The following is a 71,894-nucleotide window of genomic DNA, read 5'->3' on the forward strand; positions in this document are numbered from 1 at the left end:
TCATGGAGCTTTGGAGACTTTAGTCAAGCAGACATTTATTTGAAAACAGGGGCTGGCATTTTGGATGACTTGGCATTTCCTGTAGGTGGAAGGGATATAGGTCTTAGGGTCATGCTGATGTAGCTTTGGCTTCACCAGTGATCCACTATGGGGACCAAAACCTACTTATCCATCTGTAAATTGGGGTTCACACTTACCCCAATCATCTCCTAGCACCTGTCCTCTCTTGAGACATCCACGGGCTTTGTAGGCAGTGTCATGTCATGCCATTTGCTCACTGAGGGTACATAGAGCATCGACCTGGGGGCAGTTCCTGTTGAGTGCCAGGAATTGGCCCCGTCTCATGAGAAGAGACTATTGATGAACTATAAATAATGCAATGTAAAATATTTGGATACTGCCTTACATATAGCGAAGGAGTCATGTGGGGTAGGAAAGAGGGTGATTCTTGGACCAGAGAAGACTCATCTTTGATGCTGAACCATGAGCTCAAGAAGGCAGGGTGCAGAGCTCATTTGAGGTGGAGGGACACACAGTCCTGTTTCCATCTCCATGTGGCATAGAAATCCTCCCCAGCAGGGCCATGGGAGATAGTTTGAGCCTATCCAGCATAGACGTGGCTTCATTTTCAAGAAATCCAATTGTTGGGTAGCAGTTTTCTCTGAGATAAACCTTCCATTTGGAGGACACAGGAGGCTAGAAAGGAGGAGGTAAGACGATAGGGAGGTGGGGCATTCTATCTTCAGGGAAGATAATTAAACTGGAGATGCAAACATTTGGTGAACTTCAGGAAGTTCCCGAGGCTGACTAGATTCACCAGACTCAAAATGAACTGAGCAGTCCAGCGGTTCTCAGATCAGTCACAGCTCCCGGAAGAAGCTAGCTGAGCTGCCTAAAAGAGAGAGGCTCAGCCCAACTGAACTACCTGGGAAGGACGCTCTCCAACCTGACCAGCTGCCTGCAGGCTGTGCAGTGAGCTCCAGGTCTCCAGCCGTCATGAGCTGTCACTCATGCTAGGGTGGGCTTTGGTGATGCAGCTGTCATAGAGCCATTCCTGCTCCTGTAACTACCCCTCACCCACACTCCATTAAGTAACTCCTGTAAAACCCATTGGTTCGCCAAGTTGGACTTTGGTGGTATCCATGCTTTGGTCTGTTGTTGGTTTCCTTTCTGGGGTGGGTAGACATTTGTTCACATTCTCCTGGGAGCAGGGCCACACAACACCAACTAAAGGCAGGAGAAGAACAAAGCACGTAGGCTGCCATAATCTGTGTGAAAAGGGAGCTGTTTGTCTATTCATGTATGCAGATCTCTCTGGAAGGATACACTAGAAACTAACTAATGGGTGTATTGTGAAGTGTGTTGGGGGCTGAGGTAAAACAAATTCACTTTTAAATGTGTGCCTATTTTTACTTTTTGATTTTTTTTAACCATGTGCTTATGACACTTTACAATGAAAAGCTCAGTTTTAAAAGTCAGCTAGAAAGGCAAACTTATTTAAAGTAGATGTCTGTAGGCCAGAGAGGGTATGGAGAATCTGTCAGGTGCCAGGAAAACAAGCCTAGTCTGATCAAGGCGGCCCGAGGCCAGCTCTGGCAGGGAGAACCAGGCAGGGGAGTGAGTGACCCCATATCCAGCCACACGTGCACAGACACAGCTTTATGGCCTTTCCTTCTCACAGCACGTGAAGGAGGTGCCTATTCCCCATGGCTGATATTCCTACTTAAATTGTTGGTGCTTCTTGGGTTGGTGCTTCTTGAAAAATTACAGCCCCAGCCCCCACCTGTGTGCTGATTTCCTTCTAATTATTTATGTGTAAGGCTGATTCTTATGCAGAATGACATGCCCCTAGGGTTCCCTGCAGAGCCTTGTGCCTTTTGCAGTGTTGGTTCTTCAGCAATGGGTGGAATGCCCACAACAAAACAGGCTCATCCGCTAAGGATTGTTTATCTCTGTGTCCCCCCCCCATGCCCATTCCGGGGCAGTAAGGATTTTGATGAATATATCTCTCATTATATTTTATTATGGAAACCTCCAGTAGGCTTGTGGAATGCCTACGGATGGTTGCAGAATGTGTTGGAATCAATCTTTTCTCCTGGTTGATGGTGCAGCTCACACGTGATGCGGAAACTCTCGAGGCATGCTGTGTTTAGTTTCCCCATAGCGCTTCAGCCACCTGGAGTCCTCTCCTCTCCACTGCAGAGGCAATCAAAGCTAAGAGAACTTGCTGAATGGTCCCAACGGCTCAAGGTGCACTGCGAAATAGACCTCTGACTCTTAATCATACAAAATCACTTCCGGAGAGCTGATCCACACTCCATGCATAATTTTCTTGGGTGGAGTTTTGGAATTCCTGTGAGGACAAAGATTGGAAGTCAAAGCTGGGTCAGTAGCTAGATCCTCTGGCAGCAAGAAATGACATCACAGTGTCATGACAGTCAGCATAGAACAAGATTCCAAGAAGCACAAGGTTGGGGCATGAGTTGGTAAGCGTGCAGAAGGTTCCATCTGTTTTGAAACCATATGGGAATGGGTATGCGACTGATTACTCTGAATGTCCAGTGTCAGCTATGTCCTGTAACTTCTGATTAAACAGGGAAGGCAAGCAGCAGTTTTATATTCTAAAATCAGAAGTCATTTAAAAAGTATTTTCTGTGTGTGCATGTGTGTGCCCAAATGTCGGAGCCTGAGGTTGACATCGGGTGTCTTTAGAGGACCTCCACCCTCTCCACTCAGGGTCTTTTACGGAAGGTCCTCCACACAGGGTCCCTTGTGGGACCCGAAGCTTGTCAATCCTGTGAGGCTGTCTGACCAGTGAGCTTTAGAGATCTGCCCATCTCTGAGTCCTCTCTCCAGGCTGGGGTTACAGGCGTGTGCTGCCATGGCAAGTGGTGATTTTTACTCGGGTCCCCATGCTTTTTTTGTGGAAGGCACTTTTATGACTGAACCATCTATCTTCCTAGCCCAGAAATAGTTAAAAACATTTAAAGGCCATGTTACCATCAATGTTTCCTTAACATAATAAAGAATATTGTCTAAACTAATAGCCGAAACTGTAGAAAACAGGAAGAGTAAATAGAGACGTCCTTTGGTGTTTTTTTTAAAAATCATTGGTGTGGTATGACCATCCCCATGGCTTTCCTACATCATATCCTTCCATGTGAAAAGGCGTAGAACCAGAGCAAAGTATAAGCTGTTGAAGAAAGCAAAAACAAAGCAAAAACCAAGGAAGAAACTCCCCAGTATTTTAAAGTGGTATTATTATCTTCTAACAAATTGAAAGCATCAAAAGAAGTATTCTTATTAATAAAAGAAGCCAGGGCTGGAGAGATGGCTCAGAGGTTGAGAGCACTGACTGCTCTTCCAGAGGACCTGGGTTCAATTTCCAGCACCCACATGGCAGCTCACAACAGTGTACAACTCCAAGATCTGACATTCTCACACAAATGGACATACATGCAGGAAAAACACCAGGGCACATAAAAAAATAAATTTAAAAAATAAAAGTGGTCAGTAAGTTGGCAAACAACATAAATTATTTGTATGCTATAATTTTCTTATATACTAATACTAAGCTAGTTAAAAGAGTATTTAATATAAAAGATCTCATTTTAATTGTCTTAACGTATAAAATACCCAGGGAAAAAATGATATAGAATGGATATTGAGAAAAACTACCAAACATTTCCAAAGGCCACTAAAGATTATTTGAATCAACAGAAATGCATGCTATGTTTGTGAGCAGAGCAGAGTGTGTTTAGCATGTGTGAGACAGTGTTGCCTGCAGCCTATAGGGTGGTAGCGAAGTCACTAGGCCCATTTTCTGGCTAACTACTTACTGGGTGTGTAGTCTGGGTTTACTTACTAAACTATGGACTCAATTTTCTTAAAAAGTGGAGGTGATGATGACATCTTCACAACACAATCAATACAAGCCTGTATTTGTGGAGCACAGACGGCCTGGTGGGGGAAATGACCAGTAGATATTAGCTGTTATCTTTATATCAATTTCTCTAATGTTTCCAACTCATGGGACTATGTGGAAACACTCAAAGGATTTGGGAGAAACTTTGCAGAGATTATCCTATTCTTTTAACAAGTTGGTAAGAATAGTCCAGAAATGTTTTGAAACATAAGAGATGCAGGCCTGGAAAGATGGTCCAGTGGTTAAGATCTCTCTTGGAGAGGACCTGAGTTTGACTCTCAGAACCCTCATGGAGTAGCTCACAACTGCCTGTAACCTTAGTTCCATGGAGAACCAGCATCTCTGGCCCCTGGCTAGCACTGGCGCTCACATGCACATACTCACACACAGACCCACAGGCATACACAGAGTCAGAAAGGAAGTCTCTAACACAAAGACCGAGAGATGCAGGGGATTGGGCACAGTTGCTAACCATGCGGTGGTGATTTCAATGTGCCACTGAAAAGCTGACGGCCGAGAATGAAGCTTAAGTATAGATCTAACTGGATACAGGGAAGCAGTGTATTAGTCCCATCGCACAGCGACTGGTGACAGTCACTCAGTGAACACACCAGACAATTCGTCCACTGCTGAAAAACATAGTTTACTTGATGTCAATGCTTATCAAGCTGTGTCCAAAGGCTTTGCAACCTCTAGGGAGGGCGCTTATAAAACCCCCAAGCTCCAGTTGGGGTGTGGGATGGAGGGTGCGCAGTTGTCATTGGAGTGTGGGAACTGTGGCTAAGTAAGATACGTCCAAATGCATTCCAGATGGGTGAGAGGCTGAACACCAGAACTGCTGTCCTGGAGCCCGAGACTGCATGAGGGTGCGCTTATACATGTTTCCTTGTTGCTTTTCTAGTTAAAAAATAATAACAAAAAGGTCAAAGGAGATGAACAACCAAACCACAATAGAAAATGTGAAGAGGAAAATGCAAATCTTCACCACAGTTCAAAAACCTCACGGTAAAATGATGTCATTTTTCATAATTCATGAGGGAAAAGCTTTAAGTATTATAGGGTCCAGGCATGCGGAGGGTACAGAGAAATGGCCACTTTGATATTCAGGTGCTGAGCGGGCATACTGGACCAGCTTTCTAAAATGCTTTTTAATAAGAATCTGAAAAATAGCCATCGTGAGGGCCAAACAATTGAGCGTCTATGAATTCTCCCGAGGAGATCCGCATATAGGCTCAGATATTTGGGTATTCATTGTTGCATCATTTTGATAAGAAAAAATTGGAAACAGATGAAATTTCCAACAATATGTTAGGAGTTAGCTACGCCACGGCCCATTCAAATGATGGATGGTCTTGTCATTAGCAGTCATGTTCCTGAAGGGTCCTTTCACCAAATGACATGAGAGAATGCTCACTTTATACTGAGTACTCCACGAGACAAGCTATAGATAGCATGATTCTTTTTTTTTTTTTTTAAATAAAAAGCAATCAGAGAGAGAAGCTTGGTGGAAAGAAACAAAGAAGTGACAGTAGCATGCGAGCGTAGCTTTGTGTCCGGGTGGCTGGTTGGGGTGATTTTCATACTCTCCTTCTCAGGTTTCTGATTGCACCATCACATATATTCATAATGAGAAAAATGTCAGAAGATATGAAAAGATGAGACATTTTACTAAAAGCTGATGCTAATGGGACAAACAGTAGCCTTGGGCAGATACCTAGCTCGGTGAAGCAGAAACAGAACTGGGTTGTGGGACTGTCCACAAGCCTGAGGACAGACGGGGAGCAGAGGGAGAGTGAGGAGGAGCAAGGGAGGGGTGTGCGGGAATAGAGGGCACCAGAGCTCAGGGACACCAGAACCCTCTTGAGTCTCCCTGCACTGAAGATTCCTTGGACCCAGCACAAAGACGTGTATCCAAGGTGCCTGCTGCATGGCTTTAACTGACTATCCACATGTTGCTATGGCAACAGTGTGGCACATGGACAGCCCTTCTTGGCACTATTGCTTTGAAAGGCAAAAGCCTTTTAGCATCACGAACTTGCTCTTGAGAAGTCCTGGAGTTGTTTAATTGAGTTTCCTGGCTAAGATTTCTCGCCTTTTCCCTCTCAGAACTCTACCTCAGGATAGGATCCTGGATGTCCATTGGCCTACGTGTCAGGGTCCATAAAAATGGCTCCCCTTCATCTTGACTTAAGGTCACAGATTCAAACCCACTATTGCTCCTTCAAAGTTAAACAATAGAATGTTTGGCCTAAGGTATGGACATTGTGTATTTTACCTTGACTACAGGATACTTGGCCTAAGGAGTAACTAACGGATGTCTTACCTTAACAACAGGATGTTTGGTTGAGGGTGTGGTTACTTGATGTTTTGGGTATTGAGAAGATAATTAAGCCTGCTTGTTCTTTGTATCATGGTAAGGAAGTCTTTTGCCTCCCCGCCCCCTTTTGGTTGGGGTATATAAGAGCTGTGAATAATAAAGTTGGGGGCTATCCTTGTATTCACTGGGAGCCTTCTGGAATCTAGATCTCATCTCTTGTATATTTCTTTCCTCAATCCACATTTCACCTTCTTAGGTATGAACCCAACAGGTCTGCTGGACAGATGCCCCCTCAGCGTGGGTTACTACACCTAGGACAGCTGATAGGTAGGTCAGCTGAAGCCGGCTGCTTCTCTGTTGGTGTGGTGCTTATTGCCTTGGGGTGGGGCATCAGTCACTCTGAAAGAAAAAAATTGTGCTCACCTGAGGACACTAGCGCGGCTGTGGAAGGCTAGTCACATTGTTGGAAAAGCAGTAGGCAGCTTAAGGATCTAGAAGTGACTGTGGGCTGTCTGAAAGCGTGGGCATTTCAAAAGACATGGCCACATTTAATCTGCACAAAGCCACTGCGTGGTAGCCCCAGTTGGCTCTGCCAACCTCCTGATGCTGGGGGTTGAAATGTCAACATTCTACTCCTGTCCATCAGGGACTACCACAGTGGTCACAGCTCTCAGGATGACTCACAGACTCTGCCTGGAGGCTCCTAAGGGCTCAGCCAAGGAAATTCCTGTGAGCAAAATTTACAAAGGCTGGAAGGCAAGGCAGTAAGTAAAAGCCAGGCTTTGTGCTCATTTCAGGGAATAACCACACCTACCCAGGCTCACACCCACTGCCTCCATCCTCAGAGCACCCATGCAGTGGAGAGAATTGACATGGGGAGGGGTGTCCTTTCATGCATGCCCAAGAGCTCTGCTCTGGCCCACAATGCATCTTATGGTGTTCTCTGTGGGGTCATTGGGATGAGCCACATGCTCAAAGCTTTTCACTGTCCTATGTTCAAGACCAGGGCTACAGAAGACATGGAGATAGTGGAGCGGATGACTTAGCCAGTTAGGGCCACTTTAGGGTCTGAGTGAGAGTGAGGCCAGGAAAGGACTGACAAAGTTCTTTTGTTTGTTTGTTTTGTTTTTAAGACAGGGTTTCTCTGTGTAGCTTTGGAGCCTGTCCTGTAACTCACTTTGTAGACCAGGCTGGCCTGGAACTCACAGAGATCTGCCTGCGTCTGCCTCCCGAGTGCTGGGATTACAGGACAAAGTTCTTGAAGGCAGGGTTTCTCCAGGGAGAAGAGACGCACAGGAGGATAAAAAAGGCAAGGCACGCACATAGGGGCTGCACAATGTGTGAGCAGTGAGTACCCCTGGGAGTCAGGGGAGGCGAGAACAGGATATAAAGCTGGCGAAGTTCTTGGGTCCAAACCCTGGAGACCTTGGCTCCCTGTTGAGAGGTGAACTTGTTCACAGGCTTTGATGTGCAAGGTCCTCCCATCCTTCCTATCACTGCTGCTGCTACTGTGTTCTCGGGGCCCCAGGTACCATGAGAAGCTCTCTGAACCATGGGACACCAACATGTTTTAAATTCTCATTTCCATGTCCCCAGGTAGACCAGAGGGAAGAAAGTGACTGGTGGGGAGGCAAGCTTGTGGGAGGCCACCCTATTATTCTGCCTGTGCTGATTGTAATAACACTTGCTTGACAGGACCCCCAGGGTCACAGGATGAGGGGCAGGGACAGTCCGACCCAGAAGCCAAGGACGTCTTCTTCTACAAGCTGTATGGCCACCACTGGCCTTTGAGTTCCCAGTCACCACATCTCCCATGGTTTTGGGCTAGGCATGGGCTAGCCATAAGCCAATGACCTGCCCCACACTCTAGGATAACTCTTGAAACAGAAAGTCTCTATACTTGGAGAAGAAAGTGGGCAAGCTGCTTTGAGGTGGTGTGGTTGAGACATCAAGCCAAGCTGCCAGGCCTGCCTGCTCTCACGAGCCCCTGCCTGTTTTCTGGTGGAAGCTTGAGCAAAGTGGATGGTAGTTGAACAGGTCGGTTGGTTCCCAAGGAGAATGCTCAGATGCAAAGGAAGGTTCTTAGGCTCTCAGCTGTCACTCTACAGTGCAGGACTTCCTCCGTCAACCTGTAAATGTCCATGGCATATGAGCATGGTGTCCATCCAGCAGACCTATCTATCCTGTCTGTGCTTGGAAGGAGGAATGTGGGTTGAGGAAAGAATTATACAAGAGACAGAGAGAGTTGGAAGGGCACCCAGTGAATACTAGGATCCACCCTAAGTTTATGACACACAGTCCTTATGTACCCCAATCAAAAGGGGGAAGGCAAAAGACTTCCTTACCAAGATACCCAAAGCATCAAGTAGCCACACCCTAAACCAAACATCCTGTTGTTAAGGTAAGACATCCATTAGTTACTCCTTAGGCCAAATATCCTGTTGTCAAGGTAAGACACACAATAGAAACACCATAGGCCAAACATTCTGTGGATTAACCTTGAAGGAGCAATAACAGGCTTGAATTCTCTGACCTTATGTTAAGATGGAAAGGAGCCACTTCTATGCCCCCCCCAACAGCTCTGCATAAGTGTCTACACTGTATTCCCAGCATGCCTGGACATTGGCTTCTAGGTTCTGGTGAGCAGTGGTGTGTTAATGCTAAACATTGGGCTCTCAATCAGCAAGCCTTGGCTTATCAAAGCGGGGAAGTGAATCAGTATTGTGAACTTTGGGAAAATACTCTGTGTGTGTGTGTGTGTGTGTGTGTGTGTGTGTGTGTGTAGAGCAAATTTGCTGAGTCTACCTTCTCATGCACCACACTGCTTGGGTATTTTCATTAGAAGGAGTTAGAGTGGCGCCCAGATGTATGCGTGAAGTCTGCATCCTGGGATGGCCCGAGCAACCAGACTGACCATAGGAGCCTGGGAGTTGACTTTGTGTGTGGTGGGATGAAGGAGCTGGGCACTCTAGTTGTTCTGGATCTGCTGCCAGACATGGGCACATCCATTCACCGCGGTGCCATGAGTCTCATGCTGGCTTGCCAGGGCTCTTGGGATAAAGACTGATCACAGACCTGGCTGGGTGTCCTCTTACAACAGACACACAAAGATTGCCCCGGGTCCTGGTCTCGCTTGGCATTGAGATGTGAGGAACCCAGAGAGAAGGGAGACAGGCTGTGGGCCTGGGAGAATCACAGACCACAGTGGAGGGCTCTTAATGAGCTAAGCTTGCTCAGGGCATCCTGGCAATACAGGACCAGGATAAGTGGAGTTGAGCAGATTTACACCTGTCACCGGGTGACAGGCCCTGTGACAGTCCTTGCTGGGGCAGTTCCAGGAAAACAACAGAAAGGAGGCTGGGGAGTATGGGACAAATAACTGGGAGGCCCCTTCCCTCTTCCGCCCCTTGTCTCCCTCCTCACTTTGAAGGGATGTCAGAGGTATCATGACCAAGGTGGAGGATGGGATTTCAAATGGATTGTGGCTTTAATAATGCAGATTTGTGGGATTTCATCTCGCATGCCTCAGTCCCCTGAGGCCACCCAAATCCAGATGAGCACATGTGTGAAGACAACGATATATGTCCACCTCACAGGGGCCAGGAGGCTGCAGCTGGGGTAGGTTAATTATGCTCTGGTCTCTGCATAAGGACCCCCAAATTAGAGCAAACATTCCACCCTGACCTCTAAGAGATCTTCTGCCCTTCAGTCTTGTTTTGGGTGATGGGCTCATTCTGTAAAATGTGAAGGACCTAAGGGGTAACCCAGGGTGAGAATCCCTGACAATAGAGCAGATTTGAGGCAGCCCAGCTTCAAGAAAGAAGAAAAAGAAACCCGCCTGGATTGGATAGAAAAGAAAAAAACCTCCCGGATTGGATAGTCAGCCAAACACCTGGTTTGGACTCTGAATGCAGAGGCCAGGATGTCAAGAGTTTAGCACCTGTGGTCAAGCCGTTGCTGCAGGCAATATGGGCTCTCAAAGACAGGATTCCATTGGGTCCTGCTTCCCCATCTATCTCTTGAGGGATAAACGGGGCCACAGTGGGTAGGATATTGTCAGTGTTGTGAAGGTCTGGGACTTGGGAGTCACAGAGACCTGCCAGACATTGAGGGTAGGGAGGAGCAAGAAAGGAAAAGAGGGAAGGGACATGTCACCCAGCAGGCCTACTCCTGAGGACAGGAGAAATGAGTCCTGAGTGGTCACCCCAGGGTAAGGGAGCTGGGGCATTGAAGCTCAACTCCCAACCATAACAGGTTCAGCTTTTAAGTGCTCGGCCTTCTGGTCTCTCTATCAGGAGCTGGGCAGGCCCCACTAGTCCAGGAAAACGGTGAAGAGTTTTTGGAACTTGTAGGGGAAAGTTACATGGTGGTATGATAGTGGTCTAGGGGGACCAGGCAAGGTGCCACCAGCGATGGCTTCCAAGGGACTCAGTACCTGATTGTTTACTCACATGAATGAACTTCCTGGGAGCCCAGTGAGTAATGCTCTTCACTTCTGCCAGGAGGTTTTCCCATTCTGAAGATGGGGGGGGGGTGAAGAGCAGGGTGGGGGGCGGGAGGAGAAGGAGCATGCCCATTCTGAGGAACAGATGACTCGGTAGAATGGTGCAGGTTGCTGGGGTTGGGGGGAGGCAACTGTGGATCTTTTTATGTTTAGAAACCAGAAGGTGCTCCGGAGACCAGCCCAATCCCTGCAGACACACAGGCTTGCCTGGCTCAGGAGGAGACACCGGAGGAAAATCCCACAGTGAGGCTCATCCTCAAAACCCAGCGTGGGAAGTCTGGGCAGAGCCTTGAGCATTCAGAGCTCAGGACCTGAAGGTGGAATCCATGGTGGCTTAAATGAGAGATGTCCCTTAGAGGACCCTGGTTTTTGAACACTTGGTCCCTGCTTGGTGGTGGTGTTTGATGGACGTTTAGGAGGTGTGGCCTTGCTGGAGGAAGTACACCGCTGGGGCGGGCTTTGGTGTTTTGGTCTTGCCCAGTCTTGGGTTCACTCTCTCTTCTTCATGCTGGGTTGAGGGTGTGAGCTCTCTGCTTCTGGCTCCTCCTGCCATGCCTGATGCTTGCTGCCAGGCTTCCCTATCACAACGGACTCTCCTCCCTCTGGAACCGTAAGCCCAAGCAAACTGCAACACAGCAGCAGAAAAGTGACGATTACAGAGCCAGCTGGTGGAGTCTCAGAAGTTAGACATTTCTCTGCCTGCTGGGTCTGCAGGTGGAAGAGTAAGAGGGACCAGGAAGGGAGCCCTGAGCAACGATTCTGGACCCAGCCTGAAGATGACAGCAGCACCTCCGCACTGTTGTGCAATCTTCCCACAAAAGACCAGATAGAGGGCTTGTGACATGTGAGGGCTGGGTGCCTTTAGCTCCCGGTATTGGCCCCGAACTTCCTGCAGGAAGCCACCAGTCAGAGCCATGGCTATTTTTTTTTTCTTTTGCAGTCTATGAGGTGGCCGAATGGCCTGCTGTACTGGGGTTCTCCATGGCTTGGGGCCATGTTTATTTAGGAAGGAATGGCAAATGAATGGGGAGAGGGAAAACTTGAAGTGAAGTTTCCCCGTTTAAGGCTCTGGCTGCCTTTGGTGGGGTCTCCTTCAATGGGAGCATGGTTTCCTGGGAGGAAGCAAGGAGTACCCAGGACACACTGTGACTTTCACGCTGAAGCCGTGGAGGTGTGGCCATGCTCCAGCCAGGCTCTCTCCCTGCATTGTTTTGTAACCTCCATCGCCACATAGCCCCTATCTGTTTGGCAGCCCCAGAATGGCTCTTTGTGAGTGGTGCTGTAATGGTTCTTATTTTAGAAAGATTTCAGGCCGACTTACCGCTCTGGGAGGCCAAATTCAAAGCTGAAGGCTCCACGGTGACCCAGCAAATGCCTAATTTTCCAGAACGAATCCGTCCTGCCTTGTTCCCTTTCCTCTCCTCGGGTCAGGGTAACTGTCAGAGTGGTTTTTGCGTTGTGTAAGATGCCAACTGTAATCGCAGATGAAGGGAGCGGGGCTGCTCTGGAAAGGTGACCAACTCTAGGATGAGTATTTACAGCACTGGACTATGCCGAAGCCTTCCGGTTAGTTCTGTAGGAAGGGCAGCCCTGTGATGAGTTTCTCAATCTGCTCCTCCCTGGGAAGTTCACTGGACAGAGCGTTGTGTGTACTGTTTATGCTCTTTATCCAAACACGGATAGGCAAAGGGACGTATTCAGAGTCAAACAGGAGGGGGGCTCTTTGGGACACTGCAGTTGTGTGTTTGCTAGAGACCAGGGCCTGTATACGTGCCTCATCAGGTCTCCTACCTGTAAGATTCCCGGTCATGTCAAGGTTTGGATTAAGAGGTGTGTTAGACCTCAGTGGCATCTCATGAAGCTTGGTGGTTTTTTTTCAGCAACCACTGGAGGCCTGGACCACGGTCATGCTATAGTTAGCAGGTGTCTAGATCAGAGAGCTTCGTCTGCACTCTGCAGTGCAGGGGCCTTCTTCAGAGGGCCATGGTGGCATTCACGCTTTCCTGCAGGACTGAGGAGGGATGCGTGGCATCTAAGGAAGGGTGACTCGGGCACCCATTAGGAGAATGGGCTGCTCTGTGGAGAACCTGCCAGCAGCAGACCTGCTAGGGAAGTGGGCGTGTTCTCCAGGTAAAGTAGTGGTCCCTGCACTGAGAGGGGACGACAGAGAGCCGGAGAGGTACATTCAAGGGTTCCTAGGATGTGAATCGTCAGAGGGCTTCTCGGGGTGGGTGCGTGCGTGCGTGCGTGCGCGTGTGCGTGTGCGTGTGCGTGTGCGTGTGCGTGTGTGTGTGTGTGTGCATCGTGTATTTTGTGTGTGTCTGTATCTGTGTGTGTATGTGTGTATGTGTCTGAATATCTCTCTCTCTCTCTCTGCATGTGTCTGTATCTGTGTGTGTGTGTGTGTGTGTGTGTGTGTGTGTGTATGTGTGTCTGTCTGTCTCTGTGTGTGTGTGTGTGCATGTATGTCTGTATCTGTGTGTGTATGTGTGTATGTGTCTGAATATCTCTCTCTCTCTGCGTGTGTCTTTATCTGTGTGTGTGTGTGTGTGTGTGTGTGTGTCTGTCTGTGTGTGCGTGTGTGTGTGTGTGTGTGTGTGTGTGTGTATGTATGTCTGTATCTCTGTGTGTGTGCGCGTGCATGCCTGCGTGCGTGCGTGCGTGCGTGCGTGCGTGCGTGCGTGCGTGGTGTGTGTGTGTGTGTGTGTGTGTGTGTGTGTGTGTGTGTGTAGGTGGGGGTGACTGAAAGACCAAAGAAGGAAAAATGCAGTGTCTGGATTGGAAGTGGAATGGGAACACAAAGTTGACTTGATTCTTTTTCCTGGGGAACATGCCTCTGAGTACCAGGGTCTCCAAACCACCAGAGAAACATGGTGAAAGTCAGAGGCAATGGCCTCAACAGAAGGGTGGAAAGAAAACTCAAACCAATATTCTGAACTTTTTAAAAAAGAAAATAATTGGTTCCCAGATAATGTCATTATACTAATTTGAAAGGGAACGAGCCAACTCAGTTTCTATTTGCAGTTGCCAGCCCCACGAATACTTAATGGTCTTGGATTACAAAGCTTCCAGTGGTGGCTCTCACAGTCAATAGGATTGGAGGGTGAGGAGGGCCCAGCGAGGAGGTATTGATAGGCTGTGTGTGTACCTCCTCGTGTGTCTCCGGCTTCAATAGCATCTATTTTGAGCTGAGTTCTTTCTGAAACCCTGGCAGGGTGAGGAAAATGAGCATTCTTCCTGCTCCCAGGGCTGGCTGTCGGAGTTCATGAGATGATGTGTTGTGACAAATGGCAGTGGCTTCAGGTTATGTAGGAGGGCTGCAGGCCTCAGGTGGGTAATTATCTCCACGGTTAATGGTGCTTCTGGAGGGGTAGGATATGGATGGAGATTATTTTTACAGGTTCCTTGTAAGTGGGTTATTCAGTGTACCCCCCAACCCCCATGAGAAAGATTCTCCGGGTTGGAAGAACTGTGGACTTTGAGACACAGTGAACCTTTTCATGGACCAAACTGTCTCACCTCCAAATGCTTATGTTGAAGACTTGGCCCCACTGTGGCTGTATCTGGGCTTTGGGGATATAAACAAGGTTAAAGATACCAGATGAATGGAGTCCTGATTCAGTAGGATTGACAGCTGTCCCCACATCTTTCTACCCCCATTCCATGTGCAAATGCTGAGAAAAGCCATGGGAGCACTCCCAACGATGGCTGTCTACAAGGGGAGGAAGCCTCGCTAGGGTAGTGCTAGCTTTCTGATCTTAGACCTCCTGTCTCTGCTACTTTGAGAAAATAAAAGCCTGTGATGTTTGGTTAAGGCAGCCCGTGCTGACTAACACAGATAAGTATACATGAGGATAACAGAGTGAGAGTATTTGATTTGAACAAACAAATCTGCTCCGACGGAGCCAAGCTCGGAGTCAATTACAAACACCAAGTCTTCTGGATTTAGAGTTTTAATCTAAGAAGATTAGCAGAGAGAAGAAAGATTATCTTGTTCTGTAGTAGTGAAGTAGTGGATACTCTGACTGGTCAGTTTTAGTAGCTACACAAACACTATCAGCTATGCAAGGAACTACAAATGTAATTCATAGCTTAGGTTTCTGAGTGCCTGCCATATCTCTGATCTCTCAGTAAGGGGGAAAATATTTCCTTCCAGAGTTTGAGCTGTTGTTTTGAGCCCAAGTTAGAACAGGGGAAAGCCAGGTGACTTCTGTGGCTCCCATGATTCTATGGGGCCCCTTGCCCATGGCTCTACCCTTCCACAGCCCATTATCTGCACTAACAAGATGATGGGGGTGGGGGGCAACTCCAGCATCATCAGAGGAATGGCAGTGTTGTTTGTGCTAGACCCATGCTTCTTCCTCATTGGGGCTCTGACTGCTACTTGTTAACATCTGGGACGGGGTGGGGGTTGGGGGCAGTGGCAATGCTGGCATGGAGTCCCTTGTGCAACCCAGTGACTGCCAACGGTGAAGAACAGAAACGTCTTCTGAAATTGCCCAGGCGGCGTGCTTTGATAGAGGCAGGGCCCAGAGAAGTGTAGCTCTCAGACCCCATCAGAGAAGTTTCTTTGTACAGTGGACAGTAAGTGGTTAAGGCAGAAGCCCGGAGACTGTCGGTGGAGTGCTTAGCCACCAATGGGGCTATAACCCCTTCCAGGGCTGGGCGAACATCACGGAGGAGAGGGTAGAAAGGTTGTAAGAACCAGAGGCTGGGAGGAACTGTAGAGAGCTCGCGTCTTCTGGACATGGCAGACTGCTCTGTATTCATTCGTCCACGGTAGCTATTGCACAAAACCTGCACAAGACCAAGCCGGGCCACATTCTAGCATGGAGGGAGGTGGACTCATTAGCTTCGCCCCTCACTGAGGAGGGGTGGACAGCTGATTACTTCTTGGGGAGGGAGAGTCAGTCTTTAGGGATGTGGTCCCTTGTACGATGGTGTGGTACCAGGCTCCAGTAGGAGCTCCTACACACACTCTACAGGTAGCATAAATCGGACTTGATAGTTACTTCATTTTTAAAAACGATGTATTTTTATCTTATGTGCATTGGTGTTTTGCCTGCATTTATGTCTGTATGAGGGTGTCAAATTGCTTGGAGCTGGATTACAGTTGTGACCTGCCATGTGGGTGCTGGGAATTGAACTCAGGTCCTCTGGGAGAGCAGCAGTGCTCTTAACCACTGAGCCATCTCTCCAGCCCTGATAAGTTACTTTGTTTCTTAAAAGGTGATGTGCAGTTGGAGGATGTACAGAAGGAAGGTATGGCTGGAGGAGGAGTTGGGGGCTAGAGGTGAGAATGAATATGATCGAAATACATTGTAGGAAATTCCCAAAGAATTAATACAATGTTATATTTAAAAATTAGGGTGCCTATGCTGGGCGGTGGTGGTGCATGCCTTTAGTCCCAGCACTTGGGAGGCAGAGGCAGGTGGATCTCTGTGAGTCTGAGACCAGCCTGGTCTACAAGAGCTAGTTCCAGGACGGCCTCCAAAGCCACAGAGAAACCCTGTCTCAAAAAAAAAAAAAAAAAAAAAAAAAAATTAGGGTGTGTGTGTCAGGCCTCTTCTAGACCTGATCTGGATCCAGCGAGTGAGGTCTTGGTCAATGGCCAACCCTCATGACTTCATGGGGCTCCTGTGACATGTGAAGCTCATGAGTGTTGAGCTAGACCCCATGGAAGGACCAAACACAAGAGTGTGGTCCCTGATGTCATGGAACTCATGTTCTCCCTGAAGAAGCAAGACAAACCCAAGCAGAGGGCCATGCTGGTCTGGCTTGCACTGTGAAGCTTTTGAGAAAGGAAGGTTGATTCAGGTGTTGGTGGTACCCTGGGTTGGAGATTTATTTCTCACCTGAGTTTGGGAAGTCTCTTGGAGAAGATGGGCTTTTTTTAGAATCTCCAAAGAGATTGAAATCTGAGCTCACCAATGCTTTTGTCATTGTTAGCTCACTCAACAGATACCTTGTGAGTGCTTCTGTATGGCGGGCCTGGGTCTTGCACCTTGAAAAGTAAGTAGCCAAAACTGCATGGTGGGAGTCAAGAAAACTAAAGGCAGATGAATTCCTTATTCGTGGGAAGAAGCCAAGTGTCACCAGGCAGTGAGGGCCACTGCTGTTGTAGCCAACTGCTGATGGCCTCCACCTGTGTGTGTGTCCTGACTCCAGTTCCTGCCCATCTATCCCAGTGGCCTCGTGTACATCTGTTCCCTGTGGGGACTGGATGCCAGCAGCTGGCATAGGAAAACACCTTCAGTTTCTAGAACTTTCCCCGCTAGCAGCTGCAGGAGCAGGGCATCCAGGCTGCTCCTTCCCTGCAGGGGAACTTGTGGGAAGCTCTCACTCTAGGGATCAGAACCCATAACATGAAAAATAAAATTCCAGAGACTGACATTTGGGGTTCAGACTTCAAGCTGAAGACCAGAGAAGCAAAGCAGCCAGCCACTAGCTCTTACCTCTACCTCAGCTCAGACCAAAGGGGTGACCCTGAGACTGCTCCCAACTTCACCGCTCCTGAGATTCACTCAGACTGCTGTGCTCCCCTCAACGCGGCTGAAGAGTAATCCTCCAAGACTGACTTTGCTTCTTCCTTTTACACCTCTCAAATTCTGGAAGTAAATGTGTCTGATCCCAAGTGATGAGATCTCCTGTGTGAGCTCTGTTTCTCTTTAGGACTGGATCATTTTTGTGTAGCTCGGTGTGGCCTTGAACTAACAGAGATCTGTGTACCTCTGTCTCCTGAGTCCTGGGATTAAAGATGTGCGCCACCACTGCTTACTTCTATAGAGAAGTAGTGTGGCTGTCTCTGCATTCTGATACTTCAGGCAGTCATATATTTATTACATCATAAATAATATATCACCACAAGAACCTAATTCCAAGAAGGTTGCCAACTTTGAGCTAGATTCTGTGAGCCAGCTTCTGAGGCTATGGTCAATAAATTGAGCTGGTGGCAGTGGCAACATTAGTATCAGAGAGTGTGGCCTCCAGCTAATGCCATAGGAGAGTTGTAAGGGTGCGGTAGTCTGCCCTGTGAATTTGGTGGTGTCAAAAAGCAACAAGCCCAGGTGCGGGGCTTTTCTCCTCGCATGGAAGTAGAGATGTTTTAGGCCCTTGCTGTTGGAGGGCCTTAGAGGGTCCCCTTGCCAAGCAGTGTTTCATTGTAGGATCCCATGTGCAGGTTCCTTTTGTGCCCTCCACTTAATCTTTAATCAGTGGCATGTTGGCAAATGTTGAATGAATGGCTCTCTGGGGGAAATATAAAAATTCTGGGTGTATTTTGCCAGTCAACTGATTTCAAGCTATCAATATTTCCAAATGAGGTTGGGATTTCCAAATCACAGGACGCTCTCATGAGAAATTATGGACTGAATGTTGCCTCTTCTGGGAGACCCTCTTTGTGGCTCACCCCGTTCGCCTTTCTTTTCTATTGTGAGCTTACCAGATTTCATTATTTAAGAACACAAATTAGCCCATCCCTAAGCAAATACTTTGGAAAAAAATAACAAACTGGAATCTGTCATTCTTTTATATTCAGCCGAACTTCTGAAAAGAAAGTTTCCAACTGCCAATTCTGGTCCCTGTATTTGTGGATGTTTAAGGGGCACGAGAGGACTTTAAGACCATGGCGAACAATTCTAGCACAGAAACAACAATTTGTTTTGTTTTTGCTTTTTATTTTATATGTTGTGAGTGTTTGGCCTGCATGTATGGCTGTGCATCACATGCTTGCCTGGTGTGCTCAGAAGCCAGAAGAGGGAATTGGATCCCCTGAGACTGACGTTACATAGTGTTATGAGCTGCCACGTAGTGCTGGGAATCGAACCCTGGTTCTCTCGCTGCTGAGCCCTCTCTCCAGCCCCATGAGGACCAGTCTTAGATAATAATATTCTATTTCCCTCTAGTCCAGCCACTTCTAGATCACTCCATCAGCACTTGTGTTTCTGGTAACCTCCAACAAGGACATGAGGGATCCATGTATGGAAGCCGTGGGCTGGACACTTGGATGAACTGAATGAGCCAGTCTAGCCTCTTAAGGGGCTTAGTTGAGTAAGGGGGAGACACAACTTCCAGTGACCTAGGTGCCTTGTTCTGTGGCAGAGATTGCTTTGACATTTCTGTGGAAAGGCCACTTCTGACTAGATGGTCAGAGATGACATAAATTTTATGCCATGGTGGCAAATCATCTGTAAATTGCTACCACGATCAGAGTTTTCTGTCCCCGGTATTCATAGTACAGAAATGGACCAGTTAGCATGGCTGACTTCTCAGAACAGAAACCAGATTCCCAGTGGAGTTCTGGGCAGCTTCTTTATACACGTCTGCAGGAAGCAGTCCGCATCTCAGTGACAGCTCAGAGTCACCAGTGCCACTGTCAATCGGATCAATAGCTCAGCATGTAGAGTGGACCAGACCCAAAGCTCTCACCCTAGAACCGTCCTTCCAAGCGACTGCAGTAGCCAAGATGATGGGCCCTGCTCCAGTTTTCCATGCCTGCTACCCCCGGGGTTGAGCAATACCATGTCCATACACAGAGAAACACGTGTGCTGGGGCTTGCCAATCCAGGCTGTGTGGGAGAGCTCCCACTGGGGTGTGGAATGCTTCCCATGGGCCTGCAAAAGGAGGTCAGGCTCTGTGGTGCCTTAGCACTGAGGAAGGGGGGTCTGTGAGGAGTAGAGTTGGAGCAAAAAACTTTAAAACTCAATGTCTCAGGGCCGGAGAGAGGGCTCAGCAACTAAGATCATTACTCCTCGTGCAGACGACCAGGGCTTGTTCCCGGCAGCCACATGGCAGCTCACAACTGCCTGTAACTCCAGTACCTGAGCACTGAGAGCAGTGTGTGCACACAGTGGATCGGCATATGCAGGTGTAACACTCATACACACAGAATAAAAATAAATGAACCCAGAAAAAACCCAAAAACCAACAACCCAATTTCTCTCGAAGGCAATTACTCTCAGCACTTGAGCTGATTGGCATTTGTTTAGCGGTCATTTGGATTTGGAGTGGGTACAAGGTGAGTTCAACGGATCCTACCTGTGCCCTTTCTAGTCCAATAGGGCTGCAGAGATGACTCGGTGGCTGAGAGCACTTGATGTGGGGGCGTGAGGACGGGCACCACATCAGAAACTCACTGTGCCCATGCATGTGCCTGGAACCCCAGCACTGTGGGGTGCAGAGACAAGAGGATCTGTGGAAGTCACTGGCCATCTGGCCTCCAGGTTCAGTGAGAGGCCTGGTCTCAAGGCAGTAAGGGAAGCCACAGAGCAGGACACCTGAGACTACCGGCATTGCGCAATTGCTGACAGCCACAGAGCGGATGTTGTCACTATGTGTACATGTGAAAACACGTTCCTTTCTGTGCGGTTTATGCCTTTTTGAGCATGCCTGTTAAGTGTAATTGGTATTTGTAATGCATGTTTAATTATACATTATACTTGGTCATTGAAACACTGGCCAGAGGTGTGCAAGGCCAGTGTTGATGAAGCAAATAGTTGTCATCGGATATGTGAAAAGAATCCTATACTTTCTTATAAAACAATTGATTATTTTAGAGAAAATGCTATTCACGACTTAGTGAACAAACAAATCAGACATGGAAATCCTGTTTAAAAGTAGCTAGTGGTGGCTGGGGGAGGCCAGGGCTCTTCATTTTTGAGCAGCTCTCGTGAGGCCAGGCCTGGAGGTTGTGAGCATACTAGGGTAACTGGATTGTACAAGGCCTGTTTTGCCACATGTGGCTGAAGCTGTGTCTGTCATTTTGCTACAGGGCTGTGTGCTCTTAAGTAGTAATGTGATTGATTTCAGGTGTCTCAGTGGCTATTACTCTCATAGCTCATTTAACTGAGATGCCCACAGTGACAAGTCTTATACTCAGATGGCCTTGGATTTAAAGAAATACAGCATGCACAAATTAATCACTTTCTATAGGCTCCAGACCCTTGTCTTAGCTCTCTGTAAGTACTTGATGGGATTCCTACACATCTTGCTCAGGAAGCCAAAGTATGTTCTCAAAAACATGAAGCACATTCTTTCAGATTTGTATGTTATCTCCCTTACAATCTTTTATCTTTTTTCAGCTTCTTTGAAATTTATTCTTTTTAAAATTCATCTATTTGTTTTAATCTAGGTCACAGGCTCCCCCCATTATTCTCCCTAGCCCCTCTCCCCCAGTGCCACCCCCACAACTAATCCCCGCCTCTTCGTCTCCACCCAGGAAAGGGCAGGTCTCCTATGAGTATCAATAAAAATGGCATATAAGTTGCAGTTAGACTAAGCACCTTCCCATGTATTAAGGCTGGGCAAAACCATTCAGTATGAGGAGGAGGGTTCCAAAAGACAGTAAAAAAGTCAGAAACAGCCCTTGTTTCTGCTGTTAGAAGTCCCATAAGAAGACCAAGCTACATAACTGTCACATATATGCAGAGGGCCTAGGTCAGTCTCATGCAGGCTCCCTGGTTGTCCGTTGAGTCTCTGTGAGCCCCTGTGAGCCCAGGTTAGTTGATTGTGTGAGCCTTCCCATGGCATCCTTGACCCCTCTGGCCCCTGCACCCATTTCTCCCTTGCCTGCAGGATTCCCAAACTACCTACGGTTTGTTTGTGGGTCTCTGCATCTGCCTCTATCAGTTGCTGGATGACACCTCTCTGATGGCAATTGTGCCAATCTGGTCACAGAAGATGGCCAGTTCAGGCCACTTACCCACTCTTGCTAGGAGTCTAGGCTGGGGTCCTCCGCATAGACTCCTGGGAGATTCTCCTGTGCCAGGCTTCCACCTGACCGCCAAATGCCCCCCTCAGCAGGCTACCTCAGGGCTTCCCCCCTCTGTGCCCCCCAACCTGATCATGTTCCTGTCCCCACCTGTCTTCAGTCCACTCATGAAATCTTTTCTATTTCCCCTTCTCAGGAGATCTGGCCCCCAGCCCCATGAGCCCTCCTTGTTACCTAGTCTCTCTGGATCTATGGATTGTAGCATAGTTATCCTCTACTTTACAGCTAATATCCACTTAAGAGTGAGTACATATACCATGTTTGTCTTTATCAGTCTGGTTTATCTCACTCAGGATGATTTTTTTCTAGTTCTATCCATTTGCCTCCAGATTTCCTGGTGTCCTTCTTTTTAACGGTTGAGTAATACTCTGTTGTGTAAATATACCACAGTTCTTTGTTTTGTTTTTTATCATTTCCTTGGTAGAGGGACTCCTGTGTTGTTTCCAGGTTCTGGCTATTATGAATAAAGCTCATAGCAATGGGCATAGTTGAGCAAGTGACCTTGTGGTAGGATGGAGCAACCTTTGGGTTTTTGCCCAGGAGTGTATAGCTGGGTCTTGGGGTAGGTTGATTCCCAGTTTTCTGAGGAACTGCCACACTGACTTCCTAAGTGGCTGTACAAGCTTGTACTCCAACCAGCAACAGAGAAGTGTTCCCCTTGCTCCACATCCTCTCCAGCATGAGCTGTCACTTGTGTTTTTGATCTTAGCCGTTCTGACAGGTGTAAGATAGAATCTCAAAGTTGATTTGATTTGCATTTCACTGATGGCATTTCCTTAAGTGTTTCTCAGCCATTTGAGATTCTTATGTTGGGAATTCTCTGTTTAGATCTATCTGTACCCAAGTTTTTAATTGGATTACTTTTTGTTGATATCTAGTTTCTTGAGTTCTTTATATATTTTGGAGATCAGGCTTCTATTGGATGTTGGGTTGTTGAAGATCTTTCCCTGTTTTGCAGGCTGCCATTTTGTCCTATTGACAGTGTCCTTAGTCTTACAGAAACTTTGCAGTTTCATGAGGTCCCATTTATTAATTGTCAATCTTAGTGCCTGTGCTATTGGTGTTCTGGTTAGGAATTTGGCTCTTGTGCCAATGTGTTTGAGGTTATATCCCACATTCTCTTTTATCTGGTTCAGTGTCACTGTTTTTATGTTGAGGTCTTTGATCCATGTTTACTTGAATTTGTGCAGAGTGATAGATATGGATCTATTTGCAATCTTCTGTGTGCCGACATCCAGTTATACCAGCACCATTTGTTGAATATGCTTTCTGTTTTCCATTTTATACTTTTGGCTTCTTTGTTGAAAATCAGGTGTCCATAGGGGTGGGGTTTATATCTGGGATTCCATTCCTTTAATCCTCATCTCTGTTTTATGCCAGTACCATGTTCCATCTTCTTTTGAAGGCAATGATTAGATACTTCAGCTGTATTGGCAGCTTTAAACAAGATTGGCAAAGACTCAAACATCTTAAATAGCATCAGCCACATAGCCACGCTATCAGATTAAACAAGCAGCTAGGACTGAGAAAAGGGGGGACTCACACACAAATGGGCATATCCCTTTCAGTATGTTCCTGCAGGCAAGAGTTATTTGGCAAGGCCACTGCTAACTACCAACTTAGTGTAATGATCCTAAGACCATGAAAAGCAATTTATTTTTGTACAGTCAGAGCCGCAGTGGAGGCAGGGTGATGCCAGTCCACAAACTTTTTGACTCACTGCTCTTCCGTGCTGCTGCTCAGGAAGCTGCTATTCCATGGGAATGCAACACAGCAAACCTGGCTGGACAGATGAGTCAGAAATGAAGATGCTCTGAGCTGGACTGTTGGAGAGAAGGAAACCGCAGGAACTTGTTTGTGGTCCTTGGCTGAGGGGTGGGTTTTTTTTTTAAGTTTTTTTTGGTTGTTGTTTTGTTTTTGTTTTTTTTTGGGGGGGGTGTTGAGCAGGATGAGATTCCTCAAAGCCAGTGGATGCACTGGGTTTGGAAGTCTGATAGAAGTATCTGAAGGTCCCAGAGAACTGGGAGATGGTCAAGACAGAGTCAAAATAACTCAATGAGCATTGAAACATTCAGGACATATAACAGAAAGACCAAGTCTTAAGAGTAAGGGCCTTGTCTCCTGGGACTAAGGAAGCAACAAAAGTTCATCAGCCTGGACAAGATTAATTAAGCTTAGGGGATTGCAGGTTCGAACCTGTGAATGTAGCTGTCTTCTAGAGCAGGTGGTGATACCCTTTAAATGATGGCAGCACTATTTAGACTCCTAGAAGATAGGGATCCTGTCAGGAATACAATACAATTTGTCAGACATAGTAAGAAACAGTAAAGTGAAGCTCACAGATGAGCCAGTATGTTTAAGAACTTAAAAGAAAAGTAGATTTGACATGAAAGTTAACATTTGCACTTGGGTTGTTTTTATCATGTGGAAAGTACAAATATCTAAAATAAGCAATTACTTAGACTCCTTTATTTTAAGATCAGAAACAAGACAATGGATGTCTGCTCTTATATTTCTATTCAGCCCAGTTCTAGTAAGATAAGACAAGAGAAAGAAACTAAAACCATACAAATTGGAATAATACAGAGCCATCTGTATTTGCAAGCAGCATGACGTTGTACGTAGAGAATCCTGTAGAATTAGTGAACTTCGCATCGTTATGAGGCCAGACACAGACCCGAGTGCTCTGAAGCTTGCTTTGGAGCATGTTGAGTTTCAGGTGTCAAGTTGGCAACTGGATTTAAAATTGAAGATTTGGGGAATAATAGGATGGAGAATCAGGTTTGGGGAGATATAGAAAACACATGGGGCGAATCCCCTAAAGAAGGACAGGGGGAAGGAAAGTCCTCGGATTGGGGGTGATTTCCATACAGCACTCTGATGGCTCATGCAGGTGACTACTCCTCTGAGTCCTGGGTATGAGAGGCAGGACTTCCTGGGGCCTCCGCTGTGGTTGCACTCAGTAGAGAGCAGTGTCTCACGGCACTTCCATTTGAATAGAGTGATAGGAGCACTCCTGTTTCTTCCTCTGGCTCTGTGTGCTTCTGTGCCTGGTCCCGTCTGAGTGGGGCCTGTTGTGCTCTGGGGCTCTCTGGAGACGGGGATGATGGAATACATCAGCATCATCAACATCCCGTCAGCCAGAGCTCTCTTGTGGATGTTTCGCTTCTGCTCCGCCCCCAAACCTCGGGAAGATGAGAATTTCGGGGCATTTCACATGGCCTTAGGATATTGATGACTACTGTAAAATATGGAGCCAGATGGATTTACATTTTTTCCTGAAGACAAAACATAGCTTGCCTCTGCTAAGATCTTATCTACTTAATGAGCACAGGCAGTATAATTAAGGCTTTGCTCCAGAGCGGTAGATGTGCCAAACCTGCTGGAAACTTTGCTTGGTCTTCATAAATCAAGTTGGTTTGGACCTTCACATACCCAGGGGCCAGGTCTGTCATGTGTTAATGGAGGCTGTCACAGTGGCATTTGTTTTTCTCTTCTTATGGGTACCTGTCCTCGATCACAGGAAAGCTCTTGGATGCTGTTGACCATGGCCAGATGGCCACTCTCAAGACAAAGGCAGACCATGGGATGAAGGAGTGTGGTTCCCGGTGGGTGGGGTGAGGAGCCTTGTCAAGGTTCCAGAATGAGTCCTCTTGCTCCTGGGAACCTGGCACTGCCCTTGGCCGGTGAGCAGCCCTCACTTTGGTGGCTTTCTTGCCTCTGCTGGATCAAAGAGGTCTGAAAGTTTCCCCAGAGAGCCTTGTGAATTAAATATATTTGCAATTTGCATCCTAAACTGCTGTGTGGACTACATATGCTGGCCGCATTGTTTTCTTGGCTCTTATTCATTTGTTAATAATGTGTTGTTTTTGGGGAAATGGCCCTTACTCTGTTGGCTTGGAAGAGGAATCCAAGGGAAATGTTAGGCTGGATTCTGTGCTAGAATTCAAAGCAACACGTGCTCAGGAGTGAATTGGTCAAACAAGGCTACAGTCTCCTAAATTTCCGGAAGGAGTGGGTCCAGACCAAAGGAGGATCGTGGATGGGATGAAAACTCGTTGGTGGGTTCTGGTTCGAATACGGCTTCTGTTGAGCATATCAAACAGAGTGAGGGGTCAGGGGACCCATGAACCCAGGACCACAGAACTGTGGCCTCTGAAGGGGATCCAGGGAGAAGATGGCCTGTCCTGACCCTGTGGCACACGGGCAGGGGGAGGTGCACAGGGAACCGTCAGAGCGCTGGCCTTGCTGAGTGGGCTCCGCCCCGTCACGAGTGTCGCTCCCGCATCACAAGACCTCAGCACACACTTGTTGGACACCATGTCTCACAGCCACAGCTGCTCAATTACATTTCATGTTGTTTCCTGATATCAGGGCAGCGGGGAAAAGCCTAGAACAGCTGTGCTGGAGTGAGGAGCGGAGTCTTCGTGCATCCGTGGCCCCGCCTACCGTGGGGCTAAACTTGCAGGGCTTGGAAAGAGGTGGGAGCTGAGTTTCTAGGCTCTTCCATGGTGACCTCCTCAGCCCAGGACTCAGCTGCTGCCGGAGGAGGTCTCTTGAGGTCCAGGGAATAGAAGGAAGGCGGAAGCCTGGCTGATATGACTTTTAGGGCAGCAGTAGGACTGAGTGCCGTTTCCGCATGGAAGGACCTTTCCCATCACGGCCTGTCTTTCTGGGCCTTGCTTTTGGGGCATGCTCAGAGAGGGGTGACTTACCCTCTGCTACCCCTCAGCACCGTCGGAGAGGTCAGGACAAACAGCAGCTCACCTTTGAAGGCCAACCTCCCGAGAGAAGGTCCAGTCCTACTCGGTCAACATTTGCCAGCATCTGTGTTCTTTCTGTGGGACCATCCAGCTTTTGGCCTTGGGAACCTTCTAGTTAGTAGCCTCGGAAGCCACTAAGTCACACAAGTGCTCAGGTCGTAACCAGCATATACTAGACTGTTATGGGTCCGCTAATTCCACCTGCATAATAATCTCACTGAGTACCCACAATCCTTCCATCTGGTCTGTTCTGCGCTAGGGTTATTATTCCGTTTTCCAGATGCAGAAACTAAGGTCATGGAGCTGGATACCATGGAGATGAAAGAGGCAGATGGATTGCCATTTCATTGCTGCGCATGGAAGGCCAATGTGTCCTGACAGGCTCCCGAAAACAAATAGAACTTAACAAGTGCCGATGGGGAAAGAGGTCCCCAGCACTGAGACCAGCCTCAGCACAGGGCTTGCTGTGCCGGGACTTAGCCGAGGCAGGTTCTGACTGAGGAGTGGCATGTGGGAGCCTGGCATCTGGGGCAGAAGTAGTTGTAAGTTGACATGGGACATGTGACAAGCTGGGACTCCAGAGCAGGCAGACTGTGAGAGCCATGAGGCTCTGGGGCAGTGACGGCTGTCATCCGAGTGCAATGTGATCGCACTGGGTGCACTGCCACCTTCTGACATTCCCGATGTAGCCGGTGTTTGTTCTGTGTGTCTGTGTAACTGTCACCACCCCAGAGCCTTACCCACATTGTCTCTGGTCTTCACCAGAGCCCTGCAGAGCAGTTTAAAAAACCGAAACTCTGTTAGGCTAGACCTCCTCTTGAGGACCACTTAGCGAGCGAGCATGTGGTGAAGCTGGGAGTCAGGGCCAGGCCTGTGGATTGCAAAGCCATGCTCTTTGTGTGATGTGAAGGTCATGTCACGGGGACTGGGCTTAAGAGGAAGAGCAGATTATGGTATCCTCCCCACAAAGGCCACTTACTTTGGTGTGAGTTGATAGTGAAGCCATCACCTGGCCCTGATTCCACCTGTCCAGAATAAACTTCAACCATGGCCTCTGCGTGGCCATCACCTCTGACTCTCCGGCTGGGACTTCAAGGAGAACCTCTGTATTGGAGACTGGGTGGTATGCATTCTTGCTCACCACCACCCCCACCTGTTTTTATCCTAGAGCAGAGTGAAGCTCTTCAGGGGGCCTTAGCTCTGCTCAGACACACAGCAGCAACGAAACCAGCTTCCATCCCATCAGTTAGCAGCAGGAGTCTTGATGCAGCTCCAGGAGTCAGGACTCTCCTTTGGTTGTTTGCTTCTCTTGGTTGCATTTGGAGTTTACAGAGGTGAAACCACAGCTGGCTCCCTCCTTTCTATGCAGGCCCCCGATAGCCAGTCAGCTGAGCTTTCTGTTGTCATTTTTCACAGGCTTAATAGCTGTTGGCAACCACGTTGTGTTATTTTGTTCACATAATTATTCACTGAGCGCAAAATACCCTGGAGCACCTCAGCTGTGGCCATGTTCGCTGGACGCTGGGAAGTGGCTAAAACCTGGGAGTGGGGGTGTGAAAATGAGGAAGAGATTTTTTTCTAATTATAGATACATCAAGCATTGAGAACAAAGCCTGAGATGTGTAGCTTGTGTGACATGTGAGTTTGTGTTTACGCTGCATTATCATGACATGTTCTCTGACCTTTGCCTGGTCCTTCATAATTCCCCCCAGCCAAGTTCACAGAAGGGAAGGCAGCCTGGGGACAGAGACCACTGAGCCACACGTAGTTCCTTTTCCTGCTCTGCACCACAGGTGTGTCTGTTCCTCATCGGTTCATGTTGGGCAGCAGTGGCCACAGAACTTCATAGAGCAAAGACGTTGAAAAGGGAAGAAACAAAACTGTTCTCCATCTCTGAGCTTGAACAAGGGGGGGAGAGGGGAGGGGAATGAGGAGGGATTGCCCCTTTTCTTCTAGAACCCAGACAGGTCTCCAGGCTGCAAGGTCAGGCCGGGAGGGGCTGCAGGAAAGTGGAGGGACAGGTGGAGGGACAGGCTGCACGCCGTGGGGCCTACCTTTGCATGCGGAAGAAACAGTGCTAGGGAGGTTTGTGAGTCTTGATAAAAACAAGCGTATGAACAGAGGGCAGGCGAGAATCCATCTTGGTGGCCTCTGGGGATGATGTTCTATGGCCCTTGAGGTGGGAATGAGAGGAGTTTAATCCCCCCCAAGGATCTGCAGGGAAGGGCGGCTGCTGTGTTCTCCAGCTCAGTGCACATGGAGGAAGTGCTGTGCCAGGTTTGTGTTTTGGGGACAAATTGGCTGGATCTCCACTCAGTTAGCTGATCAGTTAGGAGACCCTCCGTGCCCTAGGGGTCCAGGCAGCTGCCTCCTCTGATGACTTACGACCTGGTATCTGCTGCCTGCCTGAACTCTGGATTTCTGCAGTGGTGGCTTCAGTTTTCTTGGCTGTAAAATGGAGCTTCTAATTGTGGTCCCTGTCCTGTTTGGAGGAAAGCTGCTTTACATCCGGCGTGTAAGTACTCAGTGGTTGATAGAGAAGACCGCACACCTGGCAGTTGCTTTTTCAATCGGGGTTCTGTTGTGGAATGACTTTGGATGGGCACGGCAGCTGCAAGGAAAGGACACAGAGTTCCCGTCCGTCCTGCACCCAGCTCCTCCTAGAATTAACACATTCCACAGCCACGTGTCCTAAAAAGACACCTCAGTCCGGGGGAGAGATGTACACTGCTGTGTTCACAGCAGTCAGTAACAGTAACAGCTCTGATGTGTGCGCAGGTGTAGACAAAGAAACATGGTGAATATACAGCGAGAGTCCTTCAGCCTTCAGGAGCGAGGAAGCCCTGATGTGCTGCTGCACGGGTGAGCGCTGAGGATGTGACACTAAGTGAAACAAGCCAGGCACAGAAGACAAATTCTGTGTGACCTCATTTCGGTGTAGAGTCTCTAAGAAGAAGCAGAGAGTAGAGCAGTTGTTGCCAGGAGCAGGTGGATGGGAGAAATGGAAAATGTTGGTGAGTGTGAGTTCCAGTTACACGGGGTGAATCAGTGCTGGAAAACTTACAATACCACAGTACATGCGTACAACATGTATGCTTATATACACATACACACACGCAAACATGCGCATATGTACAAATACATATACACAGCAATACATGCATACACACATATACATATGCATAAAATGCATACATATACACAAATGTGTGTGCAATGCACACAATACATGCACAGATACACATAAACACATATGCATAATATACATACACACAAATGCATACAACATATATACACACAGTTATACACTATGCGCACATAACATGTCATACAGCATACATATGCACAATACACACATACATATAACACACACAACATATTACACACACATAGATACACCCATACACAGACACATAAACAGCACATCATACACATATATCATACACACACATGAACATGTACGCACATCCATGTGGTAACTGTGAGGTGATGAATTGGTTTGATATGACAATAATTTCATAGTCTATATGAATAATATCACTTTGGACGTCTTAAATACAATTTTATTTGTCAGCATTGCCTCACAAAAATCTGGGAATAAATGACTTTGGGAAGGATATTCTACAACTTAAAAAGACTTAATAAAGCCAAGATGGGGCCAGCAAAATAGCCCAGCAGGTCTAAGTGCTTGCTGCACAAGTCTGACCGCCTGAGTTTGATCCCGGGAATCCCACGGTAGGAGAGAACGGGTCCCTGAAAGTTGCCTTCTGACCTCCACACACATCTGTGGTTCCTGTGTGCCCACACCCACAGATGGGACAGATTTGTAATCCCAACACTTGGGGGACTGAGGCTGGAGGATTGGGAGGCTGACGTAAGAGAAAGCAGTAGAGTATATGCTACAAAGGCTCTACTAAGAGATTTGCTGAGAGGACACTCAACACGTAAACGGGAAGTTAGCTGAGGGAGTGCTGCCTCCTCAATACCCAGAGATAAGCGCTAGCCAGGCCTGTTAGGGACAAGCAATATTTACAGTGCTAGAATGCAAACTTTTTTTTTTACTTGAAAAGCTATTGTAGATGTTTATTTGATACTAGAAATGTGGTCAGCTATCATAAAGTATTTCTCTTCATCACAAAATAGTAAGGATTTAAACAATGCAAGGCGAAAAAATCTAGAAGCTTTAAAAAAATTTTTTTTTTGACCTGGCCACTAATTCTTCTAAAATAGGGTGTCCAAAATCTTGAGTAGAATTATCATACTCAGTAATGAAATGTTTGAGTTCTTCAACACATCGCTCACCTATTTCGTGTAAATTCTGCCTCAATGCAAACTGTATAGATTTTTCTAATGAAGGGTCTTTTTCGATCAGCATTTCACCACCATCCCGGAAGTTTTCAGTCTTTTTTTTTTTTTTTTTTTTTTTTTTTCTTCGAGACAGGGTTTCTCTGTGACTTTGGAGACTGTCCTGGGACTAGCTCTTGTAAACCAGGCTGGTCTCGAACTCACAGGGATCCGCCTGCCTCTGCCTCCAGAGTGCTGGGATTAAAGGCGTGTGCCACCAACGCCCAGCAAGTTTCACAGCCTTGTCGGTAAACCTGCTCAATTTCTTTGGTTTTTGATGCAATAGCTTTAGAACGACTGCTAATCTGGCTGTCTTCATACACTTCTGTGCCATCTGTTGTGTTTGACTCTGGTTCTTCTGTCTGGTGGATAAATAAGGGTGCCATGGATCCCGTCTCAAACTCGGAAATCTCACTCAAGTTATTTTCATCTCCTTCTCCAGCTTTTCATTAGCCCACCTGCTTGCAACCGCAGGAGGTTCCTTCTCAGTTGGCTGGCGAGGTTTGTCTAACACCTTGGATGAAGAGACTGCTGAAGGCCTTGAGGGTGAAGTATCTCTTGATGTTTTCAGAGACTGGATGGACCTCTCTTTACCTCTTCCTGGGTTTGCTTCATTCTGTCGTTTGTAGGAAGCACCAACATGCGCGGACTTTCTGTTCTGGGACTGATGGACTGAGTGCGTCCTGCTCCGTTCTGGAGAGTAGCTTCTACTGCTGAGACTGGAGCCAGATCTGCTGTGTGGGGAGTCCTTCCAGCCTACAGGTGACTCTCTGAAAAAAGGAGCGTCCCTTTTATGGGGAGACCGTTCTCTTGAATAATGGGAAGAGTAGAAAATGTTTTTCGAAAGCCATCTCTCATGTCCCTGTATTCAGGCTGTTGGCTTGTGGAATGATCATCTCTTGTCCATCTGTAGCCAGAATCATCTCCTCTGTGAGGTGGGCCACTTCTTCCATCATGAGAAAAACTGTGGCCCTCGTCACATTCTCGGTAATCAACATGACTGAAATATCTGCTGTAGCCTCCTTCATCAGGTCTGGCTAGCAGAGGCGGTCTCTTGTCTAGCAGAGGCGGTCTCTTGTCTAGCAGAGGCGGTCTCTTGTCTAGCAGAGGCGGTCTCTTGTCTAGCAGAGGCGGTCTCTTGTCTAGCAGAGGCGGTCTCTTTGGCACAACAATTAACCACCCTATGGTAGCCATCACTGGCATGGCTCCGAGGGGGTGCTCGTTCTCTTGGAAGACGTTCGTAGTCATATCATCGCTCAGACCACATCTCATCTCTTGTGGAAGCCACTATGTTCCCCCGCTGCTGCTCTGGAATGCAAACTTTTGTTCACTAGGGGTTACTAGTCATTAGGCCCATTCCCCAAAACAGGCCTCCCTGGGCAGCTCAAGGGGGTGGTGCAGGGTTACAATCCTTAAGTCCTGGTCTGCCATTGGTCCCCTGTGCTTTTGTTAGGAAAAGCATAATTCTGACAGGTGGGCAAAATAAATGTGGGTAAAAGCTACTCAAAAAGACAAGCGCTGGTGTACTTAAAATAATTCTGGAGATGTCTTTGCTGTGTAAGTTTCCCATCTGCCCACATGGCTAGACTTACAGCCTCCTGTCTCTGTTTAAATTGTCTGAAGTGGAACCTGGGGCAGGGACCTGCAAGGATGTATAGAAAACGATGTGTGTAAAATCAGAAGCCTCGGGAGTGCGATGTTAGTAACATCTATTCAAGGTTGGCTTTTCCTTGGACGTTAGCCTTAGTCAGCCATGCACTTTTATTTTTCTTCCCCCTCAGTAAAGAACTTTTCCTTTATTCCTTTCTTACTGGGAAGGCATTGTTTCACCAGCAGGGCAGCCTGGGCTACATAGAGAGAGGCAGGGAGAGGAACAGAGGGAGGCTAGGGAGGGACAGAACCATTGAGAAATCTGTGTTGGTGCATTGTACTTTCTTTGGATTTTACTGGTCTTTCCTCCAGGATCCCAACATGTAGCAGGTTATTATGGACTGACTTCTCTTAGACTTCTGCTCATCTGCGAGATCCTGAAGTCTCGACACAGACCAGTAGCCAGGGCGCAGGGAAGTTGCCAGTGACTGTTTGAAGGGGTGATGCCTGGGGCCGTTGGTTTGGGGAGACTGTTAGGGCCAGATTGGCCATCATCTTGCTAACCAACCAGAAGCTTCCCAGCTTTGGAGAGGAGGCCGCCTAGGTCATGTGCAGAGTGGAGAAGTCCCTGTGCTGTCCTCAGTTAGGAAGACGTCTCCTGGCTTCCTGAGGCCTGCCATCCCCGTCCGACCAGTGCAGGATTCCAAGGTGCTCTGCAGAGCAGGTGCTGTGGTAGGAACCCCAGGCCTGGAACTTTGGTTGTAATGTGATTCCACGGAGCATAGGCCTCCAGGACCCTCCAGGAAATTCCTCCGCAGAAGTTCAGAAAGAACTTTGCTTAATTTCCTGCCTGGGCCTGTTGTGGTAGAGGGGAAGGTGTTGGCCCAGAGGGCTTAGGGTCTGTTTGGTGCCTTCCTGGCTCTTAGTAGAGTTTTTCCTGTAGCACTTTCTGGGGCTGAGGTGAGAGGCCTCTGCAGGGAATCTTCATTCCTGGGTTCGCCCAGACTCTCCTGAAGCAAGGTTGTCCAAAATCCCCCATTAGAGCAGTTGCTGGTAGACAGTATGAATTCACATGGAGCCATGCTGTAAGCGGGTGATTCTGGGGCAATGTACAGCAGATGCACCCCACACACCAAGTCCCAGGGCATTCTCATCAGGCAGGCAGCCTGCCTGGCGCTGGGGCATGGCTGTCAGCCAAGCGTGTCCACTTAACACACATTCCTTTGCCAAAATCCTAGGCACATTAATATTTTGAAACCTCAAATCAGTTCTTTAGGAACACAGAACCACATGCTGGCAAAGCTCAGGGGCTCCGATGTTTTGCACCTGGGTTGGGATTCCTGGGTTGTGAGGTGGAGATCTGCTCCGTACCCAACTCCATTGTGCCTAGGCAGGGCCCTGCCCTCCTGAGCCCGGGGTTTTTCTGGCCATGAAACAAGAATGTTGGAGCAGAGAATCTTCGACGGCCTACAGCTTTGAGGTTTATGATTCCTGTGGGGTGAGAGACTCTGAAGTTCACTGGTTTATAGAAGAGTTTATGTGAAATCCACAAGGGCCTATGATTGCTTGTAAATTGTTTGAAATGTGTTTTTTCCACAAGTCTAAACACAGGCAAAGACGACAAGAATGTAAACGGCGCTCAGCAGAGCCCTTTCTGCTCGAGCTTGCTGGAGTCTGGATGAGGATAACAGTACCAAGGAGCCTGGCAGAGGTAGAAGCTGGAACTGGAGGTTTCATCCGTGGCTGCCCAGGGAGGGGGCCAGCGGCTGGACACGGTTATGGCCATAGTTTTTCACTTGTCTGCCACAACAAAGGCTTAAAAGTTTGCAGTCCAGACTTCTGATTTCTCTTGAAAGGGTCCTGCAGAGTCCCTCTTGCCAACTTGGAGACCTTGTTGAAGCTCCAAAACACTGAGTGTTGGTGTCCACAGCTGGATATCCTCTGGGAAAATGGACCATAGGCTCTGGAGGCAAACTCCAGCCTGTATTGGCTCCTTTCTCTGAGTGCGTGGCAGCCCAGACTCCATAGTAGCCAATGGGTGTGGGGCATGCTGCTGGATTGATAAGAATACAACTGGAAAGATGAGTGTCACGATCAGTGTGGAGTCGCCAGGCTGGGGACCTTAGGAGCCGACCATGGGTCTGCAGAGCTTTCTTCTTCCCTCGACTGTGTCAGGGTTTATGGAAATGGTTCTGGCATCTGACTTGATGGTAGCTAGAGCCTGGTGAGGGCATGGATAGGAGAGTCATGGGTGAAGAGCTGATGCTGGCCTGATGAGAATGGGCCAGTGGTCCTGGGATAGCCACCTCAGGAGATGGCTTTGTTTTGAGCCTGGGGGTCTTCGGACCCAGTGTGCTGAGTATGGGGAGAGTAATCCCCACCGCACAGCTGCATGGGCAGAGGTCTAGAGCTCAAGGGCTGGACCAGAAAGTGGTTATAATGGGCCGTGTGCTGGGCAGCTCTGTCTGTGGCCTTTGGACTTAGGATGGCTCTGCGGATACAGGAGGCAATATGTGCCCACCAGAGAGCCTTAGTCATGACCAAAGCGAGGCATCCAGGCAGCTAAATGCCAGAGACTTGGGTAGGAAGCTGAAAATCATGACTCACTGAAGGCCATAGGGAATTAATAGAGTCCTTCCCACTTCCACCCACTTCCTGTGCTCGTCCTGGCAGGGGCCGTTCTCAATTTTTGTCTTTGCAATTATTCATATCTTCCAAATGTGCCTACTTGGGCTTCCTGCAGTCTTCATTGTTTCACTGGCCCATAATTGTTTGAGAAGGGTGTGAGTGGGCAGGAATTTCTCCATGTGTGTCCTTACCCAGTGACAAAATGACCTTTGTCCTCAGAGGTCAGGAGAGGAGCCAAGGGAAGAAGTGGGGTGGCAGGAGGGTGATGCTGAGGGGAGGGTGTGAAGCTGAGGGGAGGGTGATGCTGAGGGGAGGGTGATGCTGAGGGGAGGGTGTGAGCTGAGGGGAGGGTTGAAGCTGAGGGGAGGGTGTGAAGCTGAGGGTGTGAAGCTGAGGGGAGGGGGTGAGGCTGAGGGGAGGGTGTGACGCTGAGGGGAGGGTGTGAAGCTGAGGGGAGGGTGTGAAGCTGAGGGGAGGGTGTGAAGCTGAGGGGAGGGTGTGAAGAGGGAGGGTGTGAAGCTGAGGGAGGGTGTGAAGCTGAGGGGAGGGTGTGAAGCTGAGGGAGGGTGTGACGCTGAGGGGAGGGTGTGAGCTGAGGGGAGGGTGTGAGCTGAGGGGAGGGTGTGAAGCTGAGGGGAGGGTGTGACACTGAGAGGAGGGTGTGAAGCTGAGAGGAGGGTGTGAAGCTGAGGAGAGGGTGTGAAGCTGAGGAGAGGGTGTGAAGCTGAGGGAGGGTGTGAAGCTGAGGGCAGGTGTGAAGCTGAGGGGAGGGTGTGAAGCTGAGGGGAGGGTGTGACACTGAGAGGAGGGTGTGACACTGAGAGGAAGGTGTGAAGCTGAGGGGAGGGTGTGAAGCTGAGGAGAGCGAGGCAGAATGCTGCTCTTCTCATGAGAACTGCAGAGGTATCTGCATAAGCCCCACTCATCCTCTAAACCTCCATGCTTGAGACCCAGATCCAGGGCCAACAGCTCTTTCCAGCCTTGCTGGATTGGTGAGACGGGCATCCTCGATTTGTGAGTTCCTGTTCCAGTTCTCTATATACTGCAGGCCCTCACTACCCAGTGTGTGGTCCATGGTCTGAGAAGGATCATGACTATGTGATCAGAGACTGGGATTGGATTTAGGAGAAGGAGGCAAGAGGACAAGAAGAGAGCATTTATGAGCAGGTTATGTAGAGTCTTGAGGTTCCTGGAGAAGGCTCTGCTGCTCTTGGAATGTTCTTGACCAAGACAGTGTTCGCTTTGTGACCCTGAAGGAAGATGTTATGAAATCACGGCCACAGCTTGGAGACAGTGTAAGTCTGAGAGCTCAGGGACCGGATGTGACCAATCTTTTCCTCAACCTCAAATGTTGCAGATCAGAGCGTCTGTTTGCTTCTCTGTTTCTAAAAGCCTAGCAAAGGTCAGAGAGGCCCTGGTTATGACAGAACCAAGTCTGAGGAAGGACCAGTTCCCCTCCCTCACTTTCCATCATCAGTACATGAGTACAAGCTTGCTTACTTGTGAGGCTGGAAGACCTGGCCAGCATTCGAGAGGCCAGTGCTGTGGTCAGGGTCAGTGTTTGCTGCATGTGGGTAGAAGGGGACCCCAGACATGAGTTCTCAGTTACCATCCAGGGTCACCAGTGGGATGGCCTTGGAGTTGCGTGTCTTTAGGACAAGGGATGACCCAGTGAAGTATATGCCTCCTATATAGCCCTAGCTGTTAGTGAGCAGTTGTGATTAGCCTGGTCTTGGCCAGGGTCTGTGCAATTGAAAGGAAGTACTCACCTTAATGTCAGTTCATAGGTAAGTTCTTGATAGGTTGCTTAAAGTCAAATAGGACCGAGAACATCCAGGCCCTGTTCTTGGCTTAAGCTTGTCTTATTGGTAGCAGGAAGAAGCTGTATTTTCTGTCTCCCACAGGCACCTTTTCCTGATTGTTCTGGTCCTGTCTTTTGACCAACAGTTTGATTTGCTGAGCTTTACTTGGCTTGGACAATATTGTGCTGCCACGTGTTGGTGTGCTCCCTGCCTGCCCTGCGAGCCATCCTAGCACACCTTCTTTTCTGCGTCAGTCATGAGTTTATTGCAGGGTAGCTCCGAAGTCCACCTGCATTGCTTGGCTTCATGATGGTGGAGGTGGGCTTTGCAAACCTTGGTAGTTGGGGGGCTGGAAATAAAGGGGGTCTGTCTGGTTTTATTTTCTGTGAGCCTGGTCAGGACATACTTCCTCCAAGGTTCAGGCCCCAGAACTCATGGTTACAGCCATGTTGGGCTTCCACAGGGACACTTTTCCCCAGTGCCTGATCCAGCAGAGAGGGATTGCTTGAGTTCCTGTAGTTCCCAGTGGCTATCATCTCGTCCCGTCCCCAGGCGCCTTTCCAGGGGGCTTCCCAGTGGAATGAATGCTCCATCGTGGGAACAACCTTCCCTTAGTCTTCCCTCCAGTGGCTGCACGAGCATATCCTGTGTTATGGAGCCTTCCCAGGCACCTTCTCATACCACAGGTGGTGCAATCCTAGTAAGCCTCATTAGAAGCTATGGCCTTTCTATGGTCCAAAAGCTGTACAGATGGAAGTTTCTGTCCTGCCTGGTCTTGCAGCCATTTAGTCCCAAATAAACACACAGAGGCTTATAAATTATAAACTGTTTGGTCGATGGCTCAGGCTTCTTGTTGGCTAGCTCTCTCTTAATTATTAACCCATTTCTATTAATCTATTAACCTATTTCTATTAATCTATTAATTATTAACCCATCTATTAATCACATGGTCTTGGCTTACTGGTGATCCCCAGGCTTCTTGCTTTCTTGGCAGCTACATGGCGTCTCTCTGGTGACTCACTCTCTGTGTTCCTCTTCCCAGAATTCTTCTGGTCTGACAGCCCCTCCTATACTTCCTGCCTGGCTACATCCTGCCTGTCCATTGGCCGAAACAGCTTTAGTCATCAACCAATAAGAAAAGCATATATTCACAGCCTACAGAATGATATCCCCCATGAAAGCAGGGCTGTGCCCTCTGTGGGTCTTTATCCCAGCCCAGCAGGGAGGAAGGATTTCCTTATATGCACTAACAGCCTGAGGTGTGGTGGCTGCTACTTGTGTTTGTTTTACCTGGATTTTTAGGATTCTCATGAACTCTTACTGGTTATCACACCAACCCGACAGTAGCAATTCTGTTTGAATTACTATGTAGTTTCTGTGCCTAGCTTGGACTTTATAAACAGAACTTTGAGCAGAACATTTGATTGCCCACATTTGATATGAAGTAAGCGATAGCTGAATTGTGGGACCACACACCTCTGTGGACGCTGCTAATGGTCTGTCTGGGTGCTCAGAGGCTTAGGTGACCAGGGTCATATTAATGACAAGAAAGTTAGAATGAGCATGCAAGCTAAAAGTGTGTGCTGTGTGAATGTCCTAAGGACACCAGTCACTCTAGGGGACAGTGATCAGGTGGACAGCTTGGTAGCTGTCAATTAGGAGTTACCCTGGGCTCATACTGGGGCCGATGAAGACGTACACGAGTTGGCAGGGCCATGATTTCTCCATTACAAGTGTTAACTTGGCTAACTTGACCTGGATGCCTATTCTGCCCATAGGAGAGGCCAGCACTGGAGCAGCTAGCCAACCACACAGTGGCAGATGGTTGCGGTGGCCTCCTCTACCATGGGCATGACAGATACTTGTCTCTGAATTTCTAAAAGTAATAGATTTGCCCCCCGGAACATATCATCTCTGCCAGCACTGCCAAAGGATGGGTACAGAGTGACCTGGCACCTCAGCCACTGTCAGGACATCCTCTAGGACACTTCTGATTCCAGCATGGGAAGCAAGCAATGGGCCAGGGCCAGAGAGTGAGCACTTCACTGTCTCTCCCATTGGCTGGAAGTGACTGTGCTAGAGAAGGGTGCAATGCATTACTAAAGATTCGGTTACAGGATCCTGAAAGGACTGGGTTCTGTTTCATATGACACGATGTCTTCTTAGAGTCAGAGACCATAGCATGGTGCTGTGTCCCCAGGGCCAGGACACACGGTCTAGGAATCAGGAATATAGCCGGAAGCCTTGTCTCTTACTATTTTGCTTCATGATCTGTGGCTTCAGACAGGGCTGTTGTGGCACTCTGTCCCCGAGGTATGACACTCTTTTTGTCATCTTGAAAACAGTGACTGTAATTACCCAAGAGAGACCCTCACAAGAAGGGGACCATTAGCACCCCCAACAGGAAGAGGAGTGGAAGGGCCATTAGATACTCAAATGAGAGTCCAGTCACCCCTAATACCCCCGCCCCCCACATAATCCTACCTCATTTCATGTGGTCTAGGAAGGTGCTAGAATAAGAGGAGGTGATGGGTAACTGTGAAGAGACTCTGCCCATGATGAAGCATTCAGAAGATTGTCACCCATGCCAGGGTAGGTTTTCAGGGGTGTGCTATTTGGGGGTTCACTTGCACTCCTATAATTAACATCTCACTCATAGTCTTATTAAGAAATCCCAATAAGCCCATTGGTCCAGCAAGCCAGACTTGAATGGACTCATCTCTGTGGCCTGTCCTTGGCTCGCTCTCTCTGGAGTGAATTTGTTCACCTTGTTCTAGAAAAAGTCAACATAGGGACAGGAGCTGTGTTCTATTAAACTGAAAGGTGATATCTGGCCACCTTGGGGCTCTTATGCTATTGGGGAGGATGGGCCTACTCTGCCTGCTGGAATGCTTGATCCTAAGCACCATGGGATTGTAGTTGCATAGTGGGGCAACAAAGACTAGTTCAGAACTCGGGGAATTCTGGGTACCTCTCGGACAGTCCTTCCTCAGTACTAAAGATTAAAGGAAAAAGGTCATCCAAACACACTCAGGCAGGCTGCCTCACCTTGAGGTGGGGGAGAGAGAAGGGGAGCCATGGTACACTGTGGAGGAGGTGGAACTGGAGACACACACCAGTGAGGACCAGCTGCTGCACCGCCATCTGACCCCGTGCTGATGTCCAGATCCATGCCACCACCAGGGCCGTGTCTCAGCCTGCGGTCCTACCACAGCTGGGGTCAGTGTTGGTAAAAGTCCATGACTTGTGTTGCCAATGAAGGCTATTCAGATGCCCGTGGTCTGTGCTGCAGCCTGAAGCCATGTTGATGTCCGTGGGCTGCCACTGCGCGCATGTCTGGGTCTGAGTCCTGCTGCAGCCTGGCTCTATGCTAATGTCTGTGGTCTGGGCTGCCACTGCACGAATGTCTGGGTCTGAGTCCTGCTGCAGCCTGGCTCTATGCTAATGTCTGTGGTCTGGGCTGCCACTGCACGAATGTCTGGGTCTGAGTCCTGTTGCAGCCTGGCTCTATGCTAATGTCTGTGGTCTGTGTTGCCACTGAGGTCCATGTGGATGCATGCATGTGGTCTTCTCTGCTACCTGAGGCCCTGTAGATGTCTGTGGGCCATACTGCTGCTGGAAGCCATGCTGGTCTGGCGCTCTTGGGCGTTGGACTTGGCACTTCTGAGATGATAAAGACAGATCCAGATTAAAAAAAAAAGGCATCCTCTATAAGATAAGTCTTATAAAATATATAGATTTATGATAATTAAGACTGAGCTAGCAGATGAGAATCCTAGTCATTGGCCAAGCAGCATTTGAACCTAATACAAGTCTCTTTGTGTATTAATTTGGGCCTAACTCGGGCGGGCAGCTGGCATAAAGCACACACGTGGCGGTGGGGCTCGGCGGCTTTTGGCGGAAAGATTTATCGTAACACAGGAAGCCGTGAAAGAGAAGTCTTACAGAGTGTGATGAGGGTGCTGAAGTGAGCTGTCCTCAATTGATGGCTTCTGGTGGGGTGCAGAAGGGGCCACTATGTCTGACCATGTTCCAGTGAGTATACAGATAATACAAATTGGATTTTTTTAAAAGAAAATTCCGTTTTAAAAAATTTTTATTTCTATATGGGGGGTAGGTCGAAAGGGTCGAGGCAGACACGGAAGGACTGGGAAATTGAGTGTGATAGGGTTCGTCATGTGGAATTACTGAAGACTCAAATAAGAAAATAAGAAAAAAGAGCAAAACAAAACAAAACCACAGGAAGGATGGCTAAGGACTCAGACTCTTCAGAAACTAAGGTTGGGCCATTTCATCAGGTGGAAGTCCCCGCCCCCCTCTGACAAACTGGCAGCAGCAGTCAGGATATCAAGACCATCACTGGAGAGGGGACAGTGACGTTTTGCCTCTTTGATGGTCTGGAGAAATTCCTCCAAGTGAAAGAGTAAATGGTAAGTGCAGAAGGAAGTGGGGGAGAGACAGCAAAGCATCAGGACATCCAGAGCTCTAGCATCCAGCAGAGATGACTGGGGTAGCCTGATCCAGAGAACAGCAAAGGTAACGTCAACTCTAGGGCTCATAGCATCCGGCAAAGGTTGGCTGGGGAAGCTTTGGGGCGGCCAGTCTGAGTCCCGGGCAGAGGAGTGTGCCCTTGGGGTATGGCTTCCAGACAACAGAGCAAATGGTATACAGCAGCTAGACAAAGGTCCAGTGCTCACAAACACACAGCAGAAACGACGCAGCTGAGCTGTCATGGTGGTACTCTCAGTTGGGAGATCTGGGCAGGGCTCAGCATTGTCTCCATGGAGGCGCTTCCCTCGGCCCAACTTCCGTCTTCTCTTTCCCACTGCAGGCATTTTTATATCACAGGATAAACACTAGTAACTTAACCAGTAGCATCTATTGGAAATGGTTTCCCTTCTAGCTGTCCTCAAGGACAAATGATTTTAATACCCTTAGCTGTTTGCGGTTCTCTTTTCCCTTGGCACAGAGTTAGGGCTAGTCTGTCCCAGGAAAAGGTGTTATATATAGGGAACATTTGAAGTAAATACACTGGAGTCTAGGACACACAGTCAGTTTGCCAATATAATTTGTTACAAAATGTTGGGTGAGGAGCCTTGGGAAGGACAGAGAGATGCCTAGAAGGCTGGCCAGCCTCCACTCCCCATGAAATTCCCTGGGAGGCATAGGAGATGAAGGCAGTGAGGATCTGAGTCAGCAGAATAAGTGGTACTGCCTGAAGAAGGGCATGCTACCTTAGAAGGCCCAACCCAAGGACTGGGGATGCTTGGGAATTCAGCAGCCAGACCTGACTGGGCAAGAATCCTCAGAGGGAACTTTGTTTTCTTGGGGCTGGGTAGCTTTGGTGATGCTGGACATTTGGGATGCTGATAATGTGTCAGGGGCAGCGCCGGCCTGAGCCTGCCACGCAGAGCCTCTATTTCTTAGCGGCAACAGCTACCAGAGAGCTGCAGTCTCCTGCAACCATGGTGAAAGACAGCGTGGGGAGGGTTAGGACAAACATGGATGTCTCCTGACTCTCCAGGGACAGAAGAAGGGTTGGAGCTGTGAGGGTAGTAACGAGTTTGGCTTTTGGGCAGCACGTGGCAGCTATGGGGAGCCAGTATCATGCAGCCATTGCTGGTTTACAGCTTAACCCCCCACATCCCATAGAGGAGCTTCCCATCTCCAAAGGTGTAGGCCCACAACTATTGCCAAGGCTTCCCTCCCTGTGTTACTGCTATCCTATGAGGCTGAAGCGTTCTGGGACACAGGCTCTGCTCAGAGCTCTTGGGCCCACAGTGGGCCCACAGAATGAGGCTTTTTCATGAGGATTGGGCCTGACAACCCTTGTAGAAGCTGGTAGAGACAGACAGACGCCAGTGGTAGAGATAGACGCCGTGGAAGAGGACTCCTGTCTTTCATGATGAGACTGAAGTTACCTGAAGTTGTGTGTGTGTGTGTGTGTGTGTGTGTGTGTGTGTGTACATAGTTCCATCCCCTAGGGGACAGCTGGAGCTGTCCCCCCTGCTCTGTGGACTCCTAGACGCCCTGAGCACAAGGGTTGGCCCAGCCTGGATGCACAATAAATATTTCCTGTATTGAAATGACATCCATCTGTCGGAGTCGGTGTGAACAGAGCTCTGCCTTGGGGCAGAGGCGGAAGCTGAGGGACCTTGGAAGGCCTTTCCTGCTCTTAGATCTTGTGACAGCGAGTGGGAAGTGCTCCAGATTGTGAATAGCTTGTTGGGAGACAAAATGGGAAGAGGACTGGGATGTGAAAGTAAAATTGAATTTGGGGGCGGGGTACAAGAGTCTAGTGACCTAAGGGGTGGGTCCTGGGCTTCATCTGGGTTGGAGTACTTGCAGCAGGTGAGGACATATGGCCACCCCTCCTGACAAGCCAGGCACTACCTAAGCATTTCCCTACATTAATGCCTTTTATCTGCACAAGAGATACGCGCCATGCTGACCCTATCCAAGATGGGAGAAGGGAAAGAACACATAAATGAAGTAGCTAGGAAAGGGTCCATTGTGCTCCCTGGGGGCAGCTTTTCCAGGCGGGTCCCCTCCAGCAAAGGCAAGTGGTCTTTTTTGTCTGTCACATCGAATCCCAGCAGGTCTCAGCTGGATCCTATTTTCCTGACTTTGCCAAGAAAGCCCTTTGGGGCTGGGTGAATTTTCAGGACCCCTGGTATGCTTCGCTTCGGCCCTGGTGGTCTTCAGCGCGGGGACAGAGTTCTATGCTGATCGTTTCTCTCGGTGCTGCAGAGCTGCCTCTGTGGCCACATGTGCAATTCATAAAGCTAGGCTGCATTTCCACAGGACCCGGTTTCCAGGGCTTTTTGGCCTGAACACCGTGAGCTCTCCAGAGCTCCCCCGAGAACGGCTGTCCACAGATCGCTCAGCTCTGCACATCCTCCGTGCGCCTGCGAAGTTTGGCACGGGGCTTCTATTATTGCTCCGGGATCAAATTTTGGAGTTTTATTTTATTAATATTCTTTCTCCATGGGGAGTTTTTTTCTTGGGGGAGGGGAGATCCGGACAAACTCTGTTTTCTCTGGGTTTGTCAGCATTCCCAGCAGGCATGCAGACTTGGCCTCTTTCTCTCACATTTAATCCCATTTGCCACGTTGACTCATGTCTTCAGTATCCTGAGGGCTGGTCCTGTGCAGGTCATAGAAATAAAAGTGTGACCTTAGGCAGGGGGATGTTTATTACCACCATAAACCCGAAGCACCACATCAGGCTTTGCACTTTCCATGAGCACTAATTTTCTGTAAACCCACATAAGCTTGACTTTAAGGCCAATCTTAGTGTTGCAAGAAATGATGCTGGGCTCCCGCTCTGACCTCCTCCCATGCTGGACTGAGGAAGCTTCCAGAACTGCCCAGGATAACCCACTACCAGGCTAGCTCACTAGGGAAGATACACTGGTCTCTGTTCACGCTGGCTACCTTGTCTCTGTTCCTTGACCAAGCCCTCAAGGTCTGTGGTGAACAATTTGCTATTTTAGTGCCTGGCTGGGACACGATTGCCCTTGGTCCTGGTCTCAACCTCTCTGCAGCTTTTCTTGGATGTCTGATGTCTTTCCTTTGATGAGCACAGTACCTAACAACTGGGAATTTCCAGGCCATGACCAAATCCCAGGTCCTGGGACCACTTCCCACTGTGACGGTGTGTCCCCTCCTGAGAAGATGTTTTAAAATTCTAGCTCTGAGGCTCTTAGCATGCAACTTAATCTGGAATGGTTTGTTACATTAAGAGGTGGTACCCCATAGGGCAGGCCACTTTTCCTGATGCCCTTGTAAGAGAGTCAGTCACAGAGACATGCAGGGAGAAGGCTGTGTGGTGTGGAGGACAGAGGTTGGAGCTGACCAAGGAAGGACAAAGATTGCTATTGGCAGCAAACCATTAAACCTGAGAGGAGGCAAAGGGTTTCCTTCCAGGCCTCAGAGAGTTCCAGGCTCCACAGATACCTGATCTCAGTCTTCTATCCTTTAGCAAAGCTAGGCAGTAAGTCTCTGTTGTCTTTAACCATGCTGTTTGGGATGTGTTGAGTGTAGCCCTACGTGCTGAGTCTGCTCTTTTGTCGGGAGCAGCTTTCCTTCCTGTCCCTTGTCACAGCCACACCCTCTCTGGGAGGGCCAGCATCATTCTCCTCAGCACATACCCACTGGGCATGCCCAGTGCTGGGAACCCTTTACAGAGGCTGTGTGTTGGTCAGACAAAGCAAAGAGCAGCTGCAGTGGCCACTGCCTTGTCCTAAGCAAAGCTCTACTCTCTGGCAGATGACTCTCACCAGTTAGGTTTTAAGATTGATATCCAAAGGCATGAATTTCCTGTTAGTAAATTCTTCCCCTGTGGGGACAGATCTGAGACCCTGATTTGATGAGAGGTGTTTTTAGAATTTTAAGAAGTATAAGACTTGTGAAAGTTGAGAATTTATGAAATGCAAACTCTTGCTTTTTTTTTAATTGGGCATTTTATTTTGAAGCAGAGTCTGGCTTCCCTGGTAATGGCTATGTGGTCTAGAGTCTTTCCAGAAAGTTCCAGCCTTGGCCTGTTCCTTTATGATCTCTCTACCACTTTTGGCATAAGGGTTTCACATCTGGCTGGCTGCCTGTTCTACTCTAGCACTGACTTTATCAAAGACTTTAGTTCTCACACAGGCCTTGAAGTGAGCCTTCTTTAAGACCAGATTGAGCACGTCTAGACCTAACCCTGACAGTGTGTCCTTCCCTGCTCCATGAATTACAGCGTCCACAGGAAAAGCACAGGCTGAGAAGAGATGGGGTTGCAGGGCTTTGAAGGGAGAAAGAAGAATTTCTGCACAATGGCCAGGGAGCCGTGTAAGCTTTGGTCATTGAGCAGATACCAGTGGGAGGTCGCACTTTGAAAGGCTAATCTTAGACCTTTGCTGTCCCAAGAATGCTCACTGAGTGGCTGTCACATGTTGGGGAATAATCTTTTTGTACACTGCGAAGATGTCTTGCTCTCATTGGTTTAATAAAGAGCTAAACAGCCAATAGCTAGGCAGAAAGAGGTAGGTGGGACTTGCAGAGAGGGAGAGAGCTCTGGGATGAAGAAGGGAGGAGTTGCCAGGACACCTGGGGAGAAGCAAGATGAGCATGCCATACTGAGGAAAGGTAAACATTTATAATTAATAATAAGTCTCTGTGTGGTTATTTGGGAGCTGGCTGGTGGGACAGAGAATTCTACCTACAGTCACATACTAGGTACATATGCTAGGAAAACTAATAGACATGACAGGTCACACATCCCTGCTCTGCCGTGTTTTCTTTCAAGTTGATAAGAGGGAAAATGAATCCAGTGAGCGGTCATAATCTGGAAGGAGCAGAAACAAATTGGGGAATGGAGTGCACTGGGTCTGAGCAAGTGATTTGGGGCAGATGATGTGTAGAGAGCCTGGTGCTGACAGCATGTTTTTGTGCCTTGCTGGGGTCCAGTCACAGAGGAGAAGCTGAAGGGTCGAGGTCCCCTGTTGAGACTACATGGAAGATCTTACACACTTACTGACCAGTCTTTGGCTTCAGCTGGGGTATAGAAGCACAGCTTGCACAGCCTGTACACAGCCAGGTGAAGCTTTGTCCTGTGTGTGAAGCCGTCAGTGGATGCTGGTCCCTCCCTTGTGCTGATCCTTCCACAGGGTAATTACCTTCCCAAGACATTCCGCAGAGAATGGAATCCAGATTTGACCCTTTGCTCTGAAAAGTCATCACTAGCCAGAAGGATGCTCTCTCTGCCCCTGCGCCACACAGAGGATGTGTCTGCCCTTGGAGGCTTCTTTTCTGTCTCTAATGCCCGATGAGATCCTTTCTTTCTAAATGACTCATAGACATGTTGTGTTCATGGGAGGTAAGTGGTGTGTGTGTGTGTGTGTGTGTTTGTATGCAATTGTGTGCATGTGTGTGTTTGAAAGTGAGGTTTGGAACTATGGACAGTTAAGTATAGAAATCAAGTGGCTTTGGTCCATGGTTGCGATTGGTACTGGGGCCTCCGTTCATTCCTCTGGCTTTAATTGTGCATATTTTAATCAGAACACACTTGTGGTCCATATGTATGAAATTTAACTTTGGCTCACCCAGCAGGGTCCTGCATTTAGAGACTTAACTATGGAGAATGCCTTTTTAAAAATTAAAACTTTTTTTTGAGATTGCTGTGCGGTTGTAAGACATACCCTGGAGGTATCCCTGGCGCATTCTGCTCAGTTTCCCCTTCTAACATCCTGAAAACCATAGCAAAGCCTCCCCACCACGATGAGGACCATGACGCCCTCAAGACCAGCACTTCTACTGTGAGAGCCGTGCCCACTCCTTCATCTGTAGCAGCAACCACTACTGAGATAGTCATTTCCATAGTCTTGAAAGATGTGGTTCCGTCATTCCAACCTTGGTGACTTTATTTTTCATTGGCAGCCAAGGCCTTCTGCCATTTGAACTTTTTTTCTCCAATCATTGTTGTTCTTTGGTGATCGATGTGCAGGGTGTAGAGGCAGATTGCCTGGGCTGAGAATCTTCCCAATCAAAATCACTGGCTGTATGACCTAAGAAATCTACTCTGCGTGGTCCATAGATTCTTCTATATAACACCGGGATGACAGTAATGGAGTCCAGCTCAGAAGGGCGTCCTGGACTAACGGCAGTACTAGGTCTAAGGTACCAGGAGCCGTGCTTCTTGGCCATTCATGTGGGTCTTGCTCACATTTTGAATAGCAAGGACTCTGGAATGCTGGGTTTTGTCCCGCGCCTGCTCTGTATTCCTCGCCAGCAAGAAATACACGCAGGACACTCGGATCCTTCTGCAGACAAGCTTTAATGCATTTTACCAGAGTGGAGACTGAACAGAGACTGAGCAGAGACTGAGCAGAGACATTGAACTAAGAAAACCATCCCTTATAAAAGGCTGACCAGCCGCCTGGGACGTATTACCCTATGAATGGCTTCAGCTCCTCAGGCAAAAATGAGCCACGGGATAGGCAGAGATCAAAGGAATGGAGATTACCCAGCGCCTGTGAAGTAATTCACACCTTGGTGTCTTCAGGCAACATTATAATGCAGGAACCGGCTTCCTACAGGGTTTCACCAGCACGAGGTAACTGTTTCCTTTGCCTTCCTACCGCACGCCTGCAATTATGTTGGCTAGAACCCAGAGCTCTGAACTGGGCTTTAGGATTCAGACCCTTGACCACAGCGGCAGTCCCAAGAATGATCGGCCTACATGGAAATGGGTGAGAGTGCAGATGTTGGTTCCCTACTACTCGAAGGGAGAATACGCAATTCTCCAGAAGTGGGTGTTCAGTTCCACACTTCTCCCTCCTCTCTCTCTCTTCCAGATCTGCAGGTACTGTCATCCTGCCTTCACCTAGGCAGGCAGGTTTGGTCCAGAGTGTGGCAACAGCCTCAGAAAGTGAGGGAAGCAAGCCTCCTGTGGCCAACTGGCTCTGCGAGGCCTGGCCTTAATACCAAATGTGGTCCATGGGAAGGGCGGCCACGCTGTGGCAACAGTCTCCTAGTGTGTCATCCCAGAGTCTGCTTGCTCCATAGTGCCATGGTTATACCAGTCCTGAGCTTGCAGCTGTTTTGGCCCATGACTGTTGGAAGGCCATCCTCTGGCACGAAATGCTACAAGGAACATATGTCTTGTAAAATTCAGACAGCATATTGATGTATGAATGGAGACCCCGGCTTTCCTTCCCTCTCCACCATCATCTCACTGGTGTGAACCTCTTGAGTCACACTGGGAAATAATGGTGTCTAACAAAAGCAAGTATACTATACTGAAGGTAGGGTATTAGTGAGTTCACTAGACCCAAGATAAATGATAAATGGGTGTTTTATTGGGGAACAACTTACACAGATAAAAATAAAGAACCACCAAGGCCTTCTGTTCCAGAAGATGCAGTCTCTGCCTTCCAATCTGACCGTGACCCGAGAGAGAGAGAGAGAGAGAGAGAGAGAGAGAGAGAGAGAGAGACAGACACAGACACAGACAGAGACTCAGACAGAGAGAGACAGACAGAGAGAGGGAGAGGAGGAGAGACAGAGACAGAGACAGAGAGACACAGACAGTGACAGAGAGAGACAGAGACAGAGAGACAGAGAGAGACAGAGAGACAGAGAGAGACAGAGACAGAGAGAGACAGAGAGAGACAGAGACAGAGAGAGATAGAGAGAGACAGAGAGACAGAGAGAGACAGAGACAGAGAGAGATAGAGAGAGACAGAGAGACAGAGAGAGACAGAGACAGAGAGAGATAGAGAGAGACAGAGAGACAGAGACAGAGAGAGATAGAGAGAGACAGAGAGAGACAGAGAGACAGAGAGAGACAGAGACAGAGAGAGATAGAGAGAGACAGAGAGACAGAGAGAGACAGAGAGCAATGAGCCCGCCCCACTTCCGATTCTCCGTCTCCTGGTCACATCCGTGCTTGAAGCCATGCCCAAAGGGATTTGGCCACTAACACAAATTCACTGGCAAGGTGAGATGCCACTATACTATACCTTTGTCTCTCTGCCTCAGTTCACCTTTTTCTTTCCAAATCAATAGATCCTAAGCCTTCTCTCATATTAATATAGGATTCTGCTTCATTCTTCATAGCCACTCACCATGGATAACCCACCATGAATGCTCTGCTGATGGCCAGTCCTCTGTAGGTTTTTAACCTCTCTGGGTTATAGTGAACATACTTTAAGATGAATACCTGCAAGTAGACTTGCTAGAGCGGGGGTAACTGTGTGTGCATTTTCCACAAGTGATGGCCCCGGAAATATCATGGCTCCTACGCCCTGCTTCATCTACTGATGCACATGGTCCATACGACCTACCCACCCTTGTGCTCTTCATTCTCCAGTCTACCGGGGAAGATGATGTCTTGTACTCATTATAAACTGTGTTCCTTTCCTGATTTTTCTCTGTCCACCTGCATCTCAGGAAATGAGGTTTGCAGGAGCACAGCACTGGACCTGCACCTGTCCAGCTCTGCTCACCTCTGGCTTGGCACTACAGTGAGCATCAAGCTTCAAGCTTCCAGCCTCACAGAGAAGGTTAAGCGGTATTTATTTGCTTAATGTAAAGCTGCTGCAGAAGCAGGCACAGTAGCCCCAGGGGCCTGTAGTTCATGTTGGAAAAAAAGAAGAAAGCTTCTGTGTGACACCAGACTCCCGGTTCTGGTGACTGTACATCATCATCCCTGTCTGTGCAAGAGCAACTGCATCCAGCCTGCTGTGTGCAAGCAAGGAGCCTGTCCACAGCTCTGTGTGCTCCTGTGATGGGAAGCAGGAAAAACCCCAGGCCTGGGGCCAGCAGACCCGATTTCAAATCCCACTCTCTCTGGAAGGACATGGTGAGGTGCCTCAGCCTTCTTCATGCCCATGCTCACCGCCATCTTGCCACTTTTCACAGGCCTTTCTCTCCTGGTTCCATTGCCCGTGTGTTCTCTGTGGCCCCAATTTTAATGCTACTAGCTCCTCCTCAGTCCTGGAGCACCTCTTCCTTCCTGGCTTTGGCAAGGTCTCTCATCTGGATGTCTTCCAAGTTCCTATGGATAGTCCAGCCCCTTCCCCCAGAGACCCCCAGGGTGGCTGTGTTGTCCCATTGCTTTCAGTGAGATGCTCACTGCTAGTGATCACCCCACATTCTCCACTGCTTTGAGAGCAGGGCAGCTTGCTGTCTTGTTCCCAGTAACATCGAATGCACACGTGCCCAATGGAGCATGCTTTACCATAAGTCTCTCTTCCTATACATAGTGTCTTAGTCAAGTTGACTACTCTCTTAGGCCGGAGACCTCCAGGGTCAGCCCTTGGGGCCTCTGATTGTCATTAGGAACTTTCTTCTGACTGCTCATTTCCCACTGACTAAAATCTAGGTCTAAGATTTGGTCTTCACTTAACTTCCTGCTTTTCTGACTCTTAGTTCATTGTTTGCATCATTTATTCAGGTCAGACTGGGCTTCTGGCAATTTCTCCGCTAGCCTCTGCATCCATAGCAAGGCCTCTCGGGCTTAGCATTACTGACATTTGAGCCAGATTCTTCTTTGTGGCTGCCGTGCGATCTGTGAGACATTCAGCAGCCTTCCTAGTCCCTACTCCTAATATCCCCTCAGACATTGCCAGGCAACAAAATCTCACCCCGGTGAAAACCAGAGCTCCAGAGTCATACTCATTTCCTGTGCGAAGAAGCTCTTGCCTAGATCTCTCCACTCCTGACTCAAACACGCAAATTATAGAAAGTGTGTAGTATGGCATTGTTGGTGGGGGTATCTATTCATGCGGAGGCTTTGGAAATCTTTATGGAATGTCTTCCAAAAAGCCAAGGACGGAGCTGTAATATGAGTCAGCTAGATGACTTCCGGGTACAACCCAAAGGAATCAAAGTCAGCAAACTACAGAAACACATCCATGGTTAGCAGAGTGGCAGCCACAAAATATGTTTATCTAGCTGCCCATCAGCATATGAATGGATAAGGCAAAGTCTAGTGTACATATATTGTGGAGTTGTATTCAGCAATGAAGAAAGAAATTATGTTGTTTATCGAAAAAATAGACAGAACTGGGGATCATCCTGTTAAAAGAAGTAAGCCAGGGTCAACAAGGACAAGTATTGCATGTTACTGTCTCTTGTGTGGAATCCAGAGGGGTGAGAGGGGCCTGGAAGGTAAAAGGGGAACAGTTAGGGATATGCAAGGGGGTAGAGGGAGAGAGCCTGGGGAATAAAAGGATGTTGTCTTGGTCAGGGTTACTATTGCCATGTTGAAACACCATGACCACAAGGAAATTGGGGTGGAAAGGTTTATTTGGCTTACGCTTCCACATCAGTGTTCATCATGGGAGGAAGTCAGGACAGGAACCTGGAGGCAGGAGCTGATGCAGAGGCCATGGAGGGGTGCTGCTTACTGGCTTGCTCCTCATGGCTTGCCCAACCTGCTTTCTTAGAGAGCCCAGGACCACTACCTCAGGGTGGTATCACCCACAATGGGCTGGGCCCTCCCACATCAATCGCTAATTATGAAAATGCCTTACAGCCTGATCTTATGGAGGCTGTAAGCCTCAATGGAGGCTCTTTCCTCTCTGATGAGTCCAGGTTGTGTCTAGTTGATATAAAACCAGCCAATACGAGTGTCAGTATGGTCAAAGTACATTATATCCATATATGAAAATGTCAGTAATGAAATCCATTACTCTGAACAATTAGCACACACTGGTAAAAACTATTTCAAATTAAAAAGAAACAAAAGCATACACTAGGATTGCTAAGTGTGCAAGAGACGAGGACTGGAAAAATAGGCAGAAGTGAGCATAATGATGTCTCCCTGGGACATGCTTAGCCAGGTTAGAAACTGCCTTTGGCTATCTCTCACAGACCACAAATGTCTGAGAGCCCTTCACCTCCAGTGGCCACACAGAATGCCATGACTGACGGTTGTCCTGTCAGCCTGGGTGATGTGCAGGTATGAGCCAGATACGTATGGTATCCATTGGACACACTGATCCTGTGGCTTTGGTGTGGCCAGAAGGCTGGTCTCTGTGGGGTCCCTGCAGAACAGTGGAAAACAATTTGAATGCATCTGGTCTTTGTCACTTACACAGATAACCTTAGCAGGAACCCCAACCCAGGAATAGATTAGTGATAAGTCCGTCGTTCTCCTACCTCAGCTTTGTTGCTGACCCAGCCTGTGTCTCCATCTGAACCCCAGTGATAAGCGCGAGTCCATATGAAATGGAACCTCTGTTACAGTGGGAAGTGGGATTACGAATGACCTTTGGATACAGAGTTTTCTTAAACACACTTGCTAGTTGTTTTTGAAAAACTATGATCCATCCTGACATCCCACCTTTCTTCTGCTGGCCTGTCCATTCTGAAGATGGAAGATTGTGCGAGCTTACCCTCCTTTAAGGTCTTCTGCTTTATTCCCTCATTGGCCCTTTAATGGGCCCACCATAGAATAGTTTAGGGGAACTTCCCCTGCCCACATATGTACTTCTTAGGACACAGAGTATCCCCAAAATTCCAGCTGTGTGACCAACTCCTTGAAAACATGGTGTGCATTGTGTCCTGTGATTTGGTGAGAGATGAGTCCTTCTACAAGCACCCAGGATAGCAGCTCCTTCCCTGGGACCCCAGCCACCTCTTTCTCCATCAGTGATTTGGGGGAAGAGTCCCCGCCCAGGCATCTGGAAAGACTCCATGCTATGTGCACTGAGCCTCAGGGAGAAGAGGCTAGTTTGAGTAACCTGTGTGCTTTAGACCAGGAATAGTGGTGTGTGTGTTTTTTTGTTGTTTTGTTTTGTTTTTTTCTTTTTTTTCAGTAAAATACCTGGTGATCCTGACTTCAGATATCTTTCACATAAAAAGAAAATGCATGTTCAGGAAGAACTCAGCAGGCATGCGTGAGGCTTGAAACCCAGTCACCCTAGCAGCTAGCAGCTATGGATATTTTCTTCAGTCTTGAGGAACTGCTAAGACAGAAAAGTCAGAGACTGATGACACAGACTAGAGTCATTTGGGAAGAAGGACTCTCAACTGGGGAAATGCCTCCATAAGATTTGTCTGTAGGTAAGCCTATATTTCTTCCTTTTTTTGGCAAGCCTATATTTCATTTTCTTAATTAATGATTGATGTGGAGAAACCAGTTCTCTGTGAGTGGTACCACCCCAGGCCTGCTGGTCCTGGGTTCTATAAGAAAGCAGGCTGAGCAAGCCATGGGGAGCAAGCCAGTAAGCAGCACCCCTCCATGGCCTCTGCATCAGTTCCTGCCCGCAGGTTCCTGACTTGAGTTCCTACCCTGACTTCTCTTGGGATGTATAACCCTAATAAACCCTTTCCTCCCCAAGTTGCTTTTGGACATGGTGTTTTATCACAACAATGGAAACCTAACTAAGAAATTGGTCCCGGAGAGTTAACTGTTGCTGTGGCAGATGGTACCATGGTTTGTGGAGGATTGTGGTAGCATTTGAACTCTGGGCTTGAAAAGTCATCAGGTGCTCAAGCTGGGGGGGGGGAGGGGCTGTTCCATGGGAGTCTGGATTATGAGAACATGGAGAGGGAGCAGATGGTGAGGCCTGGCTTGTGAACTCTCAGAGGGCGGTTCTGAGAGTACTTTAGCATTCTGATGTAAATTAGGAATACAGTGGACGCAGTCAGTGTGAAGTGCTCTGCCGCTGTCTCCCTGTGAGCCATTAGAAAAGGGGCTGGCTCCCAATCATTCTCACTCTGATCTTCTCTCTTCTTGATGCATCTTGTGTGGCCACCTCTTCCTCCTCCTCCTGATCTGATGCTTCTGATCTTCAGAGTCTGAGGGTACTAGATGGTCAAACTTAAGGGAAGATAATCTTTTTATACATGGCTGGGTTTCAGCCCTGCCTGACTTGCGGCACGAGGGACATCCCTCGAGTCCCCTCGTGTCTAGAAGTACTGATGGACATTAGAATCCAAACTTACCATTGGAAGTTACCATTGGAGCCTGTTCAGAACTGACCTATGGGCAATCCTAAATAGATACGTTTGGATTGCACATGGCAACGACACTAACATCACTGTGGAATGCAGGCCGTGGACTTTGTGATGGATCTTTCCCCAGTACCAAATCTTCCATTAAGACTCTCTGGGTCCCCTTCTGCAGGTTGGAGTGCATTGATTCTGAGTGCAAGAGTCAGTGGTGGAGCTGCCCAAGACCAAGATGACTCCAGACATCTTAACCCTGCACAGCAGTGACGAGAGGCTGATGAGTTCATGCCTATCATGTGTGTAAAGTCTCAGCTAATAAATATTGGTGCTTCTAAAGAGTCAGGGGTTTCATGGTAATGGCTAAATGAATAGAACGCAAGAGCCTACGAACTGGAAATGGAATATGAACTATTTTATATACACAGCCAAGTGAAGTGTGATCTGAAGCCATTAAGTATGTCTAGTTAAGCAAAGTTAAAGTGGTGACAACCTGCCATCTTCCAAAGTCTAAAATGTCTTCTCTTCAAAATCAGCCTAGTCAAGCCCTGGCTATCTTCACCTGTGAGTGATGTGTGAGTGCAGATGTCAGCTGCCAGTTGCTGACATACCCTTATCAGATTATTTCAGCCAATTGACATCCATTTATTAAACATCACTGGCCTGATGCAGAGGGACATGATGCCATCCTAGAGGCACTGGGAATCCTTATCTAGGAGAAGACAGACATGAATGTGTAGAAGGTGAGCTCAGAACCCAGGACACAGAGCACAGTTGCTCTGGTTAGTGAGTCTGACCAGGGCAGCAAGCAGGTGCTGAAGAAGTTGGAGAGGCAGGGAGTGCATTAGGGCCTCCGCCCCTGAGCTGGACACACACGGGGAAGTTAGTTGCTTTCTTACAGGAATGAATAGGTAGCCCAGATGTCGAACACTGTGAGTCCCTGCAATGGGTCCACGTGGGGCAGCAGCCCTGGGAGAGGCTCTTCGTGGAAGGCAGAGAGCAAGTACTTATGTCATGTGACTTCAAAAGATGTCCTAACTCTGGGAGGGAGAGAAAACCAATGCCAATAATAACAGCAGCCACCTTTGAGTGGACATCCATTATTAAGCTTGGTGCTTGCTAAGCCCTTGTCACACGCATCTCACACCTCAGACTGGGCTTTGCTTTCTCATCACCATTCCTCAGCCCGGGAGAGGGCAGCTCATGGCTCAAGAATAACGACTTACAAGGATCCTATCTGAGGTCCAAATCAAGCCTGCCCTTTGCTCAGCCTGTGATCTCAACATTTGCCCTGCACCCTAGACCAGAGGTATAAAATATATGTTGGGGGTGTTGGGACTGGAGAGAAGGTCTATATAGAGGATGAGCTGGCTCTGAGACATGGAATCAAGTTTGCATAGTATTGTGGGAATTTATCTCAGGAAGTGACGGTCAAGAGTAGAGATAGGAAAAGGATCAAATTACAGTGTGTGTGGTCAGGCAACCACCCAATGGGTAACAAGTTGTGAATTTTACTGGGGACTTCAGGAGGACAATATAGGCCATAATTCAGAATTATTGTATCTTAGCATGAAGGAGCTGGGGATACTTAATACCATACCTGTCACTGGCCATGAGCCGGGGGCCACTTCCAGGAGCTCCAGATCTCAGGAATATTGCCTTGCCTGTGTACTGGCCAAGTCTGCCTAGCCCTTAGTAGGATCCTAGCCAGCAGGGAGTCTCAGAACTCTCGTTGACAGTACCATGCAGGAGGTTCCTGCGTTCATTCAAGTGTCTCCTAGAGTCTGTGTCCATGGGTGGTAGAGTTCCAAGTTCTGGGGAGAAAGACATACCAGCCATTGCCCCCCTACTATGTTTGGGGATTGATTGCTGTCAACTCCTCTTAGTAACAACGGGTCTTTGGTCCCTAGACACAGAGAGCCTCTTATTCATAAAGGACTGTGAGCACTTTGCAAACCTTCCTTCCTTGACGAGAGTGCTGGATGTAGCAGCTTGTGATCACCAAGCTATAAGGTAGGTGGTAAACCGGTGTAAAAGGTTTTGCCCATGAGCCCTTAAGCCCTGTTGGACTCGGGGCAATACTTGTGGCTGGATTCGAGTCAGCTTTGCTATGGCTATGTTGTAGTTCTGCAACTTTGGAATCATTTCACTTTCTCAAATGCTGCTTTCTCGTTTGTTTAAAGGGACCCAGCCCTGCCCACCCTGCCCCAGGTCCCTGTTGATTGCTTATCTAGCAGCACCAAGATTCATCAGTGTAACTCTAGGAACAGGGGACAGATGCCGTGCTGTTCAAGCTCTCTTCCAGTCTTGCTTAGGGCTGTCAGCTTGAGGCTGCCCAAGTCAATGCCTTGGCCCCAGCTGAGTGTCAGTGGAAAAGCCAGGCTGGACCTAGTGGTGGGTAAGAGCATAGTTCTTGTGATCTGTGGAGCAGAGTTTTGTCTCTGCAGCTTACTGACCGGCTCATTCCAAGCAAACCACCCATCATTTTCCAGTTCCCTCGCTTTTAGGACGGAGCTAAAAATCCCTCAATTCTTAGTGCTGCTTAGTCCGACTGAGCAAGTGTGGCCTTTGTAATGATGAGGACTCAGTTACAATGTCAGCTTCCTGTTGTCATCACTTGTCTCGGTGTGGATCACGTTCCCAGTCAGGGAGCTGGGTGCCCTCCACCACCCAGATCCCCTGCGCCACAGAAGCAGATGGTTCTCTTTGCCTGTCTCTGCAATTGTCAGTCAGGCTTTGTTCCCTTCCACAATTAGACATATCAGGTTCAAAAGACACATTGTTTCTCCATAATGAATAGATTAACAACCTCCCTTCCCAGATTCAGGTCTCTATCTCAGAATGGGAGCTGCAGGGAGCTGCAGGGAAATACCAGTCCAGCCCTGATATATCCAAGTCCCTGTTTGTGGGAGGTGGCAGGGATCATGTAGCCAAGGCACTGTGAACTGGCTTGAGGCTCAGTCAGGGGACACATAGCATGGGTGCCCATAGGGCTGATCCCAACCAACTATATGGGGAAAGATGAACTCTTAGCCCCAAAGTCCGAAGGTATAGGGAAGATGGATGGCACGAAAGACAGGAAATGGAACACAAGCTTGCAGTGCATGAGTGTTGTACAGACAAGCCAGGACCAGTGGAGGAGGCCAGGTCAGCTCTGGCCTGGAGCTGGGAGCTTCTTGTCTATATGGTACCAATGGACCCTTTGCTAACCCCTGCTCCGTACTGGAGACCCCGTAGCAAGCCAGCTGCGCTGCCCTTTCCTGACTTTGAGTGCTTTGTGTAGGTGAGATCTAGTCTGTCCTCCATCCAAGGGCCCCTTTGTTTCCCTTGCCTTTAAAGCATATCCCAGCTGGCTGATGATGCTGGGGCAGGCCCTGGACCCATTAGCCAGCATCCTCTGCCCCCACCTGCTAGGGAGCCCCACCTGGTCAGCTGAGACTGACACTGCCTCACTTTCCTTGCAGGAGGCCAGCAGCCTCCTTTGGAGGAAGCAGAGCTAATTTAGGAGAAAGACGGTTTCTAAAACAAACTTTGAGAGGTGTAGCCGTCTGGACAAACAACTGAACTTCCTATTTATCCCTTTGCTTTTGTAATGGAATCTGACCCACTCTGGCATGAACTCTTAAAATTGCTTACCAGTTTTTCCTCTCCCCAAATTAACATTTAAATTTTTGAGGCAGAGTGAAAGAAAAACACTGAGGCCGAAGTATCCAGTGTTTTCAGAGCAGCCCCTCGGCCCTGGCTTGGTCAGTTTGTAGGAAGTAGCCTTCCCAGGGGGATCAGAAGTCTGAACAAAGCCAACCACTAGCTTCTAAATTGATTTTCAAACCAAAATTGGAACAGTTCTCGAATGCTCCCAGGACTTGGGGCTATTAATACCGGAGAACAAGAAGGAGAAACTGAGTGTGTAAGTGGTGATTTATGAGCAAAAGGAAGTTGCAAGCTTGGAAACTTGTACGTAACCCAATCATAGCCCCCTCTGGAGAAGTGCCAGGGGAGAGATGGAGACCGTAAAGGAGGGTTTCTCAGGGCTGTGGACGCATGTGGGGTGGGGGTGTCATGGGCTCGGGGCCTGGAATGAGCACGCAAGATGCTGACCGTGTTGAACTTCTCATAAGCCAGGCAGCATCTGTACAGCTGTCAGCAGTGCCTGAGACGCGACACTTAGCCTTTCCTTTTCTTTCTTTCTTTTATTTATTTCTCACATTATTTTCTGTCACTGAGCAGGCTAAATGACAGGAAGAGAGTCTCCCCATCAGAGTGTGGGACTATGGCCACCGCTGCTGCAGCCTGTGGTCTTGTTTCAGGTGTCAGGTTCTGAAGTGTTAAGGTCACCGATCCAGCTGCTAACCAGTGAGACTAGCCACGGTCTGGTTGCAGCGTGTGACATGGGAAAGTGAGGGTGGCCGGTCGGATCCTGGCAGGTGTTCTGAGTGGACACCGGATCTCATGCTTTATTTCTTACGGCTTTGCAAAGTTATCATTACTTACAACTTCATTGGGGTAGATGTGCACTAAACACTCATATTTGAAGTATGTGGTTTGATGAATTTTGGTGTTTGTGTATACCAGTGTGAAAACCACAATACAAACAAGGTAACAGACAGAGCTGGAGAGATGGCTCAATGGTTAAGAGCACTCATTGCTCTCACAGAGGACCTGGATTCTGTTCTCAACAGGCACCTCAGGCAGCTCACTTCAGTCCCCCAGGGGGTCCTGCACCCTCTGCTGGCCTCAGTGGACATCTGCATGGAAGTAGTGCACATAAACTCACTTACATACATTCAAATAAATAATTTTAAAAAGATGACAATTATATTCTTTATTCCTCGAAGTTCTTGAAGGGCCTTCTAAGTATTTCCTCCTAACTCACTATCCCAGGCAGATGATCATTTGGTTTCAGTCTCTACAGATGAACGTGAGTTTTCTAGAATGATTAATAAATAGAATCATTTAGGACATATCTTTGTTGATCTGGCTTCTTTCAGCATGATTATGTTGACACTCACCCGCGCTGTTGCACGTACCCAGAGTTGTTCCTTTTGAGTCATATTCCATTATGTGACTATTCCACAATGTTTGTTCATTTGTCTGTTGATGGGTGTTTGGGTTATTTCCAACTTGGGGCTATTACAGATAAAACTGTAATGAGCATTGTCTTAGTGTTCTATTGCTGTGAAGAGATGCCATGACCACAGCAACTCTTTTTTAAAATAATTTATTTAACTTTATTTTATGTGCATTGGTGTGAAGATGTCAGATTCTCTGGAACTGGAGTTACAGACTGTTGTGAGCCACCATATGGTTGCTGGGAATTGAACCCAGGTCCTCTGGAAGAGCATCCAGTGCTCTTAACCACAAAGCCATTTCTCCAGCCCGACCACAACAACTCTTATAAAGAAAGCATTTAACTGGGGCTGGCTTACAGTTTCAGAGCTTTAGTTTGTTTTCAGCATGACGGGAAACTTGGCAGCATACAGGAAAAGCTGCTGCTGGAAAAGGAGCCGATAGTTCTATGTCCAGATGGCCAGGTAGCAGGAAGAGGCGGCTCTGACAAGACACACTTCCTTCAACAAGACCACACCTCCTAAATAGTACCACTCCCTGTGGGGCTGTGGGGGCCTTTTTATTCAAAGCACCTCAAGCATCCATGGGGAAAGACTTTTTGTGGAAAAAGTGGGTTTTCGTGTCTATTTGGGTGAGACTATTAGTTCTGAGGTCCCCAGGAACCTCAGCTGAGGTTCAGAGCATCTGCTTCTTATGTCCCCCACCTGAAGTGCATGGGGTGTCGGTTACTCACATAGTCCTTAAAACTTGGTGTGGACGCTTTTGTGTAGCCATTCTGGTGGAGTGACAGTCCGTTGTGTTTTCAACTTCTGTTTCTGTAATGACTAACATTGTTGGTGTCTTGTCATGTGTTTGGCATTTCTTTAGTGAAATGTTGGCTCAAACATATCCTTATTTGAAGCTGGAGTCTCTTTTTAAATGACTAAATTCCAAGAATTCCTTATATTTTCTATGCAGAAATCAGACGATTTGTAGTTTTTTTTTAAATTTGTAGATTGCCTCTTTTATTTCCATAAGGAGATCTATTAGTGAGCAAATATTTTAGATTTTGATAATGTCCAATTTATTTTTTAAAAAAAAATTGCTTGTGGTCTCTGTGTTGTTTAAGCAGTGTTCTTCAAGTCCAGAGTCATTCAGATTTTTCTGAGATTGTCTTCCATAGATTTCATGGTGTTAGCTTTTGTATTTGGGTCTGCTATCTGTTTTGAATTAACTTTTGTGCCTGGTGTGGGGTTAGCATGGTGGTTTTGCTGTTGTTCTTCCCATAGCTGTTCGATTGTTCTCATGTGACCTGTTGAGGGACCAAAAATTCAAATTAATAAAAGTTTAAAAACTTAGGCCCTGAAAGGAAACGTCTAATGATAAAGGAAAATTTAACTCCTTAAATCAGGAGTGTCATGACTGGCACCTGATCCCCTGCTCTCAGAGAAGGAGAGGTAACCATCCACCACTCCTGTTAACATTCCTTTGCTAATTGCTGGTCATAAAGATTCCCCAGCCCAGGGGATAACTGACAGACCCCCTGACTCTGTAACCCTGCAAGCCCATGCCCTGTCTTACCTCAATCAAATGTATCTCCCTTAAAATGTAGAGTTACTGACTAACTCTTTATGACCTTAAGTAACCATAGAAACTGTAATTTGTGGCCTTCAACCTTATGGTCTGCCCCTTTAAAAGCTTCTCTTTTTGGCTGGGTGGGATCTCATTTGCCTGCCATGCAGTGAAATCCTAGCTGGCCAGCTTGAAATAAAAAGAAACCCTTTGCTTTTGCATCAGTGTTGACTCCTTGGGTTAGTCTCTGGGCTCCGAGAACCTGGCACAACATTTTGGTTCCCTGACCGGGAAACCCAAGACCCTCCCGGGACTCACAACTCTGAAGGTTTCAATCCCAACTAGTTGGGTGAGTAAATATTTTATGTTTGTCTGTTAGGTGCATGTCCTTCTAATCTAGGTATGCTAGAGAAACAAGTAATATGGGTAACAGGCCAAGAGCTTGGCAGACATGCCTACAAGGCCAGGCCTGGGGATCCCAGAAGTCCTCGACTTCCTGTCTAGGGCAAGTATTCAACAGAGAGTTGGATCAAACCTGCAATCTGGGTAAAATAGGGGTTCAATTGAGGACTTCCATTGGTAAAATAGGGGTTCAATTGAGGACTTCCATTGGTAAAATAGGGGTTCAATTGAGGACTTCCATTGGTAAAATAGGGGGTCCGATTGAGGACTTCCATAGATAAAATAGGAGGTCCTATTGAGGACTTCCATTGGTAAAATAGGGGTTCAATTGAGGACTTCCATTGGTAAAATAGGGGGTCCGATTGAGGACTTCCATTGGTAAAATAGGGGTAAAATAGGGGGTTCAATTGAGGACTTCCATTGGTAAAATAGGGGTTCAATTGAGGACTTCCATTGGTAAAATAGGGGATCCGATTGAGGACTTCCATTGGTAAAATAGGGAGTCTGATTGAGGACTTCCATTGGTAAAATAGGGGTTCAATTGAGGACTTCCATTGGTAAAATAGGGGATCCGATTGAGGCCGTCCATTGGTAAAATAGGGGTTCAATTGAGGACTTCCATTGGTAAAATAGGGGGTCCGATTGAGGACTTCCATTGGTAAAATAGGGGGTCTGATTGAGGACTTCCATTGGTAAAATAGGGGGTCTGATTGAAGACTTCCATTGGTAAAATAGGGGGTCTGATTGAGGACTTCCATTGGTAAAATAGGGGGTCCGATTGAGGACTTCCATTGGTAAAATAGGGGGTCTGATTGAGGACTTCCATTGGTAAAATAGGGGGTCTGATTGAGGACTTCCATTGGTAAAATAGGGGGTTCAATTGAGGACTTCCATTGGTAAAATAGGGGTCCGATTGAGGACTTCCATTGGTAAAATAGGGGGTTCAATTGAGGACTTCCATTGGTAAAATAGGGGTCCGATTGAGGACTTCCATTGGTAAATCTAGGAATTTAGGTACCGGCCCTTTCTTCTTTGTCTCAGCGCTGTGTTTGTTGTTTGTTTGTTTGTTTGTTTTTCTGTCTGTCTGTCTTGTTTTGATGGACGATGACTAGGGACAAAATCTAATAGGACAGACCCCCTTCCCTTTGAAAAACAGATACTTTCCTGCCACAATGGCTCCAGGCGGGAAGTTATAGCCTGGCAGAGGACAATATCCTCTGGCTCCTTGCGGGGACCCAAGCCCAGCCTGCGCTGCCGGCCTTCTGATGGAGGCTCCTAGGGCTAGACAAAAGCTTGCAAAACGGCTGACACCCGGGGGCTTGGTGCAGGAGCTGCACTGAGGGCGACTCGCCCCACCCTTCCCTCCCTGCAGGAGGACATCGGTCTGCTGTCTGCCGGCATGCGTACGGTGCAAGCATCTGTCACTGAGGCGTCTGTCCGTGGCGGGTGCACAGGTGACAAGCCTCTGGAGAAAGATGCCCATGGGGCATGCACTGGGCTGGCCAAATGGCGGGTGCCTCCAAGTCTAAGTGTGCCCAGCTGGCCATCCGTTCCTGGGAAGCTGAGGCCCCAGCAGGTCTAACAGCCGGCAGGGCCCAGATAGGCGCAAAGGGTCTGTGACTGCTGGAGGGAGGGGCGCCATCAATGTTGCTGAGCCACCCAGGGATGTTGCCCAGTGATCCCCCTGCACTGTTGCCCAGTGGAGAGCAGAGAGCAAGACTGCAGGAGGGGTGGCACTTGCCTGCTAGTGAGGCTAAAGTGTGTGTGAACCTTTAGAGACTCTGCTGCTCTTAGGAAAGCCATGGTCCCCCAAAGTTGACACTCACTGGCTCACTGGCCCGTCACAGCTCCCACCCATGCTATCAGATGGAATTGAAAGTTGCCCACTCCTAGCCAAACAGGCTTGGCTTTGTGGTGTAAAGTTACAGCCTGTGGATGCTAGGGTCCTGTTATGACATTGTAGCCAGACTTCCCTCTACAAGAGCTGCTCTGGTCATTCAGATTCAAGGGTTGGTTACAAATTATTATTGGTTAAGGTAATAAAAAATTGTTTTTCAAAACACTGGCAGCCAAGGACACTTTGTGCCCACCAGCGCTGCCTCCCTTTCTTCCTAAGCTAAATTATGTTAAATAATGCCATTTTGTGTACTTTGGGAAGCTTTGACGTTAAAATAAAAGTCAAAGATACATTATGTTTAAAAAATGATGCTTTTGCTTTCACAGGAAAAATATATATGGGTTTTTGTCATCATTTAAAAAAACTGGTACATATTATTATTAAATAAGAAAAAGGGGGGGCTTTGGTAAAGGTCTTTCTGTCAACTAAAAACAGGAGGGATGCTATGTAGATGTGATGGCCATATACAGACTTGGTCTGATCAGTCTGATGCAAAGAAGACCAAATGTGGTAAAATAGTGGGTGTAGGAGAGTCAAATAGGGGTGCAAATTCAGATGTCCACAGAATACACCATCGCAGCACAGAAAGAGCATTGGAAAGAGTTTACTACGGTGTTGCGAGTACGACTCTGCTTCTCTGGACAATAAAAGGTAGAAGAGGAGAGTTGTAAGGGGGTAAGAAATTTATAAAGTTATTTAAAAAAGCATAAAAGGAGAGCTGGTCAACCCCACATAAATAGTAAAAGGAACAAACAGTTGAGAGAGCAGAGGGTGCAGAGAGGCTCAGGGAAAGGTACACTCAAGATTTAGAGGAAAATAAGAAGATAAGGCGTTCACTTCAGCCATGCACCCCTGAGTGAGAGTCACTGATAAGAGGGGAAAAGAAAGAGACAAAGAGAAAAGGAGACATTTCTCTAAGATGGGGATGTCTGAGGGAATCAGAAAAAGAGCTTAACGGAATGTAAAAAATTAGAGAGAATCAAAGAAAAGTTGTAAAAGTGTCAGAGAAAGATATAAACTGTTCGCTGTGGGCTCTCATATCTGCAAATACTAAGTTTAAAAAATGGTAATATGGGTTAAAAATTTTGACCATACCAGGTTAATTCTGTTTAAAAGTTTTGTTTATTTTTCAAGAGAAAATTATGTATACTTGTTAAAAAGTTTTATCTGTGTTTTCTGGTATGAACGAAAATTTTATTACAAGCATAAAGCTAAGACAAAAGTGGTTTAAATATTTTTGCCCTCTAATGCTAACAGCAGCCAGTCATTTATGGACATAGCTCAAAATTTATCTCTGAGCCCTGGTCATTAAATTTGGGTTATCAGAAATTCAGATGTCTTTTTAGTGAAGATGATATTCAAATTGTTTTATGGTTAAATCTGTTAAAAATTAAAACTAGTTAAAAACTTAAAACTAGTAACACTGGGAATTGACAACATAAATAAATTTAATAGTCACCCAGGTGACAATGGTTTTAAACACCTTAAGGATGCTTTATTTTTGATATTATTACAAAAAGGCATTAAAGGATTTTTAATTGTTCAAATTTATAAGGTTATAAGATATTTATGCTTATGTTATAATGTTAATGTTTGTGCTTAAATCAAAGAGCTAAAATTTAAGATCATAGCCATAAGCTCCATATGCTAACAAAATATTGAGCTGTTTATTTCTTTATGGTACAGTAAGACAAAGACCTAAATTCAACAAAGGGCTTAAAATAACTTCTAAGCCCATGGGTCTCAATTCTTTGGAGGTTTAAAAACAAAAGCCTCTTATAAGGGTAGCCTAGGACCACCTGTATGTCAGATGTTTACATTGATAACATCAGAAAAAATTTATAATAGGAATTAAAACATCAAAATTTAAAAGTTAAACCTGACAATATAAAAGTCTTAGTTTTATAAAAGCTGCTAACCTATTGTAAGATGTTAAGAAATACAAGTTACTAGCCATCCTTATAAATAAACAAGTTTGTTGGTTATAGTCAAGCTAAGTACTAATGATTAATAACAGGGATAAACCTGACTCAGTCCCCTGTATATGTTTTCAAAGTCCCCTGTATATGTTTCAAACAAGTTGCCAGATTTACCTAGGCAGACTTCTAATACTACAGAGATCTGCAGAATATGGCACTTAAAATGTTAACTAAAAAGCTTGTAATATCAGACAGAGAATTCCAGATCCTGACAGTGACCCAAGGTCTCTAAAGAAGATTATGGGGCTCCATGGATTGTGACAACACTGACCAGTGAGTTTGATGCTCAGATGATACACCCGCTGCCAGGCAGGACTGGGCTCAGACTGTGGACAGGCTACAGGACACTGGAGAATTGATTGCACCACCTTTGCCTAGACAAAATAAGGTCAGTCTTTTCCATGTTCCCTCTTCCACAGAGAGAAAAAAACCCTCTCACTTTATGGACCTGGCGAAGATTTACTTCTGCCCCCTTGGGTATGGCTAACTATATCTGGACTGGACCCTGTCATTTTTTTTTTTTTTTTGGTTTTTTGAGACAGGGTTTCTCTGTGGACCCTGTCATTTTTTAATAGATCCAAAAGTTACATAGAATTTATCCTTCTCAGATCTCTGATAGTATTGATGGTTAGACTATCTGTAACTTTGTCTGCTTGGCAGTATCAGTAAACCTTGATACAGCTATTAAAATAAGGATCTGAGGATATAAAGACATGTAAGTCTTAATGCTATAAAAATAATTTAAAATATAAAAGTTCAGAGCTTAATATTTAATGAAGTTTTGATAAGCTAGTAGAGCAGTGGCTATCAACTGTTCAGTCACAAGCTCAAGGTTTTAAAATTTATTTTGGCTGACATCTAAGTATAAACGTAAAGGGCTTTTCATCAGGCCTAAAGCACCCCTGTTCAATCTCTACCTGGATCTCTCAGGACAGAAAAAAATGTACAAGCTTCTAACCCAAATCTGTAGTTTTTGCTAGAACTCAAAGGTATAAGTATATTCCTAGTATTTTACAGATACCCAATATCTGCTTTTTCTGCAATGTGGATTTCAGTACAGATTGGTAATGGTAAAATGTCTAGAACTTTTATGTCCTATTATATAATAAAGTTCATATAGGCTTCAGAGGATCAAAAGTCATAAAGCTTGGATCCACTTCTCACAGGTAAAAAGGACTCCAGATAAGTACAACTTTTGTTATCCCACCTGTCTGTTCCTGAGGATGGGATTTTCTCCCTTGTTTTGAAACTCCTGTCCTTCTTAATCACTAAAACTATGGGCCTAAGAGTTCCAATAAGATATATATATATATATATATATATATATATATATATATATGTTTTAACTGCTGTTCCCAGTTTAACATGTCTCAACAGATTTCCACTCCTGGCAGACAAGTATCAGTTGCTGACTACAGCCTGCTCCTAAAGACTGCCGCCCAGGACTTGCTGTGAATGTGAACCAGCCCAGCCGATGTGAACACTCCCCGTATCTTCAACAGAATCTTCGAACTAGATGCCTCCGATAAATGTCCCATTTCCTAAATCCCCTTTTTTACTTTTGACTAGCATTTCAGCCTTCTCTGGGCCCCAGACAACAACACCCCAGAAGTCAGCAGGAAGTAACACAGGAAAGAATACGTCGACCCCTTTCCCTGGTTGAGATGCTATGTCAAAGGGAAACTCCTGTATACATAGGGGACAAGATGACAACACATAATTTACTAACCTGTACCCCAAACTTCCCCAGAGTTTTTTTAATTGTCCACTGGTAACCCAAGAATGCGTTACCTATATAAGAAAAGGGGGAAATGAGGGACCAAAAATTCAAATTAATAAAAGTTTAAAAACTTAGGCCCTGAAAGGAAACGCCTAATGATAAAGGAAAATTTAACTCTTTAAATCAGGAGTGCCATGACTGGCACCTGATCCCCTGCTCTCAGAGAAGGGGAGGTAACTGTCCACCACTCCTGTTAACATTCCTTTGCTAATTGCTGGTCATAAAGATTCCCCAGCCCAGGGGATAACTGACAGACCCTGTGACTCTGTAACCCTGCAAGCCCATGCCCTGTCTTATCTCAGTCAAATGTATCTCCCTTAAAATGTATGGTTACTAACTCTGTACTTTGTATGACCTTAAGTAACCAGGGAAACTCTGTAATTTGTGGCCTTCAACCTTATGGTCTGCCCCTTTAAAAGCTTCTCCTTTTGGCTGGGTGGGATCTCCTTTGCCCACCATGCAGTGAGATCCTAGTTGGCCAGCTTGAAATAAAAAGAAACCTTTTGCTTTTGCATCAGAGTGTTGACTCCTTGGGTTAGTCTCTGGGCTCCTCGAACCTGGCACAACACTGTGGCAGGGTTTCTTTACCCCATTGAATCACTCATCTTTATCCAAAGTGCATCAGTGGTATATATGGAGGTCTGTGTTTGGATTTTTACGTTTCACTTCTCGGTGTATCTATATCTGTCTTATGTAAATGCCGTACCGCCCAACTGGTGTACAATGTAATACATCTTGAAATTAGGTGGCATAAATCTCCCAATATTGTGCTTTCTCAAAGTATTTAATACATATTTAACTTGTCAATTCCTACCCTGGAAATCTTATTTTTGAGAATTTGATAAGGATTAAGATTAATTTATCAAATTAAATCATATCATCTGATTCAGATAGTTTAAAATATTCAAGTGCTTTTGGGTTTTGCTTTTTTTTTTGTCGTCTCTCTGGGACCACAGTTGCATATCCTCAGCCACTAAAGCCACCTCAGAGCTTTCTGCTTCCTGCCCTTTCCCCCAGTCCCTTTGCCCCTCTGCTTTTCTTTCGATACTTTCAATTAGTGTGTCTTCAAATTCACTGATCTTCCCTTTTGCATGTTTTCCCTCCTACTAGAGAATGAACTTAGGCCTCGCACAGAGAGGCAAGTTATATTCCCTGCCCTGCTCCGTCTCTTTTCTGTTAGCCTTACCCAGCATATTTATCCATTAAACACTTTGGTTTTACATCTGGAGGTTCAGTGTGTGTCATTTTGGCATCTTGCATGTCTCCTCTTAACCCTGTGCCTCGCTGCTCCTCTTGGAGTGCAGGTAAAGGACAAGGCCTTTGTCTACCAACTCTGTCACCTGCATCATGTCTGGGTCTGTTGGTGTTGACTGAGTTTTGCCCCTTGATGGTGCACAGACCTTTATAGGAGGCCAGGCACTGGGTGAGGGGGGCTGGACTCATTTATCCTTCCTTTGTTCTAGAGACCAATTAATGTCCTTAGAACCACTTTAGTCCTTTTGTGAATTCCTTTTGAGGCTTTCTACTTGAGGCCAGAGCAGCCTTTGGTTGAAGGCTGATTGCCTTCAGTATGTTACCTGGTACTCTACAGAAGGCTCTGTGACCCTGGCTTATGGGAACATGAACTCCTCCTAGCTCTGCGTGATCACTGATATTTGTCCCTGGCTGGCCGCAGGTTCTTCCTGGCCCCAGGTCCAGGCACACAATGGTCAGCTCTCAGCTAAAGTCTGATTCTGTGACTCCATCATTTCTGCTCTCACTAATTGTTGAGGCAATTTCTTGGTACTTTCCAGCTTGGTCAAGCCTTAGGCATGGGAATTGCATGTGTGTTTCTATATGTGTGCACATGTATAATGGCTATACTTGTGTGTATATCTGTGTGTGAACAGAGAAACTCCACTAACCTACAGTTTCCATTTATCAGTCATCGACAGAGAAAATGTGGGTCCCAATGAAAATGTACTACAATTAAAAATATCTCACGTTCCTCAAAATGGCCATTGAATGTCTCCTTCTAAGACAGAGGGAAGTGAGATAGTCTGGACATGGGGACAGGGTGTCTAAACAAAGTTTACCCTTGACCAGCTTTTCATATGAAACCTATAAGCCTACTCATGACCTCATAGTGAGATGCAACATAACCTATATTGCAAGTATAATATTGTGATCACTAGTTACCTGCTCTGCTACTTTGAAATCACTTTATGGTTGAGTAACAGGAGGGAGAGAGAGAGAGAGAGAGAGAGAGAGAGAGAGAGAGAGAGAGAGAGTGAGTCTGATCACTGATCACTGGTTGGTTGTGGCTGCCCCTAAGAGCTGACATCCTTTTGAAGAAGCCCTTGAAGAATGGACCAAGGAATCCCCACACTGCTAACATTGCTTGCAGTTGCAGGATCAGTGTCAGGTCTCCAGAGGCCCAGCCAGGCCTCCTGATAACACAGAGTGCTGCCAGCTGAGCAAGAATGAAGAAAGTACTGTGTGTGGGATCCATGCTGGCCAAGATAGGGAGTGAAAGGGGACAGGGGCCTAAAGGTCTGGGAACAAGGCAAACTCTAGTAACTGAAAAGTCAAGCTTCATAAAGACCTTTGACGTGTGGACAGGACCAGAATTGGCGTTTATTGTCTCCCAAACTCCCACCCTGAGAAGCTGGCAAGTGCCTCCACACCTAACCTCGCCTTTGGCCAATGAGCACTCTTGATGACTGAGCAGTTTTGAGAAATTCTGCTCTTGGAACATTTCAATTCTATAGCCACAAAGGAAGAAGGCTAAGGAAGAAATTTCTAGAAGCAAAGGCTTGGCAGGTTGTGAAGGCAGAAATTCTGGTTTGGAAGAAACTCTGGAAGAGCACATACCTGCCAAGTATGTGCAGACAGGCTGGGTGGTCAGCAAGGCGGGGCAAGGTCAGGCTTCCAGTATCTTCCCGGAAACTGGCCTGATGGGAAGGTCAGTACTGTCATTTCTTGGTGCTCATGGCCAGAAGAATTTCTACCCTGTAGTTTCCATTCCTCTGTAATGGGAATGTGGGTTTCCACTCAAGGCCCAACGTTCCTTCAACATCTTGGAATTGGGAAACATCCCTGTGGATTGCCAGATAGAGAAATCCTACGGTAACCCTTTCTTATTCATAGCCTGACCCAGAACGCCCCTGTAGGTTTGGGAATGGACAAGAAAGAAAAGAAAACAGTACCTTTCATGCATTGTCAGCAGCCAGGTAGCGGATGACGGTGGCCTCTGGCCTCAGAGCCATGACACGGGATGTTGCCTTGTAGAAGTTTATGCTACCGGCCTGTGGGAGAGACCTGTTAGACATTTGTGAACATCCTTCACCTTCACTTCCTTTTACATTAAACAACTGTGTGTGTGTGTGCATGTGTGTGTGTGTGTGTGTTTGCAAGTGTGTGTGTGTGCGCGTGTGTGTGTGTGTGTGTGTTTGTGTGTGTGTGTATGTGGGTGTGTGTGTTTTCATGTGCATGTGTGTGTGTGTGTGTGTTTGCATGTTTGTGTGAGTGTGTGTGTGTTTGCATGTGTGTGTGTGTGTGTATTTGCATGTGTGTGTGCGTGTCTGTGTGTGTGTTTGCATGTGTGTGTGTGTGTTTTCATGTGTGTGTGCGTGTCTGTGTGTGTGTGTTTGCATGTGTGTGTGTGTGTGTGTGTTTGCGTGTGTGTGTGTGTGTGTTTGCATGTGTGTGTGTGTGTGTATGTGTGTGTGTGTGTGTGTGTGTGTGTGTGTGTGTGTGTGTTTGCATTTGCCATGGCATGTAGAGGTCAGAAGACAACTCATGGGAGTTGATTCCCCCCAACCATATAGGTTATCAAACTCGGGTCCTCAGGCTTAGAAGCAAGTGCTTTTGCCTGCTGGGCCATCTTGCTGGGTCCCACAGCATTTTGATTTCTGTGACTTATTTATTTCACTTATAATATCCTCCAATTTTATCCTTGCAAGATAGAATTCTGTTCATTTTGTGGCAGACTGATATTCTGCTGTTTACATGTACAACATTTTATTTATCATTTATTCATCAATAGAAGTCTCAGTGGAATCCATATCCTTGCTCAAATCAAGGTCTCTTCCTTTTCTGTACCAGGCAAGTGCTCTACCGCTGTGTCACATCCTCAGACCCTCAGACGTCTCCTTGACATGTGGAGTTCATTTCCTTTGGACACACACTCAATATGGCATGTCTGGATCATATGGCAGCCGAGTTCCGCGTTCCCCACTATGGCTGTACTGCTGACAGCCACACAGCAGTCTCGGTGTGAGGTCCTTCTTCCTGCATGTCCATCTTCACTGACACTGTGCCACCTCTGTGTTTCTCTGTGGCTTTTAAGCCTCTCTGCCTAGTTGAAAGGTTGTCTTTGTTGGGGTCTGGCTCTGCATAACCCAGACATTCCCATAGGACACACGACTTTGGAACCCAGTACTCCTGGCTGTGCCTGGGACTGTGAGTGTGTGTGAAGAGGTCCAGACACAGCGTTTGGAATCCTGTCGTGGACAGATCTGCTGCTCTGCTGTATCTGGGCCACATCACACACGACTGAAGGGACCTCTCAGGAGCTGATGCTGGGAGGGAACAAGGGGTTACTACCCAGGGACTAAACTCCAGTGCTCTGCTTCACTCCCAGTGGAGTGGTGGACATAAACCAGTCCCTGTGGCTGACCTGAGTCCTCGGGGAGCCATCCCAGCGGTCACTGGCAAAATAATGTGGACAGCATGGGGGACAACAGATAGATACTCTCTCTGCTAGCCACCCGCACCTGGCTGAGTTGTCTCTGGAATCAAGGCCACCTGGAGCCTATGGGTCTGGGCCACACAGCTGGTGTTATGTGGTTCCGTTATGAACCTACCTGGGCAGCATTGATGCTCTGACTTCCGAGACAAAGCAGGTGCTCTCCAACTGTCCTTTGGCAGCAAGAAACCGAGGGCTTCAGAGCCCCTAGGGTCATCCCCCTGTCCTCTCTATCTCAAAGGCAGGCCCAGTCCAAGTTTTAGTAAGGCAGCCTCTTAGCTGCAGCCCGGAGTCACTTCTGTGTTCACCCCCTTGCTGCTCATGGTTGTGGGAGAAAACTAGTGAATTGGTCAGCTGAGGTTTGTTCTCAGTAGTGCCAGCCCTGGTGGTAGCATACACATTCACA

General features: G+C 47.4%; 1 pseudogene; it reads right to left on the reverse strand.

The window, feature by feature from the left end:
• Positions 1 to 28,801: 28,801 nt before the first annotated feature.
• LOC100754987 lies at positions 28,802 to 31,870 on the reverse strand (annotated as a pseudogene).
• Positions 31,871 to 71,894: the final 40,024 nt, after the last annotated feature.

This window comes from Cricetulus griseus, chromosome 3 (assembly GCF_003668045.3).
Source record: "Cricetulus griseus strain 17A/GY chromosome 3, alternate assembly CriGri-PICRH-1.0, whole genome shotgun sequence".
Taxonomy (NCBI): Eukaryota; Metazoa; Chordata; class Mammalia; order Rodentia; family Cricetidae; genus Cricetulus; species Cricetulus griseus.